General features: G+C 42.9%; 1 protein-coding gene across 1 annotated transcript; it reads right to left on the bottom strand.

The window, feature by feature from the left end:
* Nucleotides 1-3,613: 3,613 nt before the first annotated feature.
* On the bottom strand, nucleotides 3,614-48,388 carry DDX46 (DEAD-box helicase 46). Its single transcript, XM_080915387.1, has 23 exons — nucleotides 48,232-48,388; nucleotides 44,972-45,160; nucleotides 43,497-43,640; nucleotides 40,462-40,558; nucleotides 38,047-38,212; nucleotides 35,452-35,603; nucleotides 34,033-34,146; nucleotides 33,253-33,418; nucleotides 32,689-32,809; nucleotides 31,790-31,965; nucleotides 30,841-30,962; nucleotides 28,117-28,195; nucleotides 26,434-26,516; nucleotides 22,913-23,077; nucleotides 22,383-22,545; nucleotides 20,789-20,982; nucleotides 15,142-15,279; nucleotides 14,604-14,753; nucleotides 10,825-10,998; nucleotides 9,421-9,639; nucleotides 8,498-8,642; nucleotides 7,203-7,276; nucleotides 3,614-5,974 (listed from the first exon to the last, which is right to left on the bottom strand). Exons 1-23 carry the CDS (start codon nucleotides 48,246-48,248, stop codon nucleotides 5,927-5,929), a joined length of 3,096 nt encoding a protein of 1,031 aa, XP_080771513.1. The 5' UTR covers nucleotides 48,249-48,388; the 3' UTR covers nucleotides 3,614-5,926.
* Nucleotides 48,389-50,540: the final 2,152 nt, after the last annotated feature.

A 50,540-nucleotide genomic window follows, 5' to 3' on the forward strand; every position in this document is an offset into this window, starting at 1 on the left:
GTCCACATTGCCACCTGGAGCAGACAGAGGGCTCTTCCAAGAGCTCCAGGACAAGTCAGGATGAGACGGTGCTGAAGGTTACAAAGATTTGTTTTTAAAGATTTATTTCATGTATGTGGGTACACTGTGGCTGTCTTCAGACACACCAGAAGAGGGTATCAGATGCCCAGTACAGATGGTTGTGATCCACCATGTGGTTGCTGGAAATAGAAGTCAGGACCTCTGGAAGAACACTCGGTGCTTTTAACCACTGAGCCATCTCTCCAGCCCAAGTTAGAGATTTTTGAGCTGGATATATGATGTTATTTTTATTGCACTGTAATTTGGAGGCACAGGTTGCACATTTCACAGAGTTTGTGGGAAGTTCAGAGGGCAACATATGGGACCAGGTTCTCTCCTTTCACCATGTCTTAGGAATTGTTGGACTAGGTAGTAAGAGCCTTTACCCACTGAGCCATCTCTTCAGCTCTATACCTGCAACTCTACATAAACGAAGCAATCTCCGTATAGGAAGTCTTCACAGCAAACACTGATTGTGCTGGAACTCTAGGCTCTCAGCTAAAGACTTCAATCAGACTTTGGGGTGAGAGAAGATACTTTGGCTTGCTTACACTCCCTTTTCTGCCTCAAGAGTAGTTCTGGCTTCCCATGGAGACAATCTGAGATTATGCCTATTTCCCATGCAGAGCAGAGGGGTAGGCTCACAAGCCTTCAGGAGATCAAAGTCCCCTCCCTTGCTCCAGATTTCCTATGCTCCTGTATGCAGCAGTGAATTACAGCACTCTAACTCCCTGCAAGTTCTGCACCCATCCAAGAGCCCTTTGGATTCAAGAATGAAAGACACACATGCCAGCTAATTTTGATATACCTTGAATAGCTCAGTGGCTGGGCATTTCTAAACTTCCCCACAGCTAGCACACATTTCCCTATGATATTCCTGGCTTAACACCTATTTTTTTTTTAAGATTTTATTTACTTATTATATGTAAGTACACTATAGCTGCCTTCAGACACACCAGACGGGGCATCATATCTTATTCCAGATGGTTGTGAGCCACCATGTGGTTGCTGGGAATTGAACTCAGGACCTCTGGAAGAGCAGTCAGTGCTCTTAATCACCGAGCCATCTCTCCAACCCAGGTCTATTATGGTTTATCTTTGCTGCCCTGTTACCTCTGGGCAGCCCTCCACACCAATAAAGCCACTTTCCACCAACATTGCTATTTGATTTTTCTTTTTTCTTCTGCAGCTCTTAAATCTTATCCCTCTCCCTTAGTCATGGAGATTCTCCTTGTCCTCCCTCTCAGTCCCTTGCCACAAAATCAAAAGGTCCCGCCCTTGTCTCCTTGCCCATCTAATGGCTGTATGGGCAATTCTTTATTATCAATCAAAGCCAGTTGTGCCAGGGACCCTCAGGTCTGAAAGTGCAACTTTTGGGAGCGAAAGTATGAAAGCATTAGAACCAATTCCCAACACCACTACGTAGCCAGCCACCTCCAGGCCAACAAGCTGGTCTGTTGTCCCTCCAGTCTCTTCTTCAGCGACAACATGCAGATAAAAAAAAAAACAAAAAAACAAAAAAACAAAAAAAAACAGTATTAACATTTTTTTTTGGACCGATGTGTTGCTGGGAACCCAGCACCGCACAAATGCTGGGCAATGCTCTACCACAGACCTCTATTCACCTCTCTGTAGCAGCATATCCTAATGGTGAGCCAAAGGGAACAAGGCAGAGCATCATGTGTGTGCATCTGCTAAACGTGCTGCACTCAACAGAAAGACGTGAGTGACAAAACACACCTAAGCCCCAGGCTTGGCCTTGCCATGTGTACAACCGTGGACACATGACTCAGTCTGTAGTCTGTAAAGTCTCGAATTTACTGACTGTAGGTATTGACAACGATGGACTACACAATCTTTCATTCTGTGCGGCAGGCAATCAACAGAGCACAGCTCTGTGTAGGGGCTGCGCAGCACACCTGTAATCCTAGCACTCATGTGAAGCAAGACATCAGGGATTCCAGGCCAGCTAAGACTACACAGCACTGGCAGTGCATCCAAAGAGGGGGAAGAAAAAAGGTAACAAAATAAATACATAAAATAGTATTGAGTGCAGTAGCAAAAGGAGCTCAGAGGTGACTCAGACAGCAGGTAATTCTCTGGTTTTCCACTCTCGAGATACTGATGACCAGCGGGTGAGGCAGCTCAGTCGGTAAAGGAGCTCACTGCTGCAGTTGACCACCTGAGTTCAGTTGCCAGCAGAAGTTCCAACCTCTGGGTCCTGTTTCCCAACCTCCACACCTGAGCCATGGTGGACACACAGAGCAAACACCTCACACACAGAAAGTGTTAAGCATCTAAAATGTAATTTTTTTAAAAAGATACAAATGTGTGAGTTTTCTGTTTTGTTTTTAAAGATTTACTTATTCTATTTATATGAGAACACTGTCACTGTCTTCAGACACACCAGAAGAGGGCACCGGATCCCTTTACGGTTGTGAGCCACCAAGTGGTTGCTGGGAACTGAACTCAGGACCTCTGGAAGAGCAGTCAGTGCTCTTAACCTTTGAGCCATCTCTCCAGACCACAAATGTTTTAAAAAAGGCAACAGATCCTACAGAAGGCTGGATGCATTCATAAACCTCCCAAATCAAGTTTGCTACTTAAAATAGACAAAAATCAACTCTAGTTAATTACATTGGTTTGTGTGTGTGATGTCAACAAAACCAACTCAGTATCTAGAAATGGCTGGTCCAAAGAAACCTTGCACAAGTCACAGAGGCACTGTGGTGACTAATCAGAATATGTGCACTCAGCAAGGCCATGGAAGCGGTAAAGGAGTGAGCTGCTGGGAACTGAGTGGCTGTGATTTCACACACACGCCTCCTTTTTCTTCTTTGGCTCTTCTGGAACGAAGAACAAACCCAGGGCTCACACAAGGCGACCAAGCACAAAACACAATCATATAACATAAAATACGTATTTTTAAAAAGAATCTATATTTGATAATCAAGAGTGAAAGAGAATTTTTTGTTTGTTTTGAGGCAGGGTTTCCCTATGTAGCCTGGGCTACCCTGGAACTTTGTAGATAAGGCTAGCTTCAAATTCAAAGATCCACCTGCCTCTGTCTGCAAGTGCTAACATTAAAGGAGGGCACCATCATACCTGGTTTAAATCAAGAATGTTTAAAGAAAACTGTCTCTTAATTTTAAATTTTCTCATTTAATCCCCAATAAAGCTTTGTGTGTGTGTGACAATATTAAGTTTTCATGCATCAGGAAAAACCAATGCCACCTCTGGCCTTGTAAACACCAGTCATACATATACACATGCAGACAAAAAAAACACATAGGTATAAAATACATAAAATTTATGTCTTAAAAAGGATGTATTTATTTCTTAAAAGCATTTGGGAGGCAGAGAAAGGCATATATATCTCTCGGAGTTCAAGGCCAACAAGGTCTACAAAGCCACCCGGGGCTACACAGTGAGACTGTGTCTTAAAAAATTCAAAGATACACCAACACTAATACGTCTTTTAGATGTCTACAAATAAAAATTGAATAAAAAACAAAAGAGAAAGCATTCAAGGAAAGATAATCTGAGTCAAACGCAGACTGAATTACCTTTATTCTGTAAGGAATTTAGAGAGCACGAGCAAATATTAATATTGCATTAAAAAACAAATTCAACTCTGTACATCATTAAAACTTTAAAAATCACTGTTGACACCAACAGATATACTGGGCAATATTTAATTTTAGAACAAAATGTTGTCAGTGTCTCTTCACAGCTAGATACACAAACAGAAAATGTGATGTAACCTCTGAACCTCCGGGGAGTTCAGGGAGCACCACGCACCAGTGTGGAGTTTCAGGGAGCACCGCTGCACCAGTGTGGCTGCTGTGGATTCTGAAAGTAACCAACTACACCTGGGCGATGAGGCGAGGCAATAAATAATCCAAGGCCGAAAGAAGTGCTGGTGACTGGGATCCAGTGTAATGTTCTATTTCTTTCTGCTGTTACTGGTAATCCCTCTATTTTCTTGGAATGAAGTAACTGAGTATGTAAAGATTTTACTTTTCTAGTACAGTTATACTTAACAAGTTGGCTGTCACTAAGACTTTAACTATGGTACACTGGTTTACTGCTCTTTAGATTTGTTCACTAGAATTACAGACAACTGTAGCTGCCATGTAGGTGCTGAGAACTGAACCTGGGTCCTCTAAGATTAGTAGCTGCTTTAACCACTGAATCCGCTCTAGCCTTAAAAGTATTTAACAACTGTAGTACGCTGACTTAAGTCAGCCTCTAAATCAACAATATATATACCTATACTTGTTTGCTCTCTTTTTATAAGACAGGGTCTCACTGTGTAGCTCTGGCTGCCCTGAAACTCACTATGTAGAACTAGATGCAGGGAAGAACAGACTGGTCTTGAACTCAGGGACCATCCCAAAGGCTGGGATCACAGGTGAATACCTGGTTTAAATCAAGAATAAAAAATTGTTCTGTCTCTTTAGGTAATCCAATTATTCAGAATTAGACCTCAAACTCTCTAAAGAGCAATTCTTGGTTCTCTGTGCACTAAATGTTACTAAGAAAAAAAATTCTGTAGTCTAAAATGCAAATACCAGTATTTGATATCATTTGTTTATTTCCATTTACTACATTTATTTACAGGTGTGTGTGTTTGAGATGCATTATCACAAGAGCACACACACACCGTAATGAATCTCACAGAACTTCCACTTTTTGTTCTATGGATCCAAGGGCTGAAACTGAGTGATCAGGTTTAGCAGCAAGAACCATATCCACTGAGTCACCTCACTTACCCAGCAATCAACAGTTAACAAAAATGCTTTGTTTTTTTTTTTCCTTGGGTCAAACCTTGGGCACACTTAAGCAAGTGCATTACCACTGACCTATATTCCCAGACTTGTCTGCCTTGCCTTTTGACATGAGGCTTTATATAGGTCAAACTGCTTCAAATTCATGATCTTTCTACCTCTGCCTCCTAGTGCTATGTTTACAGGCACGCACACCACGCCTTGTTTTAATAAGGGTGAAAAGTCATAACCTACTCCATCATCACCTTAAAGTATTAAGGTGTTTGTATGCACACTTTTGAGGGACAGGCATAAAATGTAGAATGTACTGTCACAATCACTTTCTCTAAAGGAAGTCAATAAAGGAATTAGTACTTAGGCAAAACCAGAGGTTATAGTAACACTAGCACAGAAGAAAGAAGTGGAAGCTGAGTGAGGTAAAAACCAGCACTGGAAAGGCAGACAGGAGAAGATCGCAAGTTCAAGGCCAGCTCTTAACCCATGCTCCACAGGGACTCTCTCTAAAGAAGAAGAAATAAGAAGTGCAAAACTCCCATTATACTATTTATATTTAATTTTATAAAACCAAGGCTTAACTATTACTCATTTATCATTCTGATAAAATTAAAGTAAAAACTCTGAGCCTGTTTTGTAAACTTCTATCACAACATTCTAAGATCCAGTTAATATGTTCCATCCGGTCCAGTAAGATGTAAGCTTAGAGGCAGCAACAAGACATGACAAGTTCTTGTTTCACCCTTTCTCAGGCATGAGCACACCACAGCCCCACTGACAGGATAGGGCAGCGGCCCCTTAGTGCCTCACACACTTTATTACTGCACTCAGTACAAAATCCCAATGTTTCCAGATAGTTAAAGTGTTGGTATCTTAGGTTTACATTGAAGAACATCACACTCTGAAATCAGGTCTGATTTAAATGGAGTTTGGATGGGTATGGGATAGTACTTACAGACGACCTCTTGAACAAACACTGGTTTCTTGTATTTAAAAAATAAGCAAGACAGAACTGTGAAAGTCTTACTTTACAGCACACAGTAAACGTCACAGACAGCACGGGTACAAAGTGGCTCCGATGTTTATAATACTTTGTATCGTCCTTTGTTGGTTGGTTGGTATGAATTTTGCTAAGATAGAAAAGAAAAGATAGAAGGTTAGGGAAAAAAAACTGAATGTTTAAGACCACTTTCTTTAACAATTTGTAAAACTTTCAGAGAGTTAAAATAAAAAAGTTACTGTTAGCCAGGTGTAGTTGTGCAGGCTTTAAATCCCAACACTCTCCACAGAGAATTCTGGGACAGCAAGAGTTATGATAAACCCAAAAATAAAAACCAAAGAAGGGAGGGTCTCATGCTACTGAGTGGAGGGAGATGGAATGGTTAATAAAGAACCTGCTCTCGCTGAGGACCAACTGATGACTGCCTCAACTTGAGACCTTCCCATGTGACAGAGCCGCCTGACACATTAATGACACTCTGCTGTGCTTGCAGACAGGAGCCTAGCATAAATGTCTCCTGAGAGGCTCCACCCACAGAAGATAGAGACAGATGCAGTCACACATTAGGCAGAGCTCTGGGAGTCTTGTGGAAGAGTGGGGGGATAAAGATGAGCAAGCAGGAGGGGTCAAGGACACCACAAAACCCAGAGTCAATTAACCTGGGAACATGGGGGCTCACAGAGCCTGTGCCACCAAACAGGGAACATGCAGGAGCTGGACCTAGACCCCCTACAGATACGAAGCTTGGTCTTCAGGTGGGGCCCCTAACAAGTGGACTGGGACTGTGTCAGTCTCTGTTCCCTGCCACTGGCTACCCTTCCCCCTACCTGGACTTCGTGGTTGGGCCTCAGTGGGAGAATATGTGCCCAGCCCTGCTGGGACCAGATGCCCAGGATGGTTTGGTATGTAAAGGAATGTACTGTTGCAACCTATTAACAGACTGGCTGCCACAATATAAAGCTGAGATTAAAAAAATGGCAGGCAGCATACAATTCCCACATAGAGGTGAATCACACACAAACAACCTCCAACATTACAGTCATGCACTTGCTGTATCTGAGGGCAAGGAATAGTGACAGAGGTAGAAGACCAGGCTTCCAGAGAGCACAACAGTCTGCACATCTTCATCTAGATAGTGATTACAGGGCTAGGCCTACTCTACAAATCCAACAAGATGTATTTGTGTCAAGACAGGATCTCTAAGCAGCCCAACAGCCTGGCCTTGAATTCTACTTCCTAAAGAGCTGTGATTACAGGTGTTCTGCTGGCTGGCAAGGAAAGTGTTTGGGATCTCTCTGCCTGTCTGTATTCAAGTTTAATGAAAGAGTAACTAAAACAAGGCTTGCGGTTCCACTCACCAGTCGGATCAGTTCTTCTTTTATGAGCCTGGTGATCTCTGCCTTCGCTTTCTGCACAGCCAGTTCGTTGGCACCTGATGATCCATGAGAAAACATACGGCTCACACTATTGAACTATACCGGTCATTTCTCCACATTGAGTGAGTCCAGAAGACCACATCTCAAGTCATGTTACAAGTGCACTGCCCACCAAGGTAGTGAGCCAGTTCTGCTTGCTTACCATCTAACTTAAACTCAAACCAAAATACCTAGTGAGCCGGGTGTCAGACCTGCGCTCACTCCGACAGCACGGGCACTAAAATTAGAACCATGAAGAAATGGTAAGCACAGCCTGAGCGTGAGGAAGACCCATAAAATCATGAAGTGCTCAGTATTTAAAAAAACAAACAAAAAACACCCCCCCAAAAAACAAGAAAAATAGGGGTTGCAGTAAATATTAAAAAATAAAAATGGTTTATCTCTTTACAGGCCCTGAGATCTCACTCTTCAGGCCCAACCCTGATACGGAGCCACGTGCACCTCTGAAGCCTGGTGCGAGCCACCACAGCCCAACTCGTCTGCACAATTCCCTTCCCTTGGTGGTTTACTACTGCCTGTTCTCCGCCTCTGTCCCAGGGTATTTCTATACCCCCAAAATCCCACACAAACACAACTCTACAGTCCGATAGTTTTTCACACAGGTTTATATATTCAACTCTCAATCCACAAACCCTCTACACAACAAGATTGCATCAAAGAGACAAAGATACAAACTGCCCTTCTATACGAGATATCAGACCTGTAAAATACTTAATGTTCATAGCTTTTTAACATCAATAAATCCCACCTGGGTCCAGCTGGTACTTGGAAAGTTCCATGTTGCCACAACCTCTAACCTCTGTCCTCTGACCTCCTCAGACCTCTCAGCCCTCTCTACTTCCCTCACCCCACCAGTCACTGGCTTTCCTTTATTTTACTAATTAAAATGGGAAGGTTCAGTTGGAGTCTCGTGACTAGGCAGCCCATTTTGGGGAAGTGGAATTAACATTAAAATACAAACAGCTTCAGGACAATCTACAAATAAATGTCCTTAAAATTCATACTTTCTTTATAAAAATTTCCAAACTTAAATCCCACAAATAAATCTTTCAGCTTTATTATTTATCTGGTCACTGAACTCCTAGTAAGACATCATGTATTTCTTAGAGGTGTTCCTTATTTTCAGTCTTTCCTACTATCAATTCCACACTGACCCGTATTCCATCTATACAAACTGTGATCTAACTCAAGCTTCTAACAGAAGCAATGGTACTCACTTTCGATCGCCAAGTAGATCTTCCGCTCTCCTTCTTTGGGCTCTTTGCCAGGGGGGAAGTAGGTCCCTCTGATTGTGATGGCAGCTTCAGAGTATTCACTGATCCTCTGCAAGGCTTCCTTAGAGGTGACTTTCCACCTGGCCGTCTGAAAGAAAAGGGTTGGGGAATCACATTACCACATAAACATCTCCTAGCAGGGGAGAACCTCAGTGGATATGGGCCCCTACTACCCAGCTCATGACCTGAGCTCAACCTGAGCCTGCCCAGTGAGAAAAGAACTCCTACAGGCTGTTCTCTGACTTCCAATCTTGACGCTTGTGCCCCTCCCTCAAACAAACAAGATTCAATACAAGTAGCCTAAAACTGACTTGAAAAAGCATAAATTTAGTGCGCCTATTACTTAACTTCCCTGTACAGTTAAACAAACAGTTAATGCACGCTTAAAGATAATCCTGTCCCAGGGGCTGGAGACACAGCTCAGTGCACAGCCAGGCATGGTGTTGTACACCCATGATCCAGCACTCAGGTAGGAGGATCAGGTAATAAGGTCATCCCCTTAGCTACAGTCTTGAGAACAGACTATACTATGAAACCTGCATCAAGAAATAAAACTACACAGACCACCATCACCAAATGCCCAACAGTTTCTTTTTTTTTTTTTTTAAAGACTTATTTATTATGCACAAAGTTCCACATGTATGTACACTTGCACACCAGAAGAGGGCATCAGATCCCATTACAGATGGTTGTGAGCCACCGTGTGGTTGCTGGGAATTGAACTGAGGACCTTTAGAAGAACAGTCAGTGCTCTTAACCACTGAGCCATCTCTCCAGCCCCAGTTTCTATATTTTAAGGAAGGGATTCTGTTCCTAAAGAAGCATTTCTACCTCACAATTTAAGAACCTTTAAATCTGTTACTTGCCTGAGGGAAGTCATTAATTTCTAATTCTTCCTCATATCTCTTGAAGGACTCGCTCTGCCCGCCCTCCTGTCTCTCTTCCTCCTGCTTCTCCAGAGGCACGTAATTGAGCTTGGCATTGATCTTCTCAGCGAGCTGCTCTGCAATGGTTTTTGCAGATACAGTGGGAGCCAGAATAGTGCCACCTCTGAGGATGGCATTGGTGGCCTGCTGCATCACATCCTACAGGGTAAGAAGACCTCCAGTTAAACCTCTGCTGCAGAGCAAGCGCCACAGCCTCACCCACGTTTTTCCACCCCACCCCACACATCATCTACAGAGTGTATTCACAACACAGTCAACAGATGCTGTCATCTACTCCTCTTTCATCCTGGAGTGGACAGAGGGATACTCACGAGGCCTACCCCATCTCACTAGACACTGGTCAGGAACTGACTCTCAATATGACACACAGCACATGACCACTATGCATCTCTACTGCATTACGATGCTTGTGCCGCCACCATCTCAGAACCTTCCACCCACACTGATCCATCCAAACACTCAATACACTATAGTGAGTGACTCAGAATCCTGAAAATACTGTCAGCATTAATTACATCATCCTTTGGCGTCCTAGAAAAAATCTGTTTTACATAAAAGCAATGGCATACTCCTGTAATCCCAGCACTCAGGAGGCAAAGGAAAGGAAGTGACTGTCAGCTCTATGTAGGCTAGGGAACATAAGAGACTCTATATTGAAAAACCAAAATCTCAGCCAGGCTGTGGTGGATGGAACATGCCTTTAATCCCAGTACTGAACAGGCAAAGGCAGTTAATCTCTTGAGTTCAAGGCTAGCCTGGTCTACAGAGTGAGTTCCAGGACAGCCAGGGCTACACAGAGAAATCCTGTCTCCCAAAATAAATAACAAAAACATCCCAGAACTAGGAATGGAAAGACTCATTTCCAGCACCAGGTCACCAAAGGAAAAAGTTTCAGATTCTCCAGCATTCCAGCCCGAAGATGCCCACCGCTCCACATAAACCATGCATGGCTCACATGTCTAACTGCTTTTCTAAAAAAACACGCACAGAGTTCTTCTGAAGCAAGTATCAGAGAAACATGTATTGAGCATAATATATCCTTGAATACTCAACCTCTAACAAAACTTGTTCACTGTGCTCAATTTAACCCTAGAAAGGATCTCCACTGAAAGCAGTGTCTGAAGCACACTTTCAGAGAGCACAGACAGGAGGATCAGCTGTCCCCAGTCACCCATGACTACACAGAGAATTCAAGGTCAGCCCAGGCTATAAGAAACCCTCCTTTTTAAAAAATAAAAGGACATTTCCACTTTAGGGTCTTCGTCCTGAAGGCACTCATGTCACAGCAACAACTGCAATGACTCGGAACAAGTTACTTAATACCTGAGACTCGATGCCCAGGTTCTTCTGAGCATTGATCCGAAGAGCCAGTCTCTTGGCAATTTCTAGCTTCTCAGCATTGCCTGCAGTTGGAGCAGGCACACTAGATGTGCCGGGTGCAGCCATGTCTTTTACTCTCTTCTTTGAGTTAAACATGCTTTCAATCTGTTCATCAATCTAGTCAAGGGGAGAAAAAAAATCAAGGGTTAGTAAACATTGATTAGAAAGATTAACTTAGTTGTATCTACCCAAATAAGGCATGTTTCCATAAAAGGCTAGGGTTATTTAACTACTTGGATCAAGAGAAAAATAAACCAGCTCTTCACTAGCTTTGCTTTAAACAATCTACTTTCTCTGGTAGGAAGACTTTAACAAAGAAAGAATATACGCTGCTACTTGATTCACTCAGTCAGAACTTCTAAGAGACACAGAGGACATCGCAGTCTTGTCAATAGGACACACAGGCTCAAGCTGAGAACACTACAAACCCGGGGCGCAGACATTGAGCCCAGATCAATCTACAATGAAAGACGTTAGAAAAAGGGCAAAACTCAATGGCAGCAGTCCTCAGGAGAAGGACACTGTGTTCCTAGCACAGGACTCTACCCCGACTCTTAAAACAAGGGCTACCATTGCTTAATTATAAGTTTGTCATGTGTATAGCTGAGACAACTAAACTCCCTGTGTAGCCTTTTTTTAAAGTTATACATTTTATTTATGTGAGTTTTGCCAGCCTGTATGTCTGTGTACCAATGCTTGGTGTATTTTACATGGTTGGTACCTGACAAGGTCAGAAGAGGGCATCAGATGCCCAGGAACTGTGGTTAGGAATGCTTGTGAGCCACCATGTTGAGTGCTGGGATTAACCTGGGTCCTCTGGATGAACAGTGAGTGTTTTAAACCGTCATTTCTGCAGCCCAGATCTTGACCTCTGACTCTCCTACTACCTCTCCCAAGTGCAGTGGTGCTGCGGACACAAGTCATGCACCACAGTTTGTGTACTGCTAGAGATCACACCAGCAGCACTCTAGAAACTGAGCCACATCCCCAGTCTACTAATTTTTGAAAGAACAATGGGTTGATGTAGTATCATATACTTCTAATCCCAGCACTCCACACAGTGGGACATGAGGAGCGGCAGCTGGCGGCCAGAGTGGGCTACATAACACCCTGTCAAACAAGAAAGAAAGAAAAAGGATAGGAAGGGAGTGGGGATCGGCTTCCCTACGAGTAAGAGCAACAATGATGCCTTCAATTCTCAGCAGTAACGTGAACCCTAGAGATAGCCATTCTATCATGAAGAAGAAAAGATCACTTGTTACTATGAGTGTGTGGGTGTCTGGGTGCATCTCAAAGGACACAGGGTGAAGTTGGCTCCTTCCCATCTTTACATGGTTCTGGAGATAGAACACAAGTAGCCAAGTTTACAGGGCAAATGTCTTTCTCCAAGTCATCTCTCCAAATCCCATGTCTTTTGTTTTAAAGGATGTCTTTGAACAGGACTTGGGGAAACACATCTCTAATTCTGAGTCAAAACAACAGCAGGTGAGCTGGCTCTGAGGGTGAAGGCACTTGCCATGTAACCCTGCTGCCCTGAGCCTGAGCTCCAGGATCTACAAGGAAGAAGGAGAGAACTCAGTCACCAACGCTGTCCTGGGACTTGCACATACACACCACGGTACTTGTACACACATGGACATAAAGTTAATAGAACAGAATGACAAAAACATAAAAGACAAAACAAAAAAGAACTGCTTGGCTCAAAAGGAGCTGAGGCGCCATGAGGCATATCACAGAGCTTCATTCCTAAGAGCAGCTCAGATGCCTTGAGTACCATGGCTTCTGTCTTCTCTAAAGAAATGCTCTCCATTTAACCTCTTAAAAAAAAAAAAATTATGTGAATGAGTTTGTAATTGAACATTTAACTTAGTTGTTTTAAATTAAACAGCATATATGACATTGAAAAATCTAAATATACAAGATCAGAAATGAGGAGTGTATATAGTACAGTTTGGAAGTTTAACTTTACATTTGACGTTGCTAAGTTTTTATAACTATACCTGGGGAGGGGTAACAGCACACACAAGTGTAAGTACTACCAATACCGAGGAGGTCAGAAGAGTACACTGGATTCTCCAGAAGCTGGCGTTGCCTGATGTGGGTGCTGAGAACTTAACCCTGACCCTCTATAAGAATAGTACATCGGGCTGCAGAGATGGCTCAGTGGTTAAAAGTACTGTCTGGTCTTCCAGAGGTCCTCACAACCATCTACAATGGGATCTCATGCCCTCTTCTGGTATGTCTGAAGGCAGCCACAGTATACTCATATACATTAAATAAATAAATATATATATATTTTTAAAAGTACTGTCATAGTTTAAATATACTTGGCTCAGAAAATGGTACTATTTGGAGGTGTGGGCTTGTTGGAGTAGGTGTGTCACTGTGGGTGTGGGCTTTAATACCCTAGTCCTAGCTGACTGGAAGTCAGTATTCTGCTAGCAGCCTTCAGATGAAGATGTAGAACTCTGAGCTCCTCCTGCACCATGTCTGCCTGGATGCTGCCATGTTCCTGCCTTGATGATAATGGACTGAACTTCTGAACCCCTAAGTCAGCCCCAATGAAATGCTGTCCTTATAAGAATTGCCTTGGTCATGGTGTCTGTTCACATTGTTTCACCATGCTGAACCATCTCTTTGGTCCCTGGCTTAAGCTTTCTTCTTTTTTCTTTCTTTTAAAAATCACATTTGGGGCTGGTGAGATGGCTCAGCAATTAAAATCCCTGACTATTCTTTTGAATGTCCTGAGTTAAACTCCCAGCAACCACATGGTGGCTCACAACCAACTGTAATGGAATCTGATGCCCTCTTCTGGTATGTCTGAAGGCAGCCAAGTGTACTCATATGCATAAAATGAATAACTATTATTTTAAAAATCACATTTGTGGCTGGAGAGATGGCTCAGTAGTTAAGAGCACCGACTGCTCTTCCAGAGGTCCTGAGTTCAAATCTCAGCAAGCATGTGGTAGCTCATAACCATCTGTAATGAGATCTGACGCCCTCTTCTGGTGTGTCTGAAGACAGCTACAGTGTACTTACATAAATAAATAAATCTTAAAAAAAAAAAGCACAGCACACACATTTTAAAAAATCACATTGTATTCATTTTATGTGCATGTGTGTTATGTGTATGACAATTTTTAAAATTATAAATGATTTTCACCTTGAAACTTGATCCTCATCACCTTTTTTTTCTTTTCTTCTGAGACAGGATCTCACTATGTAACCCTGGCTAGCCTGCAACTTAATGTACCAGGCCCAGGTCTAACATGCTACAATAACCAAACAGCAACTTTACTTCATTCTGGGCTTGTGTAGTGCTTCGGAAAGAAATAGGCTGCAGGTGCCAAAAGACCCTGGCCCTGTGTGTGTTCAGTGTGGTCCTGGACAAATGTGTTCACTGGTTTCAGTGTCCTAAATGGCATGGTCAGGCTGGACACACTATTCTCAGGGAGGTTATCTGTGGTTGTCTGAGAGTTTGCTCTATTGCCCAAGCCGACCTTGTGCACCCATGTCTCTGACCACAGCCCTCGGATGCCAGAGGGAAGCAGAGGTAACATCAGCACTGCTAGCCTGGGATCAAGGTGATGATGACGTAAAAGACGTCCTGTGAGCAGTGTGCTAGGAAACTGCTGCACTGAACCAAGGTAAACAGGCTCCTGTGACTACTTTCCAACTTCTCACATCCCACCACATCGTCCGTGTGTAGACTCCGTACTTACATCAACTGCAGCATCCTCATCATCAGAATCTTGCAGGCCAAGAGCAGCTTTCTGTAGCTTTTTCCTCTCATTGGCTAGAGCCTGTTCTGTTTCATCAAACTTGAATCCCTTGCCAGAGAAGCCGCTACTCTTTTTAATTATTTTTCCTTCCTTTTAAGAAAAAGTTAGCCAAGTTAATTTTTAAAGGAAACACTGTTAAATATTTTCAAAATAGAATATGACAACTGAACAAAAACACTTAAGCAAAAGATTCTATTTTCCCAATTTTTCTTTCTAAATATCAAGATATGTATCCTTAATATGAGGAGACAGAGGCAGATAAATTTCTGAGAGTTCAAGGTCAGCCTGGTCTATATGACAAGTTCTAGGACACCCAAAGCTACACAGAAACCCTGTCTCAAAACAAAACAGAACAAAAACAGGAAAAGAAAGGAAAGAAAGAAAAAGAAAGAAAGAAAGAAATTAAACATAGTGATCAGAATACTCAAATACCTTAGTCATGTTAAATGATTCATATGAAGGAAATTTAAAGACTCACAGCTTTTTGTTGATCTTTGAAATCACTCCAGAGTTTTTCTAGGTCAGGAGGCACTGCCGTCCCTGACAATTCAAGAGCTTTAATGATGTCACCAGCATACCGAGCTTGATCTTCTGTGATGAAGGTGTAGGCATAACCCTAATGAAAGTGAGGAAGGAGAGTAAGACAAAATGAGTCAAAAGCAACCTAAGAAACCCAGTACCTTCCATATAAAACAGTAACAAACTTACAAAAAAATAAGGAATACCTCATGCATAGAAGCTTAAAAAAAGAAAGAAAGTCTAGGGTGTCTGCACAGCACGCACAAAGCCCTCAGCTCCATACAAGCACATAAGTAAAGACAGCTACATAAGGAGTCTGGGCCCATCTAGGCTTTATGAGAGAGGAACTGAGTTAGATACTACAAGATAGAAAGCAATGAGACATTGCTATACTACTGAGAAACGATCCACAAAGGTAAAGCAATACCCAGAAAATTCCAATGATATTCATCATTGATGAGGAAAACAATCCTAAAATTCACATAGATGCAGAGATGATTGCAAATCCCATGCGCTACTAAGAAGAGGAACAGTTATTTAGACATCCTCATTCTGTCTTAAGACATTTGCTGTGGAAAAAGACGGTAACGGCTGCGTGGCTTTAATTCTGGACTCTCTTTACGGTGTTGTCTGCATGTCTGTTTTCTTGTGCCAATATTAAGCTCTACTCATCTTTCTGGTTTTCTTGTACAATCTGAGGCCAGGAAGTAGAGAGGAGCCAAAGGAAGGGAGCAAACAAAGCAACATCAAATGAGCAATCAGCTGCCTTAAGTTCCCATCTCAGAATCCAAGGTGGAGCAGAATGTCCCCTCCAGGGAAGTTTCCAAATAAAGGAACAAACAGCAGCAGGCAGACAACACCATTAAACTGAGACCTTACAAACACCCAGCACACAGAGAGGGAAGCTGAGGCAGCTGGCTGCAGTTCCTGATATGGTGTCCGCTCAGCCCCTCCATGAATGAGCTTCTGCCTTCTCTCAGCTACAGGCTTTTTACATCATTTACTAAGAGACAGTAGCCTCTGCAGAGCGATTTATTTTTCGTGGTTCCTCTGTCAGGCTGCCCTCGTCCCTCAGTAGAGTCCAGTCTGTTCCTAGGCAGGGTTTTCATTCTCCACACACAACATTTACCACTGTGATGTCTACTACAGGAACATACAAGAGCATTCTGAAACCCAACAGCACAGGAAATAACCTCAAGAACTGGTGATCAATGGAATCACGAGATTAAAAGCTGTTTCACAGTAAAGGAAATAATAATCAGAATTAAAAGACACCATAAAGAATGGAAGGGAAACATGACCAAAACCTATTTAAAAAAAAAAAAAGAATTTTAAGGGCTGGAAAGATGGCTCAGCAGTCAAGAGCACTTTTGCTTTTCCAGAGTTCAAATCCCAGCAACCACATGGTGGCTCACAACCATCTGTAATGAGATCTGATACCTCTTCTGGTGTGTCTGAAGACAGTGACAGTGTACTCATATATATATATATAATTAAATAAATATTTTTTAAAAAGAATTTTAAATACATAAATAAAAATGTTAATGCAAAGGAAAAAATGGAAGAAAATGTTTTGCCAATTCTACTCCAGAAAGGGGTAAGAGCCATGCTCTGCAGAGAACTGAGAGAAGAACGAACAAACCAAGATAGGTGTCAGCAGGCCAACAAAGTCAGGAAACAAATGACCAGTAAGTACTTTCCTCTTTACTTCTCATGTGTCCATGCTTGTTGAGAGAGCACACATATGTGGATCAAGAGGATAACCTTGGGTATTTATCCTCAGGCGATGTTGGGTCACCAACTGTCCTAGAGTTTGCCAGGCAAGCTTGGCTGAATGGCTGGCTAACAAGTCACAGGAATCTACCTGTCTGTATGCCACAGCCTCCCTGGCAGGGGGATTACAAATGTGTGCTTGCACACTGGCTTTTTACATGGGTGCTGGTATCTGAACTCAGGCCCACACTGACTAAGCCATCTCTCCAGCCTAACATCCTTAAAAAGCAAAGTAAAACTACTTTGATATTCCATCTCATGCCAGTCAAAATGGCTAACACTAAGAAGACAAATGGAGCCTGGCAGCACGCCTTTAATCCCAGCTCTGTGAGTTTGAGGCCAGCCTCTTCTACAGAGTTAGTTCTTCTACAGGTCAGCCAGGGCCACAGAGACAGAGAAACCCTGTGAACAGAAACAGGAGGGAGGGAGGAAAAACTATTCACAGCTCTAAGCAGCACAGAAGCACCAACACGTAAATAAAGAATGGGAACTGGGCACAGACACAGTGCAATTTTATACAGATATAAAGAAAACTTAAATTATGACATCTTTAGAAACGGGTACCAAAAATCATTAGGTTAAATGAATTAAGACAGACTGGAAAGACCAAATACCTCCTGTGGATCCTCTCTTGTACTTTTTATGCATGCACGCATACATGTGGGGTGCAGGTAGGTCATGGAATCAGAAAGAGGGGAAGAAGGAAAGAACAAACACGGACAGAACACCTGTGCCACGATCAGAAGGACCATGAAGGAAGAGCAGCGGGGAGGAAGTGCTGAGGAGAATCACCAATAAGAACCCACACTAAACCATAGCACTACGGTGTACACTAGTGTTTAAAAATCTTTCCAGACTAGAAAGATTTGTCAGCATGTAAAAGCACTTGCTGCTCTTGCAGAAGATGCAGCTTTAATTCCGGTCACCTACATGTGACACACATCCATCTATAATTTCAGTTCTATAGGACCTAAAGCCCTCTTCTGACTCCCGAAGGCACCAAGTATGCACAGAGTAAAAACACATACTTGCAAGTCAAAGAGTCATACATAAAGAAAATACATTTTAAAAAAATGTCTCTTTTGTATATGAGTGTTTGCCTATATGAGTGTATGTCTGTGCATCATATATATGCACTGCCTTTGGTGGCCAGAAGAGTGTTTAAGCCCTTGAATTGTGAGCCCCAAGGGTCCTGCAGAAGAGTAGCCAATACTCTTAGCTACTGCCCCATCTCTCCAGCCCCTTTCAAGTTGTTTCTTTTGTTTATTTTGAAACAGTTTCTTCTACAGCAAATGCTGGCCATGAACTAAGAAGGCCTCCTGCCTGAGCTCTGTAAGTGCTGGACTGTGCACACACATCCCGGTGCTCAGCTTTATCATCTGACTTTGAGGAAGTTTATACAGAGCTTTCCATAGCTGTGCAGCTCGGGGCAGCCTCAATTCCAACTCTGCTTCCGAGTGCTGGCACTGAGAGGATATACATTCACACTCTGCTCTTGACTTCAAAGTACACACAGTGTGTTTGTATTTGATTATGAACACAAACACCACTGCTTCTTTTCGAACTATTTTGCAAAAATGAACTCAGGTATACCACCTTCCTGGGAGTCTGCAAAGCATAAGCCCTCACATGTCCCCTGCAACTTTTTAGTCCAGGCAAAATAAGACTGAGACAGGGAAGGGAAGCAAACCATACCCGCATTCTCATCATCACAGACATTCTATCTTAAATTTCACCAGTATCTAAAGACACCCCTTCTACCCAGGCTCAGTCCCATGAGCTAAGAATCCCAAGTTCCCCATTATAAAAACACAAATGCAAAGCGAAAGTGGGTGAGAGAGAATATGTAGCTCCCAAAGCAGACTTGCCACTACTTGTTTGCTTGTTCACTTTGGTGGTTTTCCCAAGTGTAGCCCTGGCTGTCCTAAAACTCGCTCTGTAGACAGGCTAACCTCAAACTCAGAGATCGCCTGCCTCTGCCTCCAAAGCGCTAGGATTAAAGATGTGTGCCACCACCATTTAAAAAAACAAAACAAAACAAAACAAAACAAAACCCAAAAACCTCTATTCATGTATTATGCATATCACATGTGTGCAGGAGCCCATGGAGGGTGCCCAGGGCCCCCTGGAGGTGGGTCGCAGGTAGTTATAGCCACAAGGTACATGCTGGAAAGCAAAACTAGGTGTTCTATAAGAGGAGTAAGTGTCCGTAACCTTGGAGTCATCTCTCCAGTACCACCCCTTAACCTTCCAGGCTCCTCAGAATGCCTCAGGTAAAGATGTGCAAGTGTAACAGCTCCTGAGACATAGCTTCATGCACCTCAAGCTTCTCATCTAGAACGCATATCTACCTCATTGGGCCACTGAAGACGAAATGATGGCTGTGAAGACCTATCAGCTACTGCTACTCCAGGATGGAACACCTAAGGTTGGATAATCTCATTTCTGACAACAAAAATTCACATGCCTTCAAAAATAATTATTGGGGAAGAGAGACTGAGAAATAGCGCTGTAGTTAAGAGCACTGGCTGTTCTTCCAGAGGATCTGGGTCCATTCCCAGCAACCACATGGCAGCTCATAATTGTCATCAACTCCAGTTCCAAGGAACCTAATGCCTTTTTAAAATATATGTATATAAATACACTGTAGCTGTCTACACACAAGAGGGTATCAGATCTTATTCCAGATGGTTGTGAGCCACCATGTGGTTGCTAGGATTTGAACTCAGGAAGAGCAATTGGTGCTCTTAACCACTGAGCCAACTCTCCAGCCCCCTATTTTCCTTTTCTGGCCTCCTTGAGCAATGTATACATATGATACATAAACACACATGCAGAAAAAGCATCCTTGTAAATAAAAACTAATATATGAATTTTTTTTCTCTTTAAAAAAGGAATGATTGGATGGGCATATAGCTCGGTGTTTGCTAGGGTTCTGGGTTACACCCACAGCATTGCAAAACAGAAAAACAGAAAAAATAAATTGCTTTTGGAACATGTTGCACATATGGTTTGTGGATAGTCCTGACAAAATAACATCTGATTGCCCAAATGAAGCAGCACAAAAGTTGGAATGGTGGTTCTCAACCTGTGGGTCCTGACCCTTGGGAGGGGGGTCACATATCAGACATCAGGCATCCTGCATATCAGATATTTACAATTCATAAAAGTGGCAAAGTTACAGTTATAAAATAGAAACAAAATAATGTTATGGTTGGGTCACCACAGCATGAGGAGCTGAATAAAAGAGTTGCAGCATTAGGAAGGCTGAGATAACTGTCTTAGACTATACACTAACTAGATCACAGTCAAGCCAAGAAAACAAACACCAAAACACACTGAAATACCCTGAAATACACAAGCATCTCTGGGCAGAACATGCTAGAAAGAAAGAAGAAAACCTGCAGAGACATGGGCTGTTACCGTTACCGGCTAGAGAACACTAGAGTTCCTGATAATCTTAATTTTGTTTTTAAATGTCTGAGTGTTTTCCTGAATGTCTATGAACCACCACATGTAGGCCTGGTGACAGAGAGAACAGAAGAGGGGACTGAGATCCAATGGAATAGAAAATACAGATGGTTGTGAGACACCATGTGAATGCTATAAACAAAACACAGGTCCTCTGCCAAAAGAAGCCAGTGTTCTTAACCACAGCACCATCTCTTCAGATCTATATTTGGTCATTTTAACAATACAGAGATACCTCGATTGTGATTAACAGCATCCAACGTGTTCTGCTAATTTAAAGATTTTCAAAATATCCCCACACCTCTGTTACCCACTCCTCGAACTCAGCACCTGTGCTGTACTACAGACTGTAAAGACTTCACCTTGTTGCCTGCTCTTCCCGTCCGTCCAGCTCTGTGCACGTAGTCTTCATAATGATTGGGGCAGCTGTAATTTACTACAAGAATCAGATGCTTCACATCTAGACCACGAGCAGCCACAGATGTAGCAACGAGAAGTTTGCAGGTTCCATTCTTAAAGTCATTTATGATACTATCCCTATCATATTGATCAATGCCTGCAAGTAAATTAAAGAGACAAAACAGGAAAACATGTTGAAAATTTCCATTTCCACTGAGAAAGTTGTAGATGCAGAAATAAGAAACAAACTCAGGGCTGGAGAGATGGCTTAGTGGTAAAGAGCACTGAATGTCTTCTAAAGCATGCTAGTAAATTCCCAGCACCATGACACAGCTCACAAGTACCCGTAACTCTAATTCAGGGGATCTGAACCCCGCTCTTATCTCCGAGGGAACAAGGCACATACATGGTGCACATACAAACATTAGGTCAAAACACCCATACCCATAAAATAAACAAACCTTTAAAAAATCAAGTAATCCACCCTTCTTGTAGATAAAACTAACACACAGTTATATATTAACCATGAAATGAGACTACATTTCAGTCTCAGAAGGTAAAAGTGGCTTAGCACAGTGATCCTTAATATTTCTGTATTCAAAGCACATTGCAGGTCCGGAGACATGGCTCAGCAGTTGAGAGTTGCTCTTGCAAAGGATTTAAGGTTGATTCCCAGCACCCACCTGGCAGCTCCTACCATATAAATCAAAACCACATCACAGCATACAGAAACATAGTTTACTGTTTTCAGGATGTAGAAACTAGCCCCCAACTACACTGATGGTATGAACGCACAATGTAACTCCCTGAGAAATCAGTCTGATCATTTCTCAAAAACATAAGCTCAGATTCTACTACTTCACTACTCAAAAGGAACTGAAAGCCATTTGTGTCTATAGATTATGTTCACATCATACACAACAAATACTAAAATCACCTCAGAGGTTTATCAATAAGTGAATCAAGAGAAGATAGTAAGTATACACAAAAGAATGTTGTATCCAGCTTTTAGAAGAAAATCTGATACAGCTTAAAATGTGACTCTTAAAATCATTATGGCTACATGAACCAGACCAAACACAAAGGGATACACAGAATGCATTACCCCAGAGCATACAGTACACAGGATAAGAAATCCATGAAGATTTAAGATTGTAAGGAAGTCACAATGGACAGAACAATTAAGATACAGTTTCTATTTGGGATAATGAGAAGTTGTAGGCACAAGGAAGCAGTGGAAACAGTTCCTGATCCACAAAAACGAAGTCCCAAACTCAAGTCTCTAATGCCCATGTAAACTTGGTCCTGGAACCCTAGTACTGGATGGTGAAGATAGTTCAGTGGCCAAAGAGCCTCGATGGTACAGTGAGAGGCACAACCTTGAGGCAGTTAAGTGACAAGCCACAGAGAGCTGCCTGCATTACATAAAGTTGGAATGTTGTCAAGCCAGGGTCTGACTACCTGATTTCTTCTACCTCCATTACAGACAACAAAGCAAATGTTATTACCCAGAGCAAGTTCAGTGCAGTGACTTGCTCATAGGTAAGTAAACGTTACCTCCGTGAAGAGACATGCAAGGGTAGGATGCTCTCATCAAGTCCTTCAGAAGACCGTCTGCATGTTCCTGCTTATCCACGAATATAATGACGGAACCTGACTCCTGATAATGGCCTAGAAGTTCCAGCAATTTCAAGAATTTCTTTTCTTCTTCAATCACAATCTGAAAATACATTGTAGCAAGTTAATGTAAAAAACACAAATATGTCCTAGAACAAAAATGTTTAATCTATAGCTTCCTACACCTTAGTGGTTGAACAAATGCAGATTTTTAACTGGTAGATCTGTAACTGACAGCTGATCACTTATTTACTAATCAAAGACAAGAAAGATGTGTAATGTTTTTGTCAGTTTTCAATCTTGGTGGGAAGAACTAAAAAGAGTTTTCTGAGGTTAGTTCCATGTTCCTGGCAACAAGAAGGTTGTACCTGACTTAACTTTAGAAGTTACTGACCTATCTCACAACAAAACCAAAGGACACACTGCCTAAACACCAAGAAAGCTGCCAAGTTCCTGACCATGGTACTTACCACTTGCTGTTCCACATCTGAGCAGACCACACTCCTGCCTCCAACCTGAACTTCAATGGGTTTGCTTAGAATCCTGCGGGCCAGAGCCTCCATAGCTCTAGGGAAAGTGGCTGAAAACATAACTGTCTGTCGGTCAGGACGAACATTGTCCACAATGCGCATGACCTGAGAAAATGAGATACACAAACACAGTGAGTCTCCAAAATCTCAGTGTTCAAATTAAACAGGGGGAACTTAAAACTCATTATCTCAGAAATTCAGTTAAATTCATTATCTTAAAAAAGCGCAACTTATTTTATATCTAAGTTTGCTGTTCTCAGTTTCTCTTTACCACAGAAGGACAACCTGAGCTGGGGGGCAAGGGTAAGGAATGTGTTGAATAGCATGAGAACCTGAGTCCCACGCCCGCACCAAGGTAAAACACATGCACTTGTAAGACCAGCCCCAGAGCAGGAGAAGGGCAGGTCTCCAGGGCTCACCGGCCAGTCAGTATAGTCTAAATCAGCAACACCAGGTCCCAGTGACAGACCATTCATCAAAAAAGAAGGTGCACAACTCCTGAAGGACATCCAGGACCATCTTCTGATTTCCAGACACACATACGTGTGAACCCACAACCACAGAAGGAAAGGAAATGAGGAGGGAAGGAGAGAGGAAAGAGGAAGCCTGGAAGCCATTTTTCATGTCATTTTGATGTCATTCAAATGACAATGATCTCTCAGTGAGACAGGGGGAATCCTTAAAATGACCATAGAATTGATAGGTCCATTTATGGCATCCAAGTAAGCCTTTAGCCGGAGCACTCTGAAAGCAGAGACAGGCAGATCTCTGAGAGCCTGAAGTCTATCTGGTGTACAAGGAAAGGGAAAGGGAAAGGGAAAGGAAGAATAGAATAACAGGGCCGGCAAGATGGCTTACAAAGGCACTTGACACCAAGTCAGATAATCTGAATTTGATCCCAGGATCCTCATGGTAGAAGAGTCAACTATCATAAGTTGCCCTCTGACATTCACACACAAACCACAGCACTTGTACATCACACACACACACACACACACACACACACACACACACACACACACACACAAAGTAATGAATAAGTATGTAAATCAACGTAAATTAGAGAAAAGTAAAAGGGAGTGAGCTTTTTTCCTTTCACATCTTGTCAAACCCCAGCAAATGCATCTACAGAAGAACAGTTATTTAAGTTAAGGAGCGCTGAGTTCTCATGTCATCTCATCTCCTCATGGGGTCAATTCCCTTAAGTCTTTGTTCCTCTCTGCTCCTCAGGTTGATGATGCTGGATGCCCTATTGCCCTCAAGTTTGTTGATTTGTTGTACATGCTCAGCTGTTTTCCAACATTTATTAATAAGTATATTTTTTCCTTCATCAAAACTAAAAAGTTATGTTTTATGAAAAAAGCAAATAAGCAACTGCCAAGCACCAGGATTCAATGTGCATCACTGACCTGGCTGTGGTTACATACACATATTGGGCAATCAAACTCAGGTTCTTCCAAGTATTGTATTGCCAGTACTATCTCCCCATCCCTATAAGCTCATTCTTTACCCTGGAAGTTTTTAAGTTGAAGGGAACTTATTTGTATAAGTATATAGAAAAGCAGAGACAGTGTCACTGAACAACTCAGTTCAGTGACAGAGCTGAGTGTTCACATAAACTCAATGTAATTTACATGACAGTGGACACTGGAACCCTGGTTCCCACTGTCTGAGGAGCAAAAGAGGTGAAGACTTCCTAGAGAAGTCACTGGGTAGTTGAGAACCTAAAGCCACATCAACACTTCAGACTACTCTGTGTGTCATGACTGTAGTCCAGGACAGGAGCTCCCTGTCCCCATGCTTGCTTGTCACCATGCCTCCACTCTGCCAAAACATAAACTTCTTCCTCAAGTTCTATCAGTCATGGTGATTTATCAATATCCAAATAGCATCCTATAACACCTGAAGCCCTACTAACCCTGTGTTAGCCAATAAAGCTCACAAAAATCATCATTCCTAACTTTCTTCTCTATGGATTTTAGTAATAATAAAAAACAAACAAAAGGATTGGCTCAGTAGATTAAGGAACTTGCCACCAAGCCTGGGGGCCTGGGTTCCATCCCTGGCGTCCATCCTGAAACAAAGCTTGTTCAGCCCTCTCTTCATGTTAAGCTGAATTCAGGTTTCCTCTGGCTTCCTCACTTGGTTTCAGATCCACTCAAGGAGCCGAAAGACTGACAGAAAATCCTATGTTCCAATCTAACTAGTCTGCTTCTCTTCAACTGCTAGGTGGTCAAGTATTCCAAAATCCTGCTCACATCTCACTTGGAACTCAGTTTCTAAGGCTAAATACAACACTTCGTATATGACAGGCAGTGCATCCTTGGAGGATCCAAAAGTAAACTAGAGGCTAACACTCCACTCCCTCTCTTCCCTCCCATGCCCACTCTGTCCCTTCATTGAGACAGGATTTCACTATGCATCCCAGAAACACATGCAGTCTGACAGCATACTCACAATTTATACCTGCTTTCTGTGGCTTTGCCACCGTGCCACAGTGTCTCCCTACACAGCCCTGACTCACCTGGAACTTACTATGTAGACCAGATTGGCCTCAAACTCAAGAATCCTCCTACCTCTGCCTCCAGAGCACTGAGGTTACAGGTGTTAGTTTACAGGTGATTTCACCAGGCTCCTCCCAGGGACCTAGCAATGGCTTATGTAATCACCTGCCACCATTACCTACCACCATCAAAGCTACAAATAAAAAAACCACTTACCACCCCAATCTCTCTCTGTTCCTGTGTGAGCCCAGTTGGTCTCTCTTAACCCCTTCTGTCCTTCTCTGCTCTTGTCTGTCTGCCTTTATCCCTTCTCCCTCTCACTCCCCTCCCTTCCTCCAAATAACTCCTTATACCAGAGCTGCTGCATAACGTAATTTCTCAGAGGCACACTTTGCCATGGGCCCTCCAGGTAACCTTCACAGCACTGTGTTTCATAACAATAGGCATGCGTCACCAGGTCCAGACAAAACATCAAAGTTTTTAGTAATCTCATTATCCAAACTCTAAATTCAACTTGACCAATGATATTTTCTGATTGCTGGGGAATGTCTGAAGAAAAACCCTCAACAAGTTTTAAGAATTTAATCTGAAAAGTAAATATTGACTGCAATTCCCTATGCTGCTAACACATGGTAATATCGGGCAACACAGAATGAGTATGAATTTCAAGACCACACAAATATTTCATTCTCACAGCAGTTACAAATAAAAAACTTAAGAATCTTAATGAGGGGCTGGAGAGATAGCTCTTTGAGAGGACCCAAGCCCAGTTCCAAGTGCCCACCCAGCACCAGGCCAAACAGCTCACAACCACTGACAGTTCCAGCTCCATGACGACCCGACACTTACAGCCTCTTCGTGCACCTGCACTAATGTGCACACACCCAACACAGACACTTAGCACACACAATCAAAACAGAATAAACCTTTAAAATGACAAAGAGACTGAATGATTACCTGTGGTTCAAAACCCATGTCAAACATTCTGTCTGCTTCATCTAAAACAACATATGTCACTCTTCGAAGATTTGTGACCCGACCTAAGGTGAGAAGAGAAAAGAGAGACCGAGAGAAAACTAACTATCAGCCACAGTTCATGATGGCAGCCAAGAACTTAAAATAAAAGCAAAGGGAGCTAAAATGCCTGACTACGCAGAGGGTAGGTGAGGTTTCCTTAAACAGTGAAAGAAACTTCGGTCTAAGTCTTAATCTAGTGGCAAGTACTTTCTGACAATGGGTGTATGAGGCCCTTTATTTTGTCAAACTCGTCTCTTGCATACCATCATAGGGCCTGAAGGACCTGTAAAATTCAGAAAACAGCCCTCTCCAAAACACATCATAAAACTAAGACTGAGATGAAGCATCGAGCCACATCAGCCATTATCTGACAGCATCACCTAGAAAAGAACATATTAGAGATTACAGCGTATGTGTGGAAGGCAGGTTCCAGTGCTACCTACAGCAGAGGCAGAGCCTCTCTTACTCTACAGCCCACTTCCATGCAGTTAGAAGTGCCTTAAATGGGCATGTCAAACCAACCACCGGGCAACAAGACACTACACAAACCTCAAAAGATGAATGCATTACATATAAATACACTTGTCTATGCAAAGAAACACTTAAATTATTGTTGCCACTTGTTTAAATAAACAGTCCTGGTTTCTTACACAGTTAAAAGTTAAAAATACAGAAAATCCTTCCTCAAAGATCAATACACTAAGCATTGCTACCAACTGTAGAACCTGGCAAAAGTATGTATAAAGTAGTTATTAAAGGATAAACAAAAAAGACAAATAAAGGGGAAAGGTAAAATTAATCAAGATGAACTTCAGGAGGTTTAATTAAGACAACATTGAGAAAAAAACCAAGGATTATACGGTCAGCACTCATCCCCAAACCACCACTTGCTACACAAGCACAAGGCCTCACCAAGCCACCTCGGGAGAATTAATTTACCCCAAGCCTCAGCGGACACCAGTACAGACTTGCACTTCTTAGGTCCAGCACTCAGTCAGACACACTGAACGCTGCAATGGAAACCTCCACAGCCGTTTCTTCAGAAACTAAAAAAGGCTAGTGTTCGCAATAACATCTCCAGCCGCCAAGAGCCTCGAAAGTTGGAAACAGCATTAGGTCACCTACCTTTGACGGTTAATGTCTCAGAAGCCCAGGTCTATAATCCTCAAGGGCCTTTCTCCACAGAAGTTAAATAATGTCAACAGTTTAGTATCAATTTTGATAGGGAATATTTTAACAAAGCATAACATTTGAGCTAAAAACATGCAGTATTTACAAAAGACATATTTCTTGAAGCTGCAATAACTTAATTTGCCTATTATTATAAAGTATTAGCCCCCGGGGGGAATTTTATAATAAAAAGACTATGATGCCACCTTTTTAATAGCAAGGATATACAAAACAAAAAGACTCAAGTTAAATGCAGAGTTAGTTGTAAATACAAATTGAACTTCCAAAGACTAATTAATACATTCAACAATACATGTGTTACAATTCACATTTTAAGATATTACAGCTTTAAGAAGAAACACAGAAACCCTCTGTTGGTTTCTTATATCTGCTTTAACAAAAATCATGTCAAGTTCAAAAAGGAAAGAAAACAATAAAATACCTGTGACTTACCACTGTTAGCTGCTAACATGTCAATCATTCGACCAGGTGTGCAAACAATAATTTCAGCACCTCTTTTCAGCTCAGCAATCTAGTGAGACAGGACAAGAGTGTATAGTAGTCATCATTACTTCCACAGATGTGGGAGCAGTGCATCTGACCCTCGCATGGCTCTACCTCATAAGACAAAGCCTAAGCAGGACTGAAGGCTGACATGTGACCCTCGGGCTGCTATAGCACTGGTGGACCTGGACAGAAGGACGACAACCCAGGGCCAGGAATTTGAAATTACTAAAACTAAAGAATTTCACAAACGTTAATTTGCAACTGTTGTTCAATCCAAGGAAGGTAGGTAAGAATGAGCAGTAAAATACACATTCTAAACCACAACCCACAGTTTTACAAGCAAACCAGACACTGAAAGAGCTCTCTGGACATGGTAACCTTTGCTTGACCCCTACAGACACATGTTCGTGCAGCAGGTTAGACTGTGTACACACTAGGCCATTCTCTTTTCTTCAGTCCTTCATTCTATGTGCACGGGGGTTTTGCCTGTACTTATGTCTATACACCAGACATACACTGACAGCAGAGGTCAGAAGATGGTGCTGGATCTTCCTGAAACTTAAATTACAGATGGCTTTGAGTTGTCACATGGGCACTGGAGGAGCGAACAGTGCGCCTAACCACTGACCCATCATTCCAACTCCAAAAACAATTACAGTCTCTGGAATCTATCTCAAAGTCGTCTCCTATAGTTACAGATTCACCAAGAGTGAATCCTTCTGTGGCAAATATTCCAGATGACCTGTTTCCTGTATGTGTTTTAATGTCTTTAAGAAAGTATAAGATTAGTGACATGGTGCAGTGGGTAAAAGTGCTTGCTGCCAAACCTAACTTAATTCCACTCCCTGATCTCCGTGGTCAAAGAAGAAAACTGACTCTTACAAACTCTCTTCTGACCATAACATGCACTGTGGCACGTTCACATGGGCAAACATACACAAGCAAGCTCACACACACACACACACACACCCTTCCTGCTTCTTCTCTGAACGGGGTCTGAAAGGCTGCTCTGATCTAAAAGCCACAGTGAGCCTCACAGCATCACCCTCACCTGACCCTGACCTGAGGCAAAAACACACCCCATGCTCCCTGCAGAGACTCTAAGATGTATTTCTGTTATGACTGCTTTTGAAATTTTGTTTTATTGCCATGTGGTGGCACATGCCTGTATCCCAGGATTACTTGGAAAATAGAAGATGATTAGGATATCAATGTCATCCTTGACTACACAGCAAGTTCAAAATCAGTCAGGGCTTCCAGCTATCCTGTCACAAACAAATACATCCAATTTGTTTCCCAGAGGGCAGTGGTGGCTCATGCTTTAATCCCAGCACTCAGGAGGCAGAGGCAGAGGCAGGCAGATGGATCTCTGAGTCTGAGAACAGCCTGGGCTATGCAGAGAAACCTTATGTTGAAGAGCAAAGTTGTTTTGTAAGTGTAATTCTTACTATAGACCATGTGGTCAAATGAACTGGCAAAGTGAACAGGTCAAGTATTTTAAACATGAGGAAAGAAAATTCCAAGGCAAGTTCTTACTTCTTACATCACCAGTTCTAAAGTTTTCTTGCTAGAGATGGTGATGCACACTTTTAATGCTGGCACTTGGGAGCAAAGCAGGAGAATCTCTGTGAGTTCAGGCCAGCCTGGTCTACATAGTGAGTTCCAGGACAGCCAGAACTGCGTAACAGAGAGACCCAGCCTTGAAAAAATGTCAAATTAAAGTCAGTCAAGGTTGTCTTCAGTCTATACCATCATTAAGAATGATGATGGAAGCCTAACACTAGAACAGAGCATGAATTAGCATTCTTTAAAGAGGCCAGCATCCGTTACACACATTACACACAGTAACTGTTGGTTTGGGAACCAGACCTCAGTTCTGAGGCAAACATCAGCTCCAACCTAGTTGGTCAACTTATTTCAGCATTCTGAATAATTTTTGCTTATAAAATGGAAAAACAGAAATACATTCTCATACAGGAGGACATGCCAATGCTAAGAATTTAGCTACTTTCAGAGTTCTGTATCTGACACATTTATTTTATCTTTACTCCCTAGGTTTTCTGCAAAATGATTAGCAACAAGTGTATGTACTGGGAACCAGAAGGCTGTGGCTCACTGTGACAGAACTCCCTTCCTAGCAGTCAGAAGGCCATGGTTCAGTAACACTCAGCACACAAATATTACAGACACAAACAGCATTTCTAACTACAGTCAGGTTATGTCCAGTCTTTACAAAACATATGCCTTTGGGCATTACATCATTCATTCTTAGGAGGTCAAGGGTGCAGGACAGAGTCTTGCCTCGTATACCTGGCTGGCCTAGAACTCATTATATAAAAAGCTACTTTCAAACTTGCAGTGATGCCCCTGCCGTTGCTTTTCTGAGTTCTGGGATTATAGAAATGCCAGTCTCCATACAGACATACATACACACAACCTATTACGGACTCTGTGTAGCTCTAAGGCCTCAAGCTGCTGATTCTCCTTCCTCGGTGCTAACACTGGGTTATAGGCACACCACAGGCACAGAATTTATTTTATACTTAGCTTCCCACCAAATACCTTTAAGATTTTAAGGGCAATCACTTACAAACACTAAAACAAAAGAATCCCTTAAGTCACTGGATCATTCAACCTGAAGATACAGAAAAAGTGCTTTGTTCTAACTACCTGCTCGCTGATTCCTGTCCCTCCATACACACAGACCACTCTCAGTCCCAAGGTCTTCGAAAACTTCTTACATTCTTTAGTGATTTGTAAAGCCAGTTCTCGAGTTGGAGTCATGATGACAGCTGAAAAGATAAATATGTCAAAAGCCGAACCACCCCATCCTTGAGGAGAGATGCTGTAAAGCATGAACTTTAACCTCTGCAGAACATTTTGTGTCTCACAGTCAAACTTGTTTTATCTTTATGGAGTCCTAAAATTATGCTTCAGAAGCTTAGTAATGATAGAGACTAAGGTGAAAGGCAAAGAAACTCTTAAGAACATGCCTCAAGAAAATTAAACCCTAGTTAACTAACCTCAGAAAAATACTTGAACAGAATGCAAACAGTTTTCAACAGCAAATCACAGAGAATCAATGACTCTCTGTGCTACACAAGTCACACAGCCACTCACAAAGAGCAGAGAGGACTTTGTGTCCTGTGTGTGCATGACAAGAGCTCAGTACCTTTCCCTGCTCAAATATATAAGCAGTAACTTCGAAAATGAGAAGAAACTGAGCGGAAGGCCTAACCCTACAGGAAGCACCAACACTGTCGCCTTCTGAGGCCAGCCATGTCCTCAGGCGTTGCGTTCTCCTTCCACGCTGGGTCTATGGTGCATGGATCTGGACGGAGAGCACACCTTAATTAACGTGAGCAAACAGATGGGTGCACGAGGGCACTACCTGCCGGGCCAGAGCTTTAACCTGAGCTGGGCCAGCCTTGCTTTTGTACTTCTGAGATGTCACTCCAGAGCTCTGAAGGTTCTCACTCCACCTGCTGGTAAGGGGAAATCAGCCCCAAAGTGCCGTATTGATAAAGGAAATGCACATAAAGATATCTTATTGTCATAATTAGTAACTTTGATGTAACAACAAACACATCTTCAAAGAATGTAACAAGAAGACTTATACCGATTGGTCCCTCTCCTTCTTCTAATGACCTCTGATCCATGATGTGTCTAAACATGGGCAAAAGAAAAGCAATGGTTTTCCCACTTCCTGTCTTGGCAATGCCAATCAAATCTCGTCCAGACATTACAGCAGGAATTGCTTGAGTTTGGATTGGTGTGGGCTTTTCGTAGCCATGCCTTAAAAAGAAACAAAAAGAATATAATGTTAAGAGACATGAGCTTTGGGCCAGTGAGATAGCTATGCGGTGAAGAGCACCACCTGCTCTTCCACAGGTTCTGAGTTCAATTCCCACCACCTACATGGTGCCTAGAGACCATCTATAAGGAGATCTGATGCCCTCTTCTGGCTTTCAGGTGTTATTGCAGACAGAGCACTCCTACATTTAAAAAGCAATTAAGAAAAAAAAAAATCATGTGCTTTAACCCCTCAGAATACAACAAACACTTGCTCTTCTAAATGTGATATATTCACTTGATAAAACATTATTTGGTGAAGAGTAGAAAAAGCAAGATGGCATAGTGTAAAAAGGTGCTTGCTTGCAGGCCAAGCAACCTGAGTAGATACCTGGACCACACAAGGTGGCAACAAAGAACAGATTCCCAGAGTTCTCCCCTAACCTCAATCCACACACATGCCATGGTGTGCATAACCAGGCAGGCAAGCAATAAGATACATGGAATAAACAGATGAAAAAAAAATCTTTAAAGGCCCAGTGTGGTGGCAGACACCTTTATCACAGCACTTAAGAGGGGAGGCAAGAGTATCTGTGAGCCAAGGCCAGCCTGGTTCACATAGTTCCAGGGTACAGAAAGAAACTATAACTGAAATCCAGAGAGATTTATGAAGGATTACTGTGAGTAGCAGGGACACCGAAAATGCAGATAACCACCAACACTTACTTTTTGAGGGAATTTAGTATCTTCATGGAAATTCCACACTGGACCCATGATTTAATTGGTTTGGGGCAACCTTTTCCTTTAACTGTAATGCCCTCCATTTCCAATCGAAACACATTCACCTCTAGAAAACAAAGGCCCAGTTAGAAGCTCCTACACTTTGCTCTATTGGCACCTTCAGCTACATTCACTAGGGGGTCAAAGGTCAAAGGCCTCCCCTCCCTCAGTGCTATCAAGGAAAAGCCCACAGCCACGCCAAGAACACTAACACACAGTAGCCACTGTCCAATTTCAGCATTTTGGTACCAGAATGATGATACCCCGATCTGTTGTATCGGAGTGGCCTAGACTGCCTCTCAGCAGACTAACAGCTGTCAGTCACACCAACAGGGCCAATACAGTCTGAATTGGAAATCAACAGTACTTACAACCCAAAGAACTGTGTGACTAAATCCATTTTGCTCTTTTAAAAAACACTTCCAAAACCTCAGGCCTGTCACACTCCCCTACGGAGTGGACCATTTGCTCCGAGGTCATAATAAAAGAATAAAACTCAGAACAGCTTACCTTCTTGAGACATTTTTGCTAATTCTGGAACTTCAACGTAAAAGTTTTTTCTAAATGGCTCATATTCAATTTTTCCATGATCAACTGGTTCTAGAAGTTTTCTCTGTTTTGTCTGGTAGCCTGTGAGGGCCGTCTGAAGGTCAACTTCTTCCTCCTCTGAGGAGTACTTGAAATTTTTGGGAACAAAAAGTAAAGTCTGTTATTTCATCTTCCAAAAGATATACTCCTGGTTGTCAAAGCTCTCCTCTCTCCTAGCAACCATCCTGTAGGTCAATGTGTGCGATCAAACTCTGACCTGCAGGGTTTCATGTACCTCCAAGAACCTGAAAACTGCACCATCTAAAATTCTCAGGTAACAATGTCCATGATTTTGAACATGAGTAATTCAATTCCTTAAGAAGTTTTCAAGTTAATTTTTTTTTCTTTCCTCAAAGTTTTAGCAGCAGCACCGACCTCACACGACTGTCAATAACTTCTGCTACTCGGTCTTAGTCAGACCTTTACAGTGCAGTCAGTGGGAAGACAGGGCAGTTCACCGCCTCTTTTCCCGTGCTCTACGCCCGACATGGCCAATGAAGAGGAGGGAATGAAAAGTAGGAAACAAAGGAGGAGAGGAAGCAGGATATGCTACAAGCCCTTCCGGTCACAGCCCTGCAGACACCGAGAGCAGCAGGACCCCCACAGTAGTCTGTGTGACTGCAAAGCTCAGCCACATCAACGCTCTGCTGCAAACGCTCCTAGGACGCCATCATAAACACGGCAAAATGAAGGACGCCTCACCTCCATGGCATCCTGGTCATTCTCCATCAGCTCTCCCTTCTTCTTATCGGAATCTACTACTGCTTTCTTGGTTGTTACCACAGTAACAACTTTCGTGACTGTTGGCCCAGACTTCTAAAATAAAAAAGTATTAAAATATTTTGTGAAAGTTAAACAAAAAAAAAGATTTATATGAACACCAAATACAAGACAATGTTAAATTCAACAATCTGTAATTCAAACTACCATGATTTATTTTTTAACGGAACAAGAGGGCTGCTCTTGTCTTGTGGAAACGCTCCCCTGTGACTGCATGGCAGTTCAGAATCACTCATGTACCCAGAACTGACTGCAGAGTATGTATGTGTGTATAACATTTTTTTAAGTATTTTTATGTGTACGGGTGCTTTGCGCTACACGTGCACCTGATGCCTGAAGAGGACAAAAGACACGTTTCCTCTGAGTCACAGCATGGTTACTGAGAACTGAACCTGGGTTCGAGGCAATAGCGGCAAGTTGTCATAACCACTAAGCCACATCTCCAGGCCCAACATGAGACAATTCACTACAAAATTGGGCTCATTTCTCATTGTTATATATTTCTCAATTTCTATTAAATGACACATTGCACTCATTAGACAACCCAGCCCTGTTCTGGTCCCTACCTCCTTGATTCCTTAAAGGAAACTTTTAATGCCTTTTTTTTTTTTTCAAGTACCCTTCAGCCACAAAATAAAAAATAGAATCCTTTTTTTAAAATTGTATTAATTTATGTGTAACTTGCCTATGTCTATGGACTACATCCCCATGTGGGACCTGCTGATACCAGAAGAGGGGAACCCCCTGGAACTAGATTTTCAAGTGTTTGTAAGCTACATTATGAGGCCCGGGAATCAAACCTGGACCCTCTGGAAGAGCAGTCAGAGCTCTTATCTGCTAGTCATTTCTCTAGGCCAGGACTTCATTCTTAACTCAAGACACTGTACTCTCAGGACCTAGAAGACGGCTCAGCAGTACTTACAATCCATAGAGAAAGGAGCACACTCCTGCAAATTATCCTGATACCCACAGCCCCAGGCACACGGTGGTATGCAAACCCCCCTCCCCTCCACACACACCACTACACCATTTAGGAAATAAATGCAATGAAAACAATTTAGTACAGTCTTCTCTCTCTCTCTCTCTTTTTTTTTTTTTTTTTTGGTTGTTTTGCTTTTTTAAGACAGAGTCTCTCTATGTGGGCGACTGTCCTGGAACTCACTATTCAGAATGGGTTGGCCTGAAACTCACAGAGATCACCTTCCTCTGCCTCCCTAGTGCCAGGACTAAAGTTGTGCACCACCGACCCCCATACTATAGCCTAGGTTCCTTCTTTGTGATCACTTAAGGTAAACGGCCCACTAACTTTTAAGAGTGACAAGTGACCAGCTGTCCACGCACCTTCTCATTTCCTGCGCCACCTTTCACGCTCCTCATGTTGAACTTTTTTACCTCTTCTTTCACTTCTTCCATGTAGGCATCTAATGGATCCAGCTCCTCATCCTCCATTTCATTCCCTTCCTTCTCAGCTTCAGCAGGATCATCTTCATCATCTAAAATAGCAGAGCAACGTCTCTGTACACAGGTCAGTGAGACACTGAGTGGGGAAAAGCGCTTGCTACACAGCCTGACTCCCTGAGGCAATCCCACAGCCCACAGTGGAAGGAGAAACAGATCCTAAAGGCTGCCCTTTGACCTCTACAGGCGTACACAGGCATGTGAACACACTCACACAGAAGCACAGGAAGACACTTACAATTACTTCTTAAAGAGGAGACAGCATGTCTAACCTGCCCCACCATTACTCCTCCCCCACTGTGCAAACACCGCTCTCCAGCTCGCTTCCTGCGCAGCTCACTTGCTTGCCCGGAAGGTCGTAATTTGTAATACTTGTGTATTACTGTTACATGACGGTGAGCAAAGGATACTAGTGAATCACTTAACTGAACAGCCGTAAGAGAATAATTATGCTTGAATGTAGTTCTAGAGTAGGGACGCATAGCCAGCTCACCAATGGCTTTAGTTGTTAGGCTGGGGACCAGAGTTTCCAACATAAAAAAACCTACACACATCCCACAGTTCCAGATTTTATATTAAATACTTTCTCTGATCCTCCCCCCTCCATGCACATGTATGGTGGCCACAAGTCACTTTAGTCTATCATTCTTCAGGTGTTATCCGTCTTAGTTTTTGAGACAAAGTCTCTTCTTTCACTTAGCCTGGAACTTACTACCTAGGCTGGGCAGCTGGGCACTAAGTCCCAGGGGTGCGCCTCTCTCTAGGCCTGCAGCACTGGGCTACAAGGGGCAGCATTATGCTTTTCTCACATGGGTTCAAGCATTGAAGTTCAGCCCAGGTCCCCACACATGCACAACAAAACCTATGCTGACAGCCACTTCCAAGACCACAGAAGGCACTTTCAAGTATCTTTTGGTGGCACGCTTCCTATCATGATCACTTAGAAACAGAAACTGTGTGTGTGCAACATTCACAGAAAATGAGTCACAGTTCTGCTTTCCCGTAAGAAACCACGGTAATAAAACCTTAAGAGTCAAAATCAGACAGAAAATGGGCTAGGATGTAGCCCAGCGGAACAGCACTCTGATGGCACTTGCTAAGCCTGGGTTCAAGCCTCAGAACCACAGACACTAGATAGGAAAATGGTTTTCTCCTCAGATATAAGTAGAAGGAGAAGGGTTCTCTCCTCGGGTGTAAACGTTGAAGGTGCATTATGTATAAAAGTTACACATGTATGTACACAGGTCTTGGTGTATTAAGCTCAGATGGGGCTGGCTCCATTGGAGCTCTGGACGGTGCTGAGCTAACAGTCACACTGCATCTGCTGCAGTGCACCATGGGTAAATCTGTACATGCACCTAACTATGCTCTGGAGTAAAATCAGTGATTCTTACCAGAGGCTACGCTACAATTGAAACATTAGCATCTACTCAAGAGAGCATTTAAAATCTCCACGCAGCAAGGCACACAGTGGCTCACACCTACAGTGCAACTGCTCAGGGGGCTGGGGGAAAGACCATTTGAGTGCAGGAGCTCTAGGCCAGCTTAGACAGCAAGTAAGACCCTGTACTGAGAACTACAAGAATCTCAGTATGAGTCTGGCACATCTTCAAATGTCTAATAGCAAGTGTAGATGGAGAAAGCACAGCATAACCTAGATGCAGTGGTATAGCATGATCCTGGGATTTGGAGACTCAAGGCCTGCTGGGTTAGAAAGAAACTGTCTTAACCTGGCAAACAAAATACTACCAGGTACAGTGGCACACCCCTTCAATCCCAGCACATGGGAGGCAGAGTCCAAGACCAGCCTGGTCTGCATAGGGAATTCTAGGGCAACAAGAGCTAATGCAGAGAGACCCTGTCACATACATATACTGAGTTATTACTCAGCCATGTAAACATGTGGAACATGCTACAGTATGAAGGAACCTTCAAGACAGGATGCTGAACTAAAAAGTTGGACACAGAGAACCAAGCATGGTGCAGCATGCTTTCAATTCCAGCACTTGGGAGGCCAAGGCAGGCAAAGCTGTGAGTTCAAGGACAGCCTGATCTTCAGAGTGAGTTCTACAACACCCAGGGCCATACAGAGAAACTCTGTCTTAGAGGAGTAAAAATAGCCAGACACAATGATTGCACCTCGGGGAACTCGGGCAAATTCTCATTAGAGACAGGAGCCTGGGAGAAGACAGGAGAGGTCTTGAATGCACAGTACTACCTGGAATGACAAAAGAGCGCTGGCAGTGGACAGCAACAGTTCACGATGCTGAACACGCTGTGAGTAAGCACTCTATGCTTGAAACGGTCACATCTGAATTAGGTAACTATCCTGGTGGTAGGGCATTTGCTAAACATGCACAAAGTGCTGGCTCTAGCTCTCAGTTTGACCAGGGGTATGGACAAAAGGTTAAAACGTAAATACAACGTTGTGCATATTCCCCACAGTGTAGAAAAGCACCGCCCACATCCCAGACTTACCATCGTCATCCTCCAAGCTCCACTTCTTCCCCTGTTTCATTTCCTCGATCTCCTTCTTCAGCTCCCCTATGTTCTCCATCGCCTTTTTACGCTGCTCTTCTCGCCATTTTTCAACCCTTTCTTTTCGTTTTCTCATTTCTTCTTCCAGCTTATTCTGGTCAAAGTTCTTTGGGGAGGAAAAGAGAAAGAAAAAGAAAAAAAAAAACAAAATCAGAATCAGCAAATATATTTCGCATGTGATTTTAAATACGTTCTCCAAAATATTAATTTAAAAAATGGACATATACAAATTCTTAACGAAGACTCAGTACTCACCATCCTTGTAACTACACTCCTGTTATAGTAAAAGCAAGGCCAGTGGGATGCCTCAGGAAATAAAGGCTGGAAACCCTGAATCTAAGTTCAACCCCAATCCCTCACATGGTAGGAGAGAATTAACTCTTTTAAGGTTAAACAGAACCCACACTTGTGCGATGGCATGCCATGTGTATAACTCTCACCCCAAAAAAAAAAAAAAAAGTAATTAAAAATATTAAAACAAAGCCAGACCCGGTCATTAGCACCTGTAAGCATAGGGCTCTAGGACTAGTTCCAGGCCAGCCTGAGCTATGTACAGAAAGAACCTGAGAGAGAGATGCAGTGAGAAATGGAGGAATGGAAAGAAAGTCAGGAGAGTCACAGGAAAAAGTACTTTCAATAGAGAAAGCCGAAGGGGGGTGCTGGAAAGTTGGCTCAGCCGTTATAAGCACTGGTTTCTCTTCCAGAGGACTTGAGTTTGATTCCCATCAACCACATGGTAGCTCACAACCATCTGTACCCCCTATTCTAGACGACCTGGCACCCTATTCTGGCGTATGCAGGTGGCACCAGGCACACAAGTGGTACAAAGACATACACATCCATACACATAAAAAACAACACTTAAGAAAAACACTCATACAGTTATCTGCTGCAGGACAGCTGACCACACCGTGAACCCCAAGATTATGTTATTTACTGAATAAAAACCTGTTTCTAATTGTGGTGTGGCTCAGCCCTTAGCACATACCCTTAATCCCAAAGTTAGTTTGTAGAAGGAAGCACCCATATTTCAAAGTGATACCTAAGGGCTGAGAGAGATGGCTCAGTGGTTAAGAGCACCGACTGCTCTTCCAGAGGTCCTGAGTTCAATTCCCAGCAACCACATGGTGGCTCACAACCATCTGTGATGGGATCTGATGCCCTCTTCTGGTGTGTCTGAAGACAGTGACAGTATACTCACATAAATAAACATACCTTTAAAAAAAAAGTGATGTCTAATTGAGTGGCAAAGTGACAAATCAAAGAGAGGTTTGACAGAATAGGATATACCAAACTCTCATGAGAAGAGAGGAAAGAGAAGCTACTTGAGGGAGCAGTGCACAGGAAGGAGGAGACAGGCAGTTTTACCAGGAGTGTTGTACAGAGACAGGTTGAAGAGAGAGCAAACTAGACACAGGTGAAGACAGGTGAGCCAGAGAATGAGAAGAAGTCAGTAGATTAGAATTGCTAGAGTTAGTTTCAGGCCAGGCAGAGGTATTCAGTGAGAAACATAAAGAAGCCACATTTCATCAGCCCAGAGAGGAGTTTGAACCAAAACAGCTGAGCTCAGAAAGAACTAGAAAGGGTGAGTTTATCCAGCAGTAAGTCTCATAGACTGAAAACATTCTAGGCCTAAATTAGATTGTACAGAGGCTAGAAACTTTTGGGACTAGGCCTAAGATAGCAGACAGAACAGTGGGCTTTGGAGATGACAATTACAGCAGATGACAATTACAGTAGTTAATTACAGCCACCAACTATATCCTACTACATTGATGATAATAAATTTGACATCCCTACATTGACAAGGCTGTAAGGAAAAGTACACTGCTGTGCCTTCACCCTTTTCATTTTTATTTACTTACATGGGTATCATATCTGTGCGGGCACATACACACAAGTGTAGCAGTCGGGGAAAATGTGACTTATGCTCTTTCTTCCCCTCACGTGGGCTCCTTGATTCAATCACAGATCTCTGTGACAACTGCTTTCCCGTTAAATCACTCTGTTGATTCTTGAGTCTAAACTTATATATACTTTTTAGATCAATTTGATACTATAAACAGATCACACTTCCTAAATAAAATCAGGTAAAGCAGAAGTAATTCTGGGCTGGGCATGATGGTATACACCTTTATTCCCAGCATTCAGGAGGCTGATGCAGGTGGATCTCTGAGTCTGAGGCCAGCCTGGTCTACAGAATAATTCCACGACAGCCAGGACTACACATAGAAACCTCGCCGTGGGGGGAAAAAGAAAGAGAGGGGAAAAAAAAGAAAGAAAAGGGCGGGGAGAGAAAGACAGAGATTGTTGTAAAAAACCATGTGTGTGGCCACCCTGGCCTGGCTGACCTACCCCAGCATCCTTCTCTTTCTCATCCTCCTTGTCGTCCTTGTCTTTTTTCTTCTCCTTGGAGCTGTCCCCACCTTCTGCTTTCTCTTTGGACCTAGACCTAACAAAGAATAAAGAGAGTTAGATAACATCCACTTGGAAATCATTTAGTCATGTGTGTTGTGGAGGTCCGTGGACAACGTGCAGAAGTCAGGTCTCTCCTACATCTGCCATTTGCACCAGGGACTAAAGTCAGCTCGACCCTCAGCAGCGAGTCATCTTCAAGTCCTACGATGCTAATTTTAAGACTATGTAACAGACATGGATCTCACTTTCTTATTTCTCCAATAATCAACACATTTTCATATTCAGTGACAAATACCTTGGCACATGAGAAAAGTGAATATTTTATAGCAAATATTATTAAACATTTGGATATTTGTCTTGAGAAAAACAATTACAAAATATAGACAGGATAGAAAAATTTTAATAATTCATACATGTAGTGATACTCAAAGAGGCTTTACATTTGACTTATGCCTTTAATTAAAAAAATGGCTTAATTTTAATTATATAAAATTAATCATTGTCAGGCTAGAGAGATAGCTCAGCTATTAAGTGTGCTATTGCTCTTGAAGAAGACCCTAGTTTAGCTCCCAACAACCCCATGGAGCATACAACCATTGGAAACAGTTCCAGGGGAGTCCCTATGGCCTCTGCATGCATGTGGAATGCAGACACAGACAGGCAAAACATTCATAACATTAAAAAAAGTAACCAATCTCTCCCCTTCATGACAGGTGGTTTTGAGTGATTTCTATATATCCTTTCGGGTTGGAAAAAGATATTCAGAGATGAAAAAGATAGCCTCCAAAATAAAATTCTGTTTAAGAACCATCAGCCAATTTATTTTTTATTTTTATTTTTATTTATTTTTTGACCATTGACTTTGTGCTTGTTCTGCCCAGGACAGCTTTCTGGGAGCGCAGTGAAAGTAGTCCTCTCTCTCTACAGAGCAGCAAACATCCCTAGCACCATTTATCTTTGCTGTTCTGCCTTTGGGTTTTCTCAAGACAGGGTTTCTCTGTGCAGCCTGGGCTGCCCTGAACTTGCTCTGTAGACCAGGATAGCCTCTAACTCACCATGTGTCTTAACTCACTGCCATGCAAGCTTACACTCACCAAATGGCTGTGTGAATGCATCTGCCCACTGGCTTGTCTTGTTCTTTCACTGCTCTATCTGTGCATCTCTACAAAGACACCTGATACTGTCTGAGGCATCAACCTTGCCATGTGTCTCTGTGAGTGAGCACAGGGAGTCCTCCTACCTTCTTTTCAGAGTTGTCCTTTGTCCTTCTGTGCATGGTCATGAGTAGGTGTGCGTGTGGCACTCATCAAATAAAATAAACAGGATATAATTTCTGAGCTAGTCTGGGAAAAATATAATAAAATATAGCCTCATCACTCATTCAAAATAACAAAGTCTCAGAGTTCTTATTCTGCACCTGAGGCTGGGAGGAAAACACACAAGCACAAAGAAAAAAAATCCTACTACGCACCCACACCATGTTCAGGGAGACCTTTTCTTAAAAAACGAAGACATATGAAGAAGACACCGACCCAAGTGCTGGTCTTTACATGTGCACACACAAAACATACACATACCACATTGTAAAAGAGTAAACTGGTAGGTGGTGGTGCTCCCTGGGAAGCAGAGACAGGTGGATCTCTGTGAGTTCAAGGCCAGCCTGATCCACAAAGCAAGTTCCAGACAGCTATCCAGAGAAACCCTGTGTCCCCAAAACAAAACAAACAAACAAACTAAACCTTTTGTCTAAACTATTATTACTTTTCTCCTTAACTCTAGTACTGTACTAATTCTCCAATTTTTTAATGTTAAACTAATTTCTCTTTCTTGAAGTAAACTCAATTTTCTCTTTATGCTACATATCTTTGATTTTTTTCCAAGATTTATTTATTTTATATTTTATTTGAGTACACTGTAGCTGTCTCCATACACACACACAGGCAAAGACAGACAGGCAGACAGACAGAGGAGTAGTGTGAGGGTTGTATTCCATATGCTAATGTTTGTTTAGATGAAAGATGTTCTTTCCCTATGCTACCTTTGTTAGGTGTTTGTTTGCTTTTGTTGGATTTTTTTTTTTTAAGACAGGGTTTCTCTGTGTAGCCCTGGCTATATTGGAACTATTTCTGTAGACAAGACTGACCTGGAACACACAGAAGACCCCCTGCCTCTGTGCCCATTCCTGGTGCTGGGGTTAAGGGTACCAGACCCCAGGGTACAACATAGAGTATAAAACCAATAGAATCTGCTAATTTCTAAGTAAAACATAAGCCCCATAACTAATAAATAATTCCTCAGATTGGAGAGATGGCTCAGCAGTTAAGAGCACTGACTGCTCTTCCAGAGGACCTGAGTTCAAGTCCCAGCAACCACATGGTGGCTCACAACCATCTGTAATGGGATCAGACGCCCTCTTCTGGTGTGACGGGAGAGAGAGGGAGAGAGAGAGAGAGAGAGAGAGAGAGAGAGAGAGAGAGAGAGAGAAAGGCGGTGTACTCAAATAAAATAAATATTTAAAAAAAAAGAATTTCTGTACCTCCAGCTCCCAGGAATTTGAGGCCTCCTGCCCCCACTGTCACCTACGCCCTTGCACATACCTACACAGGTATGCATAAATCAATAAAAGGAAATATTTTTAAAGTAGTCAACAAATATATTAACCATCTGAGAAAAGAACCTCAAAAGAAGAAAAACTGAGGCGAAGGATGCACCTAAAGGCAGAGGGCTTGCCTAGCATGGTGACGGCATGCCTACAATAGTCACAACCCCACAACGACCCCACAAAAGAAGATGAAGTAGAGTCTGCTACTGTCAACTGAAACACAAGCACCAGCACCGTAACCTAATAAACATTCTGCCAGCCGTTTACAGCAAGAGTCAAAGTCTGTAATTACTGATAACGATAAATTCAAAGAAAGAAATAAAGGCAGAGGGAAGGAAACTGCGCAGGCGCAGTCCAAGGACAGCGCTACCTATTCTCAGCCTTCTTGTTTTTGCTGCCAGGACTGGAGGACCGGGATCGCCTGCCCCGGCTTCGACTCCTTGAGCGCCTTCTATCTCGGCTGCGGGATCTTCTTCGCTCTCGGCTTCTGTCGCGCTCTCTACTTCTGGAACGCCTGAAGAAGAGAAGAGTTTTATTTTGTACCCAAAGATAACTATTATTTCAGATCATGACTGTCCCGACCTGAAAAGGTCTTACAATCATGTTCACTATTGAAGCAGAGCCTCACTTAGCTACCAAGTCAGCCGAGCAGAAAACACATGATGAAGGAAGATACCAGTTTCCATGGTGACATTTGCTATCATAACAGGTTGTAAGATACTTTTAATTTCAGACAGTCCACAGCTAGAGCTGCAGCATTCAAGCTCCTAATCTCAGCAAGGGGAAGCCTGAGCCTATGTAAGGAGATGGGCAGAACCTGGCTCAAAGATTAGAATCTTAAGTCTAAGAGACGACACATCTTCCCTTGAGCTGCTAGTTACTACAGGATACAGGGGAGACCCCCAACTCCCTGGATCCCAGTTTCCTCAACTAGAAAATATCAAGAATTCACTATGTAATCTCCAGTCTTGTTTTTGCTGCTGCTGTTTTGAGTCTCAATGACTTGAACACAAGAGATCCACCTGCCTCTGACTCCCTAGCACTGGGATTAGAAACATGTACAACCACACCCAGCCCTCAAAATCCTTGACCTAAAATTTGCAACTTTATTCTCACATAAAAAGTCAAAAATCAGCATGAGAGCAGGAGGATGAATCTCTGTGAGTTCCAGGCCAGCCTGGTCTACAGATCAAGTTCCAGGACAGCCAGGGCTACCCAGAGGGTTGGGAGTTGTCAATCTGTTACTTGTTAGTAAACTGATTTACATAACAAACTTGACAGCGGTATGAGAAGCTGCCTGAGGGACACAGATCGGACAGTGAACTAGTCACTCTACACTGTCACGAGTAATAGCTTCTCCAACTGCCAGCATTAAGACCACAGTGTTCTCACCTTCTGGCTTCTTTAGATAAAGTCATGGCTTAACACTGTCATGCTTTCTGTTTTTAAGGACATTTTCATGGAGAAAGGTTAAAACTATTGACACTAGTGTCAATAAATATGTAAGTAAATGCAAAATAAACAGGTTGAGAGCGTGGCTACTCTTCACACAAGAGTCAGCCCTCTCGGGTAGAAACAAATAAAACCTCCCCAAGCAGAGCATATTATCTTACTTTTCTCTCTCTCTCAGGCACTTCAAGGTTCTCTCTGGATCACAGAAAGCACAATCAAATTTTTGCAGGCTTAAAAATGTGGCTTAAGACTCTCTTTATAGGGAAGTCCTATATCTAATTAAGCAATGAGGAAAAAAGCAGGAGGCCCACAAATGGGCCACTAACTTCCGAACCAGAACCCAATCCACCTTTGGAGAAACCCAATTTATCCAGGAAGGCCCAGATTACTTACCTCAGGCGTTTTCTGTCCCTTGACCGAGATCTTCTTTTGTCCCTACTCCGGGACCTCTCTCTCCTTCTATCTCTATCTCTACTCCTAGAACGTCTGTCATCTCCACGTTTGCTTCTTTTGTCAGAGGGTGAGCGACTCCTAGATCGACTTCCAGAACGACCTCGAGATGCTGACCGTTTGCGGTAGTGGCTAGAACAGGATCAAATCAAAGATTAGGCTTAGCAAGCAGCTTGTACTCTGTTTCTGTTTGGAAAAACCCTCAGCAAATACAGAAAAGATATTTTAATTATGAGAAAAGGAATTCTTGCTACAGTGCATGTATAGACTAGAAAGGAAAGCAGGGATCATGCACTGTAGCTGGGAGGCTGAGGCAGAAGGCTCACCATGAGCTTGAGGCCAGACTGGGCTACAGAATAAAAGCCTGTCAAAAGGGCTGGAGTGATGGCTCAGCACTTAAAAGACACTGACCATCCCTCCAGAGGACAGCTTGCATTCTGGTGTAGGAAGAGGTGACAGACAAGTAAAGACACAACACACAACATGTCAAGTACTTGATTAGAGACAGCCAGTTAAGAAAAAAGTCAACGAAAGGTTTGACAACTAGCAAAGCCCTCAATAAGTGACATTTTAAGACCCTTGAAGGAAATATAAGCAGGAGCCACACAGACACACAGGGAGCCCTTCTAAGGCACAAGGCACAAGTGTAAACTCACAGGAAGGAATACAGACCAGCACATGAAGGAACAGCACTCAGGAGGCAAAAGCAGGCAGATCTCAAAGTTCAAGGCCAGCCTGGTCTACAAGTGAAACTCTATTTCAAAGAAAAGAAGAGGAGAGAGAAGAGAAGGGAAGGGAAGGGAGGTGAACTCAAGAGAGTACAAGATTGGAGAAATACCAAAATACTCAAATATGGAGAACTTCAGAAGGTCTTAAAATGACTGTCTTTTACTCTGAGTAAGATGAAAAGCTATTGGGCCACACATGGTGGCAGATACCTGTATTATTAAGGTATCTCAGCTACTGAGGAAAGATGACTTATGTCAAGCAGGTTAAGACCAGCATGTTTCCATCTCTAAATAAATATTTAAATTAAGTTATGTGTATATGTATATATGCACACACATGCACACATGTGCATCCCACGTATATACCCATGGAATCAGAAAAGCATCAAATCACTCAGAGCTGGAGTTACGGACAGCGGTGAGCCATGTGGGTGCTGGGAAGTGAACCTGGACCCTTTGCAGCAAACCCAGTGCTCTTAACCACTTAGCCACCTCTCCAGCCCCATGAGAAATATTCTTACAATAAGTAACAGAAAAAGGGAAAGTTACTGGTAGAATTTTAAGAATGACTATTTTTAAAGTAATCACTCAAGAGTCAGGTCTGCAAAGCCAGGACTCAGCAGTGAAGGCAGTTCAAAGCCAGCCTTGACTAAGACAGCCTGTACCTGTTTTAAAAACAAATGTTTGGAAAAAAAAAAGAAAGAAAAGCATTGTTTTGTTGCTAAGCAAAGAACAAATTAAATGAAGGAGGCAACAGGAGAGAAAGCATAAAACTACTGCAAGCATCTGGCTTCAGAGAAGTGCCCCTTAGGTCGGAATAGCAAAAGTGTAGATGCTGAGAAATATCAAGATCTGAAGTGAGAACAAAACACAGAAGTCCAAAACACCAGCACGGACTCAACTTAATTATGAATTAAATGCCTAGTATAAGGGCAAGAGGGAAGGGCTGGATGTCGGCACATAGGGCCAGAATAAGCAGGAAAAGGAGGCTGTGCTGAGGGAAGGAAGAAGCCATGGTCCACCACACATTCCGAATGTATGAGGCTGAGAGTGACTCTCCTCAGCAGTATCTTCCTCACCACCAGCGAAGGATGCCATTACTGCGAATCAACAATCCATTCGCTTTCTCAGCCTTTTCAGGATCTACCGTCTACTCTCTGTGAAAGCTCCAGATGAATGGAAACCGAAGGCTTATTTCTCTCTCACCTCTGAGCCTTTCACTGTTCCCTGACAAAGCCAAGAACAGAGAAGCCAGGCACCACAGGACGACAACAGTACACAGGTAAAATGGGTGAAACAGACATTCTTGTGAAAGGTCTGAGGAGTTTGAGTTTCATCTTGAAAGTAACAGGATCCAATAGATACTAAGTCAAGGAACAGCAAGATCTTATTCTTATTTCCGAATTGTCATTTTGGTTTCAGCAATACAAATGTAATAATTGTAATGGAAAGATAAGGAAAGGTAGTTCAGGAAGGAATCAAGTTGAAGCTGCCTCGACAATTAACATTAAGCACCATTTTTAAGTCAAAAGACTTCAGGGATGGGGAAAACAGTGCAGAATCTAACTAGAAGCAGGCAGCAAGAGGGAGAATGCGTCCAACTGTGCTTCTAGATCTCTGGGCTGGGCAGCCAGATGAACAGCCTTTGGGAGATTTACAAGACTGTAACATCAACTGTGGTCACAGTGGTAGACCCTTTATCCGAATGATGCTACAGGCTTTTTATATTTGCAAAATGTCAAGACAGCTCCGCCCACACTTTGCTCATTTCCCTGAACCCAAGTTATAACCCAGTAAAGTGCTGTTAGCATTAAAAGCAACGCGAATTTTTCATTCTCCCTACACACTGAACCACAGTACCTTTCAGACTGGCTACATACATACCGGACATCTCATCTTTCAAGATAATAGTATCACCATCATCTACCTCAAGGTCCTGAAGCCCGTTATTAGCACCTAAAGTTTTGAAGACACCGTTTGGTGCCCACCTGAACGCTTTCGCAAAGAAGAAGGCAACAAAGTAACAAAATCTATCCGCGAAGTAAATGTCCATGAAACAGGTGCTTGTTTAACCCAATAAAAGCCAGTCCTGCATATAACACAGGTGCGTTAAAAAAAAAAAAAAATGCCTGCACATGCTGCTTTTAAATGACTTAGGAAGAGAAGACCATGCGCCCACGAAAGTAAACTAGAGTGGACGCAAACAACGATGTGAAGGCGAAGCGGAAAGGGTCAGGATTGACTGAGGGGATGTGGAGGGGCGGGGTGGGATGCGGGGGGCTGTTCCCAATCAGGGTTCGACTCGATAGTTGCAAATACACCGGAGTCTGTGGCCCTGGACGCCAGCCGCGCCTCGTCGCAGCCCAGGTGACCGGCTCCTCAGCGGCCACACGTGCGGCCGCCCCGCACCCGCCGCGCAGCCAACTCCACCCGCTCCCCTCCGAGCCCAAAAAGCCGCTCGCCCGCAGAACTCACCGAGACTCCCTCCCCATGCTACCAGCCGGCAGAAGGCCTGCGCCCTTGGGGACGATGCGCAGGCCTGTGAAGAGGACAAAGGAAGAAGGCACCAAGCCGTCACGGTACCGAGAGAGGACCGGCCCTACGAAATGGTCAGAGCTCCAGCAGTGACCGCCATCAGAGCGTGGCCAACGAAAACAGGATGTGCTGGCGCCGGGCGCGGAAGGAAGGAGCAGGCGGAAGGAAGTGGCTGCTTTCCCACAGCACCACCCAGCGGTTGGAGGCCGCGCGGCGCGAGCTGCGCCTGCACCTGCAGCCTGGTTTTCCAGTGCAACCAGCGGTGCTTATTGGTACTACGGAGTGTGACCTCAGTCAGGTCAGCCTTGTAAAGGATCTTTGCTGCAAACTACCGAGGAACCCTATGCAGCCTACGGCTCTCCCAGGGAGTATGTCTGGTTTTCCTTAATCTGCATTAGATAATGCTCCAACTGTCTCCTTATATGCTCTGTTCTTAGTCACTTATTTCTATATGTGTATGCAAGATCCTGGGAGCTTCAAAGAGTGGAGGAAAAAACTAAAATCACAAGAGTCACACTGAAAAGGGAAGACTCTTCAAGATGAGATGTGAAAACTTAGAATCTATAGAAGAGAACTAGACAGCACTAAGGATTATAATAATTCTTAAGGGTTCTGGAGATGGGGCCTAAAGACACAGGGACCAGACAAAAACACAGGCCGCCATCCTGCTCTGGCTCTTCATCTGGATCAATCCTTCTCTGCATATTATCTTCACATTCACATTTTTTATTTAATTTTATTTTTTGAGATTTATTTTTTATTGAGATTTTATTTATTTATTATTGAGAAAAGGGCATCAGATCCCATTACAGATGGTCGTGAGCCACCATGCAGCTGCTGGGAACTAAACTCAGGACCTCTGGAAGAGCAGCCAGTGCTCTTAAACTGCTAAGCCACCTCTCCAGCTCCACACTGGGTTTTTTAAGAAACCAAAATTTCCACTACTGAGGTCCCTTGCAGGCAGGATGTGGGCTGGTCATTAAATGAATTTAATGACCCTCTGGCCTGTAAAATAAAACTTGTTTTGAGATAGCTGAAAGGGCAGGGAAGAAAAGAGCAAAGTAACTAGTGACTTCATCTGCCAAGGGGGTGGTACAGAGCCAGGTGTTCTTCCAGAATGCATTGTCTGTTCTTTTTCTTTCTTTCTTTTTAAATAGTTGCCCAGTGCTTTCCTGTATTAGGCTAGATTGGTTTTCATGAAAACAGCATTCTCCTCCTAGGAAGACACAGATACCTCCCTTCGCAGCAGTCATGAAGTTCTTAGAAGTTTTGGAGGACCCTTGTAGGCAGGGAATCTATTTGATCTTATAGGGTGACTACGCTTTCTTAAACCAAGACCAAGTTATCTTTATTCTGATTGGCCAATTGATTATCCTTGTACCTGTTGGAACCCGTTGGGAGGACTTATGTAGATTCTTTATTCTGGTCTAGGGGTAAGTTTAGTAAGCAAGTCGTTTAAAGACAGGTCAAAATGTGAATATGGGGCTGGAGAGATGGCTCAGGTGTTAAGAGCACTGACTGCTCTTCCAGAGGTCCTGAGTTCAATTCCCAACAACCACATGGTGGCTCACAACCATCTGTAATGGGATCTGATGCCTTCTTCTGGTGTGTCTGAAGACAGCTACAGTGTGCTCATATACATAAAATAACTAATTTTTTTTAAAGGGGGGAAGGGAATGGGAAGAGAAGGGGAAAGAGAGTAAGACAGCAGGACAGCAAGCAAGTGAGGAGGGGGCAAGCAGCTCCTTTTATAGTGTCAGGCATACCTGGCTATTGCCAGGTAACTGTGGGGTGGAGCTTAGACAGAATGCTAACATTCCCCCATTTTGGTTTCATTAAAAAAGAAAAAGTAGAGGCGATGGTGGAGCAGGAATAGCTAGCTACCTGTACATGTGGAACCACACGTGTGTATGTGTGAAAATACGATCTTCCTTTCACTCTTGAAACTAACACACTTTGAATATTACTTAGAATTACACTTAAGGTCAGGATGATGGTGGCACACTCCTTTGATCCCAGCACCAGGAAGGCAGAAGCAGGTGGATCTCTGTGAGTTCGAGGCCAGGCTGGTCTACAGTGCAAGTTCTAGGACAGCCATGGCTATTCAGAGGTTCCCTGTCTTAAAGAAGAAAAAAAAAAGATTAAAACTCTTTTATAAGTTTCACTAGTCATGGTGTTTTACTACATCAATTAAAAAAAGCCAACAATATAGTCACTCATGTAGTTAAATAAGTTTGTCCGTTGCATGG

This window comes from Micromys minutus (genome assembly GCF_963924665.1).
Source record: "Micromys minutus genome assembly, chromosome: 1".
In the NCBI taxonomy this organism is placed as follows: Eukaryota; Metazoa; Chordata; class Mammalia; order Rodentia; family Muridae; genus Micromys; species Micromys minutus.

Coding starts and splice junctions, on each gene's coding strand:
- DDX46 (XM_080915387.1), bottom strand. Junction 38,213..40,461: donor AGAAAGAGAAGGATGCTGGG/GTAGGTCAGCCA, acceptor TCCTCCCCAAAG/AACTTTGACCAGAATAAGCT. Junction 28,196..30,840: donor GGACAGGAATCAGCGAGCAG/GTAGTTAGAACA, acceptor CTGTCTCACTAG/ATTGCTGAGCTGAAAAGAGG.